The sequence below is a fragment of the Phyllobates terribilis genome, unplaced genomic scaffold (assembly GCF_046119375.1).
Source record: "Phyllobates terribilis strain yellow unplaced genomic scaffold, ASM4611937v1 Scaffold_4__5_contigs__length_816908805, whole genome shotgun sequence".
NCBI classification, from domain to species: Eukaryota; Metazoa; Chordata; class Amphibia; order Anura; family Dendrobatidae; genus Phyllobates; species Phyllobates terribilis.
In genome coordinates this window covers 257,054,778-257,126,866 of record NW_027362764.1, presented here as the reverse complement: position 1 = coordinate 257,126,866, position 72,089 = coordinate 257,054,778, and positions in this window count along the sequence as shown.

Genomic DNA, 72,089 nt, shown 5'->3' with positions numbered 1-72,089 from the left:
CCCGTGGAACTGCAAAACCACGCTTGTATTTCTTGAGCCTACACCAGACTATTTTCAACAGATATATTTGTGTCTGAACAATCAGGAGACACTAATTTTTCTCTTTATGGCAAAAAATGCAAAAAAGCAGGATAATACAGAGATTTGACCCGTGGAACTGCTAAACCACACTTGCATTTCTCGGGCCTACACCAGACTATTTTCAACAGATATATTTGTGTCTGAACAATCAGGAGACACTACTGTTTTTCTTTATGGCAAAAAATGCAAAAAAAACAGGATAATACAGAGATTTGACCCGTGGAACTGCAAAACCACACTTGTATTTCTCGGGCTTACACCAGACTATTTTCAACAGATATATTTGTGTCTGAACAATCAGGAGACACTACTGTTTTTCTTTATGGCAAAAAATGCAAAAAAGCAGGATAATACAGAGATTTGACCCGTGGAACTGCAAAACCACACTTGTATTTCTCGGGCCTACACAAAACTGTTTTCAACAGATATATTTGTGTCTGAACAATCAGGAGACACTACTGTTTTTTTTTACGTAAAAAAATGCCAAAAGAAGGATAATACAGAGATTTCACCCGTGGAACTGCAAAACCACGCTTGTATTTCTTGAGCCTACACCAGACTATTTTCAACAGATATATTTGTGTCTGAACAATCAGGAGACACTACTTTTTCTCTTTATGGCAAAAAATGCAAAAAAGCAGGATAATACAGAGATTTGACCCGTGGAACTGCAAAACCACACTTGTATTTCTCGGGCCTACACAAGACTGTTTTCAACAGATATATTTGTGTCTGAACAATCAGGATACAATACTGTTTTTCTTTTCGGAAAAAAATGGCAAAAGAAGGATAATACAGAGATTTGACCCGAGGAACTGCAAAACTACACTTGTATTTCTCGAGCCTACACCAGACTATTTTCAACAGATATATTTGTGTTTGAACAATCTGGAGACACTACTGTTTTTCTTTAAGGCAAAAAATGCAAAAAAGCAGGATAATACAGAGATTTAACCCATGGAACTGCAAAACAACACTTGTGTTTCTCGGTCCTAAACCAGACTATTTTCAACAGATATATTTGTCTCTGAACAATCAGGAGACACTGCTGTTTTTCTTTACGGCAAAAAATGCAAAAAAGCAGGATAATACAGAGATTTCACCCGTGGAAATGCAAAACCACGCTTGTATTTCTTGAGCCTACACCAGACTATTTTCAACAGATATATTTGTGTCTGAACAATCAGGAGACACTAATTTTTCTCTTTATGGCAAAAAATGCAAAAAAGCAGGATAATACAGAGATTTGACCCGTGGAACTGCTAAACCACACTTGCATTTCTCGGGCCTACACCAGACTATTTTCAACAGATATATTTGTGACTGAACAATCAGGAGACACTACTGTTTTTCTTTATGGCAAAAAATGCAAAAAAAACAGGATAATACAGAGATTTGACCCGTGGAACTGCAAAACCACACTTGCATTTCTCGGGCCTACACCAGACTATTTTCAACAGATATATTTGTGTCTGAACAATCAGGAGACACTACTGTTTTTCTTTATGGCAAAAAATGCAAAAAAGCAGGATAATACAGAGATTTGACCCGTGGAACTGCAAAACCACACTTGTATTTCTCGGGCCTACACAAAACTGTTTTCAACAGATATATTTGTGTCTGAACAATCAGGAGACACTACTGTTTTTCTTTACGTAAAAAAATGCCAAAAGAAGGATAATACAGAGATTTCACCCGTGGAACTGCAAAACCACGCTTGTATTTCTTGAGCCTACACCAGACTATTTTCAACAGATATATTTGTGTCTGAACAATCAGGAGACACTACTTTTTCTCTTTATGGCAAAAAATGCAAAAAAGCAGGATAATACAGAGATTTGACCCGTGGAACTGCAAAACCACACTTGTATTTCTTGGGCCTACACCAGACTATTTTCAACAGATATATTTGTGTCTGAACAATCAGGAGACACTACTGTTTTTCTTTACAGCAAAAAATGCAAAAAAACTGGATAATACAGAGATTTGACCCGTGGAACTGCAAAACCACACTTGCATTTCTCGGGCCTACACCAGACTATTTTCAACAGATATATTTGTGTCTGAGCAATCTGGAGACACTACTGTTTTTCTTTATGGCAAAAAATGCAAAAAAGCAGGATAATACAGAGATTTGACCCGTGGAACTGCAAAACCACACTGGTATTTCTCGGGCCTACACCAGACTATTTTCAACAGATATATTTGTGTCTGAACAATCAGGAGACACTACTTTTTCTCTTTATGGCAAAAAATGTAAAAAAGCAGGATAATACAGAGATTTGACCCGCAGAACTGCAAAACCACACTTGTATTTCTCGGGCCTACACCAGACTATTTTCAACAGATATATTTGTGTCTGAACAATCAGGAGACACTACTGTTTTTCTTTACAGCAAAAAATGCAAAAAAGCTGAATAATACAGAGATTTGACCCGTGGAACTGCAAAACCACACTTGCATTTCTCGGTCCTACACCAGACTATTTTCAACAGATATATTTGTGTCTGAGCAATCTGGAGACACTACTGTTTTTCTTTATGGCAAAAAATGCAAAAAAGCAGGATAATACAGAGATTTGACCCGTGGAACTGCAAAACCACACTTGTATTTCTCGGGCCTACACCAGACTATTTTCAACAGATATATTTGTGTCTGAACAATCAGGAGACACTACTGTTTTTTTTTATGGCAAAAAATGCAAAAAAGCAGGATAATACAGAGATTGGACCCCTGGAACTGCAAAACCACACTTGTATTTCTCGGGCCTACACAAAACTGTTTTCAACAGATATATTTGTGTCTGAACAATCAGGAGACACTACTGTTTTTCTTTACGTAAAAAAATGCCAAAAGAAGGATAATACAGAGATTTCACCCGTGGAACTGCAAAACCACGCTTGTATTTCTTGAGCCTACACCAGACTATTTTCAACAGATATATTTGTGTCTGAACAATCAGGAGACACTACTTTTTCTCTTTATGGCAAAAAATGCAAAAAAGCAGGATAATACAGAGATTTGACCCGCGGAACTGCAAAACCACACTTGTATTTCTTGGGCCTACACCAGACTATATTCAACAGATATATTTGTGTCTGAACAATCAGGAGACAATACTGTTTTTCTTTACGGCAAAAAATTCAAAAAAACAGGATAATACAGAGATTTGACCCGTTGAACTGCAAAACCACGCTTGTATTTCTTGGGCCTACACCCGACTATTTTCAACAGATATATTTGTGTCTGAACAATCGGGAGACACTACTTTTTCTCTTTATGGCAAAAAATGCAAAAAAGCAGGATAATACAGAGATTTGACCCGTGGAACTGCAAAACCACACTTGTATTTCTCGGGCCTACACCAGACTATTTTCAACAGATATATTTGTGTCTGAACAATCAGGAGACACTACTGTTTTTCTTTATGGCAAAAAATGCAAAAAAGCAGGATAATACAGAGATTTGACCCGTGGAACTACAAAACCACACTTGTATTTCTCGGGCCTACACAAGACTGTTTTCAACAGATATATTTGTGTCTGAACAATCAGGATACAATACTGTTTTTCTTTTCGGAAAAAAATGGCAAAAGAAGGATAATACAGAGATTTGACCCGAGGAACTGCAAAACTACACTTGTATTTCTCGAGCCTACACCAGACTATTTTCAACAGATATATTTGTGTTTGAACAATCTGGAGACACTACTGTTTTTCTTTAAGGCAAAAAATGCAAAAAAGCAGGATAATACAGAGATTTAACCCATGGAACTGCAAAACAACACTTGTGTTTCTCGGTCCTAAACCAGACTATTTTCAACAGATATATTTGTCTCTGAACAATCAGGAGACACTGCTGTTTTTCTTTACGGCAAAAAATGCAAAAAAGCAGGATAATACAGAGATTTCACCCGTGGAACTGCAAAACCACGCTTGTATTTCTTGAGCCTACACCAGACTATTTTCAACAGATATATTTGTGTCTGAACAATCAGGAGACACTAATTTTTCTCTTTATGGCAAAAAATGCAAAAAAGCAGGATAATACAGAGATTTGACCCGTGGAACTGCTAAACCACACTTGCATTTCTCGGGCCTACACCAGACTATTTTCAACAGATATATTTGTGTCTGAACAATCAGGAGACACTACTGTTTTTCTTTATGGCAAAAAATGCAAAAAAAACAGGATAATACAGAGATTTGACCCGTGGAACTGCAAAACCACACTTGCATTTCTCGGGCCTACACCAGACTATTTTCAACAGATATATTTGTGTCTGAACAATCAGGAGACACTACTGTTTTTCTTTATGGCAAAAAATGCAAAAAAGCAGGATAATACAGAGATTTGACCCGTGGAACTGCAAAACCACACTTGTATTTCTCGGGCCTACACAAAACTGTTTTCAACAGATATATTTGTGTCTGAACAATCAGGAGACACTACTGTTTTTCTTTACGTAAAAAAATGCCAAAAGAAGGATAATACAGAGATTTCACCCGTGGAACTGCAAAACCACGCTTGTATTTCTTGAGCCTACACCAGACTATTTTCAACAGATATATTTGTGTCTGAACAATCAGGAGACACTACTTTTTCTCTTTATGGCAAAAAATGCAAAAAAGCAGGATAATACAGAGATTTGACCCGTGGAACTGCAAAACCACACTTGTATTTCTTGGGCCTACACCAGACTATTTTCAACAGATATATTTGTGTCTGAACAATCAGGAGACACTACTGTTTTTCTTTACAGCAAAAAATGCAAAAAAACTGGATAATACAGAGATTTGACCCGTGGAACTGCAAAACCACACTTGCATTTCTCGGGCCTACACCAGACTATTTTCAACAGATATATTTGTGTCTGAGCAATCTGGAGACACTACTGTTTTTCTTTATGGCAAAAAATGCAAAAAAGCAGGATAATACAGAGATTTGACCCGTGGAACTGCAAAACCACACTGGTATTTCTCGGGCCTACACCAGACTATTTTCAACAGATATATTTGTGTCTGAACAATCAGGAGACACTACTTTTTCTCTTTATGGCAAAAAATGTAAAAAAGCAGGATAATACAGAGATTTGACCCGCAGAACTGCAAAACCACACTTGTATTTCTCGGGCCTACACCAGACTATTTTCAACAGATATATTTGTGTCTGAACAATCAGGAGACACTACTGTTTTTCTTTACAGCAAAAAATGCAAAAAAGCTGAATAATACAGAGATTTGACCCGTGGAACTGCAAAACCACACTTGCATTTCTCGGTCCTACACCAGACTATTTTCAACAGATATATTTGTGTCTGAGCAATCTGGAGACACTACTGTTTTTCTTTATGGCAAAAAATGCAAAAAAGCAGGATAATACAGAGATTTGACCCGTGGAACTGCAAAACCACACTTGTATTTCTCGGGCCTACACCAGACTATTTTCAACAGATATATTTGTGTCTGAACAATCAGGAGACACTACTGTTTTTTTTTATGGCAAAAAATGCAAAAAAGCAGGATAATACAGAGATTGGACCCCTGGAACTGCAAAACCACACTTGTATTTCTCGGGCCTACACAAAACTGTTTTCAACAGATATATTTGTGTCTGAACAATCAGGAGACACTACTGTTTTTCTTTACGTAAAAAAATGCCAAAAGAAGGATAATACAGAGATTTCACCCGTGGAACTGCAAAACCACGCTTGTATTTCTTGAGCCTACACCAGACTATTTTCAACAGATATATTTGTGTCTGAACAATCAGGAGACACTACTTTTTCTCTTTATGGCAAAAAATGCAAAAAAGCAGGATAATACAGAGATTTGACCCGCGGAACTGCAAAACCACACTTGTATTTCTTGGGCCTACACCAGACTATATTCAACAGATATATTTGTGTCTGAACAATCAGGAGACAATACTGTTTTTCTTTACGGCAAAAAATTCAAAAAAACAGGATAATACAGAGATTTGACCCGTTGAACTGCAAAACCACGCTTGTATTTCTTGGGCCTACACCCGACTATTTTCAACAGATATATTTGTGTCTGAACAATCGGGAGACACTACTTTTTCTCTTTATGGCAAAAAATGCAAAAAAGCAGGATAATACAGAGATTTGACCCGTGGAACTGCAAAACCACACTTGTATTTCTCGGGCCTACACCAGACTATTTTCAACAGATATATTTGTGTCTGAACAATCAGGAGACACTACTGTTTTTCTTTATGGCAAAAAATGCAAAAAAGCAGGATAATACAGAGATTTGACCCGTGGAACTACAAAACCACACTTGTATTTCTCGGGCCTACACAAGACTGTTTTCAACAGATATATTTGTGTCTGAACAATCAGGATACACTACTGTTTTTCTTTACGGAAAAAAATGCCAAAAGAAGGATAATACAGAGATTTGACCCGAGGAACTGCAAAACTACACTTGTATTTCTAGGGCCTACACCAGACTATTTTCAACAGATATATTTGTGTTTGAACAATCTGGAGACACTACTGTTTTTCTTTAAGGCAAAAAATGCAAAAAAGCAGGATAATACAGAGATTTAACCCATGGAACTGCAAAACAACACTTGTATTTCTCGGTCCTAAACCAGACTATTTTCAACAGATATATTTGTCTCTGAACAATCAGGAGACACTGCTGTTTTTCTTTACGGCAAAAAATGCAAAAAAGCAGGATAATACAGAGACTTCACCTGTGGAACTGCAAAACCACGCTTGTATTTCTTGAGCCTACACCAGACTATTTTCAACAGATATATTTGTGCCTGAACAATCAGGAGACACTAATTTTTCTCTTTATGGCAAAAAATGCAAAAAAGCAGGATAATACAGAGATTTAACCCATGGAACTGCAAAACAACACTTGTATTTCTCGGTCCTAAACCAGACTATTTTCAACAGATATATTTGTCTCTGAACAATCAGGAGACACTGCTGTTTTTCTTTATGGCAAAAAATGCAAAAAAGCAGGATAATACAGAGACTTCACCTGTAGAACTGCAAAACCACGCTTGTATTTCTTGAGCCTACACCAGACTATTTTCAACAGATATATTTGTGTCTGAACAATCAGGAGACACTAATTTTTCTCTTTATGGCAAAAAATGCAAAACAGCAGGATAATACAGAGATTTGACCCGTGGAACTGCAAAACCACACTTGCATTTCTCGGGCCTACACCAGACTATTTTCAACAGATATATTTGTGTCTGAACAATCAGGAGACACTACTGTTTTTCTTTATGGCAAAAAATGCAAAAAAAACAGGATAATACAGAGATTTGACCCGTGGAACTGCAAAAACCACACTTGTATTTCTCGGGCCTACACCAGACTATTTTCAGCAGATACATTTGTGTCTGAACAATCAGGAGACACTACTGTTTTTCTTTATGGCAAAAAATGCAAAAAAGCAGGATAATACAGAGATTTGACCCGTGGAACTGCAAAACCACACTTGTATTTCTCGGGCCTACACAAAACTGTTTTCAACAGATATATTTGTGTCTGAACAATCAGGAGACACTACTGTTTTTCTTTACGTAAAAAAATGCCAAAAGAAGGATAATACAGAGATTTCACCCGTGGAACTGCAAAACCACGCTTGTATTTCTTGAGCCTACACCAGACTATTTTCAACAGATATATTTGTGTCTGAACAATCAGGAGACACTACTTTTTCTCTTTATGGCAAAAAATGCAAAAAAGCAGGATAATACAGAGATTTGACCCGTGGAACTGCAAAACCACACTTGTATTTCTTGGGCCTACACCAGACTATTTTCAACAGATATATTTGTGTCTGAACAATCAGGAGACACTACTGTTTTTCTTTACAGCAAAAAATGCAAAAAATCTGGATAATACAGAGATTTGACCCGTGGAACTGCAAAACCACACTTGCATTTCTCGGGCCTACACCAGACTATTTTCAACAGATATATTTGTGTCTGAGCAATCTGGAGACACTACTGTTTTTCTTTATGTCAAAAAATGCAAAAAAGCAGGATAATACAGAGATTTGACCCGTGGAACTGCAAAACCACACTGGTATTTCTCGGGCCAACACCAGACTATTTTCAACAGATATATTTGTGTCTGAACAATCAGGAGACACTACTTTTTCTCTTTATGGCAAAAAATGTAAAAAAGCAGGATAATACAGAGATTTGACCCGCAGAACTGCAAAACCACACTTGTATTTCTCGGGCCTACACCAGACTATTTTCAACAGATATATTTGTGTCTGAACAATCAGGAGACACTACTGTTTTTCTTTACAGCAAAAAATGCAAAAAAGCTGAATAATACAGAGATTTGACCCGTGGAACTGCAAAACCACACTTGCATTTCTCGGTCCTACACCAGACTATTTTCAACAGATATATTTGTGTCTGAGCAATCTGGAGACACTACTGTTTTTCTTTATGGCAAAAAATGCAAAAAAGCAGGATAATACAGAAATTTGACCCGTGGAACTGCAAAACCACACTTGTATTTCTCGTGCCTACACCAGACTATTTTCAACAGATATATTTGTGTCTGAACAATCAGGAGACACTACTGTTTTTTTTTATGGCAAAAAATGCAAAAAAGCAGGATAATACAGAGATTTGACCCCTGGAACTGCAAAACCACACTTGTATTTCTCGGGCCTACACAAAACTGTTTTCAACAGATATATTTGTGTCTGAACAATCAGGAGACACTACTGTTTTTCTTTACGTAAAAAAATGCCAAAAGAAGGATAATACAGAGATTTCACCCGTGGAACTGCAAAACCACGCTTGTATTTCTTGAGCCTACACCAGACTATTTTCAACAGATATATTTGTGTCTGAACAATCAGGAGACACTACTTTTTCTCTTTATGGCAAAAAATGCAAAAAAGCAGGATAATACAGAGATTTGACCCGCGGAACTGCAAAACCACACTTGTATTTCTTGGGCCTACACCAGACTATATTCAACAGATATATTTGTGTCTGAACAATCAGGAGACAATACTGTTTTTCTTTACGGCAAAAAATTCAAAAAAACAGGATAATACAGAGATTTGACCCGTTGAACTGCAAAACCACGCTTGTATTTCTTGGGCCTACACCCGACTATTTTCAACAGATATATTTGTGTCTGAACAATCGGGAGACACTACTTTTTCTCTTTATGGCAAAAAATGCAAAAAAGCAGGATAATACAGAGATTTGACCCGTGGAACTGCAAAACCACACTTGTATTTCTCGGGCCTACACCAGACTATTTTAAACAGATATATTTGTGTCTGAACAATCAGGAGACACTACTGTTTTTCTTTATGGCAAAAAATGCAAAAAAGCAGGATAATACAGAGATTTGACCCGTGGAACTACAAAACCACACTTGTATTTCTCGGGCCTACACAAGACTGTTTTCAACAGATATATTTGTGTCTGAACAATCAGGATACACTACTGTTTTTCTTTACGGAAAAAAATGCCAAAAGAAGGATAATACAGAGATTTGACCCGAGGAACTGCAAAACTACACTTGTATTTCTAGGGCCTACACCAGACTATTTTCAACAGATATATTTGTGTTTGAACAATCTGGAGACACTACTGTTTTTCTTTAAGGCAAAAAATGCAAAAAAGCAGGATAATACAGAGATTTAACCCATGGAACTGCAAAACAACACTTGTATTTCTCGGTCCTAAACCAGACTATTTTCAACAGATATATTTGTCTCTGAACAATCAGGAGACACTGCTGTTTTTCTTTACGGCAAAAAATGCAAAAAAGCAGGATAATACAGAGACTTCACCTGTGGAACTGCAAAACCACACTTGTATTTCTTGAGCCTACACCAGACTATTTTCAACAGATATATTTGTGCCTGAACAATCAGGAGACACTAATTTTTCTCTTTATGGCAAAAAATGCAAAAAAGCAGGATAATACAGAGATTTAACCCATGGAACTGCAAAACAACACTTGTATTTCTCGGTCCTAAACCAGACTATTTTCAACAGATATATTTGTCTCTGAACAATCAGGAGACACTGCTGTTTTTCTTTACGGCAAAAAATGCAAAAAAGCAGGATAATACAGAGACTTCACCTGTAGAACTGCAAAACCACGCTTGTATTTCTTGAGCCTACACCAGACTATTTTCAACAGATATATTTGTGTCTGAACAATCAGGAGACACTAATTTTTCTCTTTATGGCAAAAAATGCAAAACAGCAGGATAATACAGAGATTTGACCCTTGGAACTGCAAAACCACACTTGCATTTCTCGGGCCTACACCAGACTATTTTCAACAGATATATTTGTGTCTGAACAATCAGGAGACACTACTGTTTTTCTTTATGGCAAAAAATGCAAAAAAAACAGGATAATACAGAGATTTGACCCGTGGAACTGCAAAAACCACACTTGTATTTCTCGGGCCTACACCAGACTATTTTCAACAGATACATTTGTGTCTGAACAATCAGGAGACACTACTGTTTTTCTTTATGGCAAAAAATGCAAAAAAGCAGGATAATACAGAGATTTGACCCGTGGAACTGCAAAACCACACTTGTATTTCTCGGGCCTACACAAGTCTGTTTTCAACAGATATATTTGTGTCTGAACAATCAGGAGACACTACTGTTTTTCTTTACGTAAAAAATGCCAAAAGAAGGATAATACAGAGATTTCACCCGTGGAACTGCAAAACCACGCTTCTATTTCTTGAGCCTACACCAGACCATTTTCAACAGATATATTTGTGTCTGAACAATCAGGAGACACTACTTTTTCTCTTTATGGCAAAAAATGCAAAAAAGCAGGATAATACAGAGATTTGACCCGTGGAACTGCAAAACCAAACTTGTATTTCTCGGGCCTACACCAGACTATTTTCAACAGATATATTTGTGTCTGAACAATCAGGAGACACTACTTTTTCTCTTTATGGCAAAAAATGCAAAAAAGCAGGATAATACAGAGATTTGACCCGCGGAACTGCAAAACCACACTTGTATTTCTTGGGCCTACACCAGACTATTGTCAACAGATATATTTGTGTCTGAACAATCAGGAGACACTACAGTTTTTCTTTACAGCAAAAAATGCAAAAAAGCTGGATAATACAGAGATTTGAACCGTGGAACTGCAAAACCACACTTGTATTTTTTGGGCCTACACCAGACTATATTCAACAGATATATTTGTGTCTGAACAATCAGGAGACACTACTGTTTTTCTTTACGGTAAAAAATTCAAAAAAGCAGGATAATACAGAGATTTGACGCGTTGAACTGCAAAACCACGCTTGTATTTCTTGGGCCTACACCCGACTATTTTCAACAGATATATTTGTGTCTGAACAATCGGGAGACACTACTTTTTCTCTTTATGGCAAAAAATGCAAAAAAGCAGGATAATACAGAGATTTGACCCGTGGAACTGCAAAACCACACTTGTATTTCTCGGGCCTACACCAGACTATTTTCAACAGATATATTTGTGTTTGAACAATCTGGAGACACTACTGTTTTTCTTTAAGGCAAAAAATGCAAAAAAGCAGGATAATACAGAGATTTAACCCATGGAACTGCAAAACCACACTTGTATTTCTCGGTCCTAAACCAGACTATTTTCAACAGATATATTTGTCTCTGAACAATCAGGAGACACTGCTGTTTTTTTTATGGCAAAAAATGCAAAAAAGCAGGATAATACAGAGATTTCACCCGTGGAACTGCAAAACCACGCTTGTATTTCTTGAGCCTACACCAGACTATTTTCAACAGATATATTTGTGTCTGAACAATCAGGAGACACTAATTTTTCTCTTTATGGCAAAAAATGCAAAAAAGCAGGATAATACAGAGATTTGACCCGTGGAACTGCAAAACCACATTTGCATTTCTCGGGCCTACACCAGACTATTTTCAACAGATATATTTGTGTCTGAACAATCAGGAGACACTACTGTTTTTCTTTATGGCAAAAAATGCAAAAAAAACAGGATAATATAGAGATTTGACCCGTGGAACTGCAAAACCACACTTGTATTTCTCGGGCCTACACCAGACTATTTTCAACAGATATATTTGTGTCTGAACAATCTGGAGACACTACTGTTTTTCTTTATGGCAAAAAATGCAAAAAAGCAGGATAATACAGAGATTTGACCCGTGGAACTGCAAAACCACACTTGTATTTCTTGGGCCTACACCCGACTATTTTCAACAGATATATTTGTGCCTGAACAATCGGGAGACACTACTTTTTCTCTTTATGGCAAAAAATGCAAAAAAGCAGGATAATACAGAGATTTGACCCGTGGAACTGCAAAACCACACTTGTGTTTCTCGGGCCTACACCAGACTATTTTCAACAGATATATTTGTGTCTGAACAATCAGGAGACACTACTGTTTTTCTTTATGGCAAAAAATGCAAAAAAGCAGGATAATACAGAGATTTGAGCGGTGGAACTGCAAAACCTCAATTGTATTTCTCGGGCCTAAACCAAACTATTTTCACCAGATATTTTTGTGTCTGAACAATCAGGAGACACTACTTTTTGTCTTTATGGCAAAAAATGCAAAAAAGCAGGATAATACAGAGATTTGACCCGTGGAACTGCAAAACTACACTTGTATTTCTCGGGCCTACACCAGACTATTTTCAACAGATATATTTGTGTCTGAACAATCAGGATACACTACTTTTACTCTTTATGGCAAAAAATGCAAAAAAGCAGGAAAATACAGAGATTTGACCCGCAGAACTGCAAAACCACACTTGTATTTCTCGGGCCTACACCAGACTATTTTCAACAGATATATTTGTGTCTGAACAATCAGGAGACACTACTGTTTTTCTTTACAGCAAAAAATGCAAAAAAGCTGGATAATACAGAGATTTGACCCGTGGAACTGCAAAACCACACTTGCATTTCTCGGGCCTACACCAGACTATTTTCAACAGATATATTTGTGTCTGAGCAATCTGGAGACACTACTGTTTTTCTTTATGGCAAAAAATGCAAAAAAGCAGATAATACAGAGATTTGACCGGTGGAACTGCAAAACCACACTGGTATTTCTCGGGCCTACACCAGACTATTTTCAACAGATAGTTTTGTGTCTGAACAATCAGGAGACACTACTTTTTGTCTTTATGGCAAAAAATGCAAAAAAGCAGGATAATACAGAGATTTGACCCTTGGAACTGCAAAACCACACTTGTATTTTTTGGGCCTACACCAGACTATTTTCAACAGATATATTTGTGTCTGAACAATCAGGAGACAATACTGTTTTTCTTTACGGCAAAAAATTCAAAAAAGCAGGATAATACAGAGATTTGACCCGTGGAACTGCAAAACCACGCTTGTATTTCTTGGGCCTACACCCGACTATTTTCAACAGATATATTTGTGTCTGAACAATCGGGAGACACTACTTTTTCTCTTTATGGCAAAAAATGCAAAAAAGCAGGATAATACAGAGATTTGACCCGTGGAACTGCAAAACCGCACTTGTATTTCTCGGGCCTACACCAGACTATTTTCAACAGATATATTTGTGTCTGAACAATCAGGAGACACTACTGTTTTTCTTTATGGCAAAAAATGCAAAAAAGCAGGATAATACAGAGATTTGACTCATGGAACTGCAAAACCACACTTGTATTTCTCGGGCCTACACAAGACTGTTTTCAACAGATATATTTGTGTCTGGACAATCAGGAGACACTACTGTTTTTCTTTACGGAAAAAAATGCCAAAAGAAGGATAATACAGAGATTTGACCCGAGGAACTGCAAAACTACACTTGTATTTCTCGGGCCTACACCATATTATTTTCAACAGATATATTTGTGTCTGAACAATCTGGAGACACTACTGTTTTTCTTTAAGGCAAAAAATGCAAAAAAGCAGGATAATACAGTGATTTAACCCATGGAACTGCAAAACAACACTTGTATTTCTCGGTCCTAAACCAGACTATTTTCATCAGATATATTTGTGTCTGAACAATCAGGAGACACTACTGTTTTTCTTTATGGCATAAGATGCAAAAAAGCAGGATAATACAGAGATTTGACCCGTGGAACTGCAAAACCACACTTGTATTTCTCGGGCCTACACCAGACTATTTTCAACAGATATATTTGTGTCTGAACAATCAGGAGACACTAATTTTTCTCTTTATGGCAAAAAATGCAAAACAGCAGGATAATACAGAGATTTGACCCGTGGAACTGCAAAACCACACTTGCATTTCTCGGGCCTACACCAGACTGTTTTCAACAGATATATTTGTGTCTGAACAATCAGGAGACACTACTGTTTTTCTTTACGTAAAAAATGCCAAAAGAAGGATAATACAGAGATTTCACCCGTGGAACTGCAAAACCACGCTTCTATTTCTTGAGTCTACACCAGACCATTTTCAACAGATATATTTGTGTCTGAACAATCAGGAGACACTACTTTTTCTCTTTATGGCAAAAAATGCAAAAAAGCAGGATAATACAGAGATTTGACCCGTGGAACTGCAAAACCAAACTTGTATTTCTCGGGCCTACACCAGACTATTTTCAACAGATATATTTGTGTCTGAACAATCAGGAGACACTACTGTTTTTCTTTACGGTAAAAAATTCAAAAAAGCAGGATAATACAGAGATTTGACGCGTTGAACTGCAAAACCACGCTTGTATTTCTTGGGCCTACACCCGACTATTTTCAACAGATATATTTGTGTCTGAACAATCGGGAGACACTACTTTTTCTCTTTATGGCAAAAAATGCAAAAAAGCTGGATAATACAGAGATTTGACCCGTGGAACTGCAAAACCACACTTGTACTTCTCGGTCCTAAACCAGACTATTTTCAACAGATATATTTGTCTCTGAACAATCAGGAGACACTGCTGTTTTTCTTTATGGCAAAAAATGCAAAAAAGCAGGATAATACAGAGATTTCACCCGTGGAACGGCAAAACCACGCTTGTATTTCTTGAGCCTACACCAGACTATTTTCAACAGATATATTTGTGTCTGAACAATCAGGAGACACTAATTTTTCTCTTTATGGCAAAAAATGCAAAAAAGCAGGATAATACAGAGATTTGACCCGTGGAACTGCAAAACCACACTTGCATTTCTCGGGCCTACACCAGACTATTTTCAACAGATATATTTGTGTCTGAACAATCAGGAGACACTACTGTTTTTCTTTATGGCAAAAAATGCAAAAAAAGCAGGATAATACAGAGATTTGACCCGTGGAACTGCAAAACCACACTTGTATTTCTCGGGCCTACACCAGACTATTTTCAACAGATATATTTGTGTCTGAACAATCTGGTGACACTGCTGTTTTTCTTTATGGCAAAAAATGCAAAAAAGCAGGATAATACAGAGATTTGACCCGTGGAACTGCAAAACCACACTTGTATTTCTTGGGCCTACACCCGACTATTTTCAACAGATATATTTGTGCCTGAACAATCGGGAGACACTACTTTTTCTCTTTATGGCAAAAAATGCAAAAAAGCAGGATAATACAGAGATTTGACCCGTGGAACTGCAAAACCACACTTGTGTTTCTCGGGCCGACACCAGACTATTTTCAACAGATATATTTGTGTCTGAAAAATCAAGAGACACTACTGTTTTTCTTTATGGCAAAAAATGCAAAAAAGCAGGATAATACAGAGATTTGAGCGGTGGAACTGCAAAACCACACTTGTATTTCTCGGGCCTAAACCAAACTATTTTCACCAGATATTTTTGTGTCTGAACAATCAGGAGACACTACTTTTTGTCTTTATGGCAAAAAATGCAAAAAAGCAGGATAATACAGAGATTTGACCCGTGGAACTGCAAAACAACACTTGTATTTCTAGGGCCTACACCAGACTATTTTCAACAGATATATTTGTGTCTGAACAATCAGGAGACACTACTTTTACTCTTTATGGCAAAAAATGCAAAAAAGCAGGATAATACAGAGATTTGACCCGCGGAACTGCAAAACCACACTTGTATTTCTCGGGCCTACACCAGACTATTTTCAACAGATATATTTGTGTCTGAACAATCAGGAGACACTACTGTTTTTCTTTACAGCAAAAAATGCAAAAAAGCAGGATAATACAGAGATTTGACCCTTGGAACTGCAAAACCACACTTGTATTTTTTGGGCCTACACCAGACTATTTTCAACAGATATATTTGTGTCTGAACAATCAGGAGACAATACTGTTTTTCTTTACGGCAAAAAATTCAAAAAAGCAGGATAATACAGAGATTTGACCCGTGGAACTGCAAAACCACGCTTGTATTTCTTGGGCCTACACCCGACTATTTTCAACAGATATATTTGTGTCTGAACAATCGGGAGACACTACTTTTTCTCTTTATGGCAAAAAATGCAAAAAAGCAGGATAATACAGAGATTTGACCCGTGGAACTGCAAAACCGCACTTGTATTTCTCGGGCCTACACCAGACTATTTTCAACAGATATATTTGTGTCTGAACAATCAGGAGACACTACTGTTTTTCTTTATGGCAAAAAATGCAAAAAAGCAGGATAATACAGAGATTTGACTCATGGAACTGCAAAACCACACTTGTATTTCTCGGGCCTACACAAGACTGTTTTCAACAGATATATTTGTGTCTGGACAATCAGGAGACACTACTGTTTTTCTTTACGGAAAAAAATGCCAAAAGAAGGATAATACAGAGATTTGACCCGAGGAACTGCAAAACTACACTTGTATTTCTCGGGCCTACACCATATTATTTTCAACAGATATATTTGTGTCTGAACAATCTGGAGACACTACTGTTTTTCTTTAAGGCAAAAAATGCAAAAAAGCAGGATAATACAGTGATTTAACCCATGGAACTGCAAAACAACACTTGTATTTCTCGGTCCTAAACCAGACTATTTTCATCAGATATATTTGTGTCTGAACAATCAGGAGACACTACTGTTTTTCTTTATGGCATAAGATGCAAAAAAGCAGGATAATACAGAGATTTGACCCGTGGAACTGCAAAACCACACTTGTATTTCTCGGGCCTACACCAGACTATTTTCAACAGATATATTTGTGTCTGAACAATCAGGAGACACTACTGTTTTTCTTTATGGCAAAATATGTAAAAAAGCAGGATAATACAGAGATTTGAGCGGTGGAACTGCAAAACCACACTTATATTTCTCGGGCCTAAACCAAACTATTTTCATCAGATATTTTTGTGTCTGAACAATCAGGAGATACTGCTGTTTTACTTTACGGCAAAAAATGCAAAAAAGCAGGATAATACAGAGATTTGACCCAAGGAACTGCAAAACCACGCTTGTATTTCTTGGGCCTACACCAGACTATTTTCAACAGATATATTTGTGTATGAACAATCTGGAGACACTACTGTTTTTCTTTAAGGCAAAAAATGCAAAAAAGCAGGATAATACAGAGATTTAACCCATGGAACTGCAAAACAACACTTGTATTTCTCGGTCCTAAACCAGACTATTTTCATCAGATGTATTTGTGTCTGAACAATCAGGAGACACTACTGTTTTTCTTTATGGCATAAGATGCAAAAAAGCAGGATAATACAGAGATTTGACCCGTGGAACTGCAAAACCACACTTGTATTTCTCGGGCCTACACCAGACTATTTTCAACAGATATATTTGTGTCTGAACAATCAGGAGACACTACTGTTTTTCTTTATGGCAAAATATGCAAAAAAGCAGGATAATACAGAGATTTGAGCGGTGGAACTGCAAAACCACACTTATATTTCTCGGGCCTAAACCAAACTATTTTCACCAGATATTTTTGTGTCTGAACAATCAGGAGATACTGCTGTTTTACTTTACGGCAAAAAATGCAAAAAAGCAGGATAATACAGAGATTTGACCCATGGAACTGCAAAACCACGCTTGTATTTCTTGGGCCTACACCAGACTATTTTCAACAGATATATTTGTGTATGAACAATCAGGAGACACTACTTTTTTCTTTATGGCAAAAAATGCAAAAAAGCAGGATAATACAGAGATTTGACCCGTGGAACTGCAAAACCAAACTTGTATTTCTCGGGCCTACACCAGACTATTTTCAACAGATATATTTGTGTCTGAACAATCTGGAGACACTACTTTTTTTCTTTATGGCAAAAAATGCAAAAAAGCAGGATAATACAGAGATTTGACCCGTGGAACTGCAAAACCATGCTTGTATTTCTTGGGCCTACACCCGACTATTTTCAACAGATATATTTGTGTCTGAACAATCGGGAGACACTACTTTTTCTCTTTATAGCAAAAAATGCAAAAAAGCAGGATAATACAGAGATTTGACCCGTGGAACTGCAAAACCACACTTGTATTTCTCGGGCCTACACCAGACTATTTTCAACAGATATATTTGTGTCTGAACAATCAGGAGACACTACTGTTTTTCTTTATGGCAAAAAATGCAAAAAAGCAGGATAATACAGAGATTTGACCCGTGGAACTGCAAAACCACACTTGTATTTCTCGGGCCTACACAAGACTGTTTTCAACAGATATATTTGTGTCTGAACAATCAGGATACACTACTGTTTTTCTTTACGGAAAAAAATGCCAAAAGAAGGATAATACAGAGATTTGACCCGAGGAACTGCAAAACTACACTTGTATTTCTCGGGCCTACACCAAACTATTTTCAACAGATATATTTGTGTTTGAACAATCTGGAGACACTACTGTTTTTCTTTAAGGCAAAAAATGCAAAAAAGCAGGATAATACAGAGATTTAACCCATGGAACTGCAAAACAACACTTGTATTTCTTGGTCCTAAACCAGACTATTTTCAACAGATATATTTGTCTCTGAACAATCAGGAGACACTGCTGTTTTTCTTTACGGCAAAAAATGCAAAAAAGCAGGATAATACAGAGATTTCACCCGTGGAACTGCAAAACCACGCTTGTATTTCTTGAGCCTACACCAGACTATTTTCAACAGATATATTTGTGTCTGAACAATCAGGAGACACTAATTTTTTTCTTTATGGCAAAAAATGCAAAAAAGCAGGATAATACAGAGATTTGATCCGTGGAACTGCAAAACCACACTTGCATTTCTCGGGCCTACACCAGACTATTTTCAACAGATATATTTGTGTCTGAACAATCAAGAGACACTACTGTTTTTCTTTATGGCAAAAAATGCAAAAAAGCAGGATAATACAGAGATTTGACCCGTGGAACTGCAAAACCACACTTGTATTTCTTGGGCCTACACCCGACTATTTTCAACAGATATATTTGTATCTGAACAATCGGGAGACACTACTTTTTCTCTTTATGGCAAAAAATGCAAAAAAGCAGGATAATACAGAGATTTGACCCGTGGAACTGCAAAACCACACTTGAGTTTCTCGGGCCTACACCAGACTATTTTCAACAGATATATTTGTGTCTGAACAATCAGGAGACACTACTGTTTTTCTTTATGGCAAAAAATGCAAAAAAGCAGGATAATACAGAGATTTGTGCGGTGGAACTGCAAAACCACACTTGTATTTCTCGGGCCTAAACCAAACTATTTTCACCAGATATTTTTGTGTCTGAACAATCAGGAGACACTACTTTTTGTCTTTATGGCAAAAAATGCAAAAAAGCAGGATAATACAGAGATTTGACCCGTGGAACTGCAAAACCAAACTTGTATTTCTCGGGCCTACACCAGACTATTTTCAACAGATATATTTGTGTCTGAACAATCAGGAGACACTACTTTTACTCTTTATGGCAAAAAATGCAAAAAAGCAGGATAATACAGAGATTTGACCCGCGGAACTGCAAAACCACACTTGTATTTTTTGGGCCTACACCAGACTATTTTCAACAGATATATTTGTGTCTGAACAATCAGGAGACACTACTGTTTTTCTTTACGGCAAAAAATTCAAAAAAGCAGGATAATACAGAGATTTGACCCGTGGAACTGCAAAACCATGCTTGTATTTCTTGGGCCTACACCCGACTATTTTCAACAGATATATTTGTGTCTGAACAATCGGGAGACACTACTTTTTCTCTTTATGGCAAAAAATGCAAAAAAGCAGGATAATACAGAGATTTGACCCGTTGAACTGCAAAACCACACTTGTATTTCTCGGGCCTACACAAGACTGTTTTCAACAGATATATTTGTGTCTGAACAATCAGGATACACTACTGTTTTTCTTTACGGAAAAAAATGCCAAAAGAAGGATAATACAGAGATTTGACCCGAGGAACTGCAAAACTACACTTGTATTTCTCGGGCCTACACCAAACTATTTTCAACAGATATATTTGTGTTTGAACAATCTGGAGAAACTACTGTTTTTCTTTAAGGCAAAAAATGCAAAAAAGCAGGATAATACAGAGATTTAACCCATGGAACTGCAAAACAACACTTGTATTTCTCGGTCCTAAACCAGACTATTTTCAACAGATATATTTGTCTCTGAACAATCAGGAGACACTGCTGTTTTTCTTTACGGCAAAAAATGCAAAAAAGCAGGATAATACAGAGATTTCACCCGTGGAACTGCAAAACCATGCTTGTATTTCTTGAGCCTACACCAGACTATTTTCAACAGATATATTTGTGTCTGAACAATCGGGAGACACTACTTTTTCTCTTTATGGCAAAAAATGCAAAAAAGCAGGATAATACAGAGATTTGACCCGTGGAACTGCAAAATCACACTTGTATTTCTTGGGCCTACACCCGACTATTTTCAACAGATATATTTGTGTCTGAACAATCGGGAGACACTACTTTTTCTCTTTATGGCAAAAAATGCAAAAAAGCAGGATAATACAGAGATTTGACCCGTGGAACTGCAAAACCACACTTGTGTTTCTCGGGCCTACACCAGACTATTTTCAACAGATATATTTGTGTCTGAACAATCAGGAGACACTACTGTTTTTCTTTATGGCAAAAAATGCAAAAAAGCAGGATAATACAGAGATTTGAGCGGTGGAACTGCAAAACCACACTTGTATTTCTCGGGCCTAAACCAAACTATTTTCACCAGATATTTTTGTGTCTGAACAATCAGGAGACACTACTTTTTGTCTTTATGGCAAAAAATGCAAAAAAGCAGGATAATACAGAGATTTGACCCGTGGAACTGCAAAACCAAACTTGTATTTCTCGGGCCTACACCAGACTATTTTCAACAGATATATTTGTGTCTGAACAATCAGGAGACACTACTTTTACTCTTTATGGCAAAAAATGCAAAAAAGCAGGATAATACAGAGATTTGACCCGCGGAACTGCAAAACCACACTTGTATTTCTCGGGCCTACACCAGACTATTTTCAACAGATATATTTGTGTCTGAACAATCAGGAGACACTACTGTTTTTCTTTAAAGCAAAAAATGCAAAAAAGCTGGATAATACAGAGATTTGACCCGTGGAACTGCAAAACCACACTTGCATTTCTCGGGCCTACACCAGACTATTTTCAACAGATATATTTGTGTCTGAACAATCAGGAGACACTACTGTTTTTCTTTACAGCAAAAAATGCAAAAAAGCTGGATAATACAGAGATTTGACCCGTGTAACTGCAAAACCACACTTGCATTTCTCGGGCCCACACCAGACTATTTTCAACAGATATATTTGTGTCTGAGCAATCTGGAGACACTACTGTTTTTCTTTATGGCAAAAAATGCAAAAAAGCAGATAATACAGAGATTTGACCCGTGGAACTGCAAAACCACACTGGTATTTCTCGGGCCTACTCCAGACTATTTTCAACAGATTTATTTGTGTGAACAATCAGGAGACACTACTGTTTTTCTTTACGGCAAAAAATTCAAAAAAGCAGGATAATACAGAGATTTGACCCGTGGAACTGCAAAACCACGCTTGTATTTCTTGGGCCTACACCCGACTATTTTCAACAGATATATTTGTGTCTGAACAATCGGGAGACACTACTTTTTTTCTTTATGGCAAAAAATGCAAAAAAGCAGGATAATACAGAGATTTGACCTGTGGAACTGCAAAACCGCACTTGTATTTCTCGGGCCTACACCAGACTATTTTCAACAGATATATTTGTGTCTGAACAATCAGGAGACACTACTGTTTTTCTTTATGGCAAAAAATGCAAAAAAGCAGGATAATACAGAGATTTGACTCGTGGAACTGCAAAACCACACTTGTATTTCTCGGGCCTACACAAGACTGTTTTCAACAGATATATTTGTGTCTGGACAATCAGGAGACACTACTGTTTTTCTTTACGGAAAAAAATGCCAAAAGAAGGATAATACAGAGATTTGACCCGAGGAACTGCAAAACTACACTTGTATTTCTCGGGCCTACACCAGATTATTTTCAACAGATATATTTGTGTCTGAACAATCTGGAGACACTACTGTTTTTCTTTAAGGCAAAAAATGCAAAAAAGCAGGATAATACAGAGATATAACCCATGGAACTGCAAAACAACACTTGTATTTCTCGGTCCTAAACCAGACTATTTTCATCAGATATATTTGTGTCTGAACAATCAGGAGACACTACTGTTTTTCTTTATGGCAAAAGATGCAAAAAAGCAGGATAATACAGAGATTTGACCCGTGGAACTTCAAAACCACACTTGTATTTCTCGGGCCTACACCAGACTATTTTCAACAGATATATTTGTGTCTGAACAATCAGGAGACACTGCTGTTTTTCTTTACGGCAAAAAATGCAAAAAAGCAGGATAATACAGAGAGTTGACCCGTGGAACTGCAAAACAACGCTTGTATTTCTTGGGCCTACACCCGACTATTTTCAACAGATATATTTGTGTCTGAACAATCTGGAGACACTACTTTTTCTCTTTATGGCAAAAAATGCAAAAAAGCAGGATAATACAGAGATTTGACCCGTGGAACTGCAAAACCACACTTGTGTTTCTCGTTCCTACACCAGACTATTTTCAACAGATATATTTGTGTCTGAACAATCAGGAGACACTACTGTTTTTCTTTATGGCAAAAAATGCAAAAAAGCAGGATAATACAGAGATTTGACCCGTGGAACTGCAAAACCACACTTGTATTTCTCGGGCCTACACAAGACTGTTTTCAACAGATATATTTGTGTCTGAACAATCAGGATACACTACTGTTTTTCTTTACGGAAAAAAATGCCAAAAGAAGGATAATACAGAGATTTGACCCGAGGAACTGCAAAACTACACTTGTATTTCTCGGGCCTACACCAAACTATTTTCAACAGATATATTTGTGTTTGAACAATCTGGAGACACTACTGTTTTTCTTTAAGGCAAAAAATGCAAAAAAGCAGGATAATACAGAGATTTAACCCATGGAACTGCAAAACAACACTTGTATTTCTCGGTCCTAAACCAGACTATTTTCAACAGATATATTTGTCTCTGAACAATCAGGAGACACTGCTGTTTTTCTTTATGGCAAAAAATGCAAAAAAGCAGGATAATACAGAGATTTCACCCGTGGAACTGCAAAACCACGCTTGTATTTCTTGAGCCTACACCAGACTATTTTCAACAGATATATTTGTGTCTGAACAATCAGGAGACACTAATTTTTCTCTTTTTGGCAAAAAATGCAAAAAAGCAGGATAATACAGAGATTTGACCCGTGGAACTGCAAAACCACACTTGCATTTCTCGGGCCTACACCAGACTATTTTCAACAGATATATTTGTGTCTGAACAATCAAGAGACACTACTGTTTTTCTTTATGGCAAAAAATGCAAAAAAGCAGGATAATACAGAGATTTGACCCGTGGAACTGCAAAACCACACTTGTTTTTCTTGGGCCTACACCCGACTATTTTCAACAGATATATTTGTATCTGAACAATCGGGAGACACTACTTTTTCTCTTTATGGCAAAAAATGCAAAAAAGCAGGATAATACAGAGATTTGACCCGTGGAACTGCAAAACCACACTTGAGTTTCTCGGGCCTACACCAGACTATTTTCAACAGATATATTTGTGTCTGAACAATCAGGAGACACTACTGTTTTTCTTTATGGCAAAAAATGCAAAAAAGCAGGATAATACAGAGATTTGTGCGGTGGAACTGCAAAACCACACTTGTATTTCTCGGGCCTAAACCAAACTATTTTCACCAGATATTTTTGTGTCTGAACAATCAGGAGACACTACTTTTTGTCTTTATGGCAAAAAATGCAAAAAAGCAGGATAATACAGAGATTTGACCCGTGGAACTGCAAAACCAAACTTGTATTTCTCGGGCCTACACCAGACTATTTTCAACAGATATATTTGTGTCTGAACAATCAGGAGACACTACTTTTACTCTTTATGGCAAAAAATGCAAAAAAGCAGGATAATACAGAGATTTGACCCGCGGAACTGCAAAACCACACTTGTATTTTTTGGGCCTACACCAGACTATTTTCAACAGATATATTTGTGTCTGAACAATCAGGAGACACTACTGTTTTTCTTTACGGCAAAAAATTCAAAAAAGCAGGATAATACAGAGATTTGACCCGTGGAACTGCAAAACCATGCTTGTATTTCTTGGGCCTACACCCGACTATTTTCAGCAGATATATCTGTGTCTGAACAATCGGGAGACACTACTTTTTCTCTTTATGGCAAAAAATGCAAAAAAGCAGGATAATACAGAGATTTGACCCATGGAACTGCAAAACCACACTTGTATTTCTCGGGCCTACACCAGACTATTTTCAACAGATATATTTGTGTCTGAACAATCAGGAGACACAACTGTTTTTCTTTATGGCAAAAAATGCAAAAAACCAGGATAATACAGAGATTTGACCCGTTGAACTGCAAAACCACACTTGTATTTCTCGGGCCTACACAAGACTGTTTTCAACAGATATATTTGTGTCTGAACAATCAGGATACACTACTGTTTTTCTTTACGGAAAAAAATGCCAAAAGAAGGATAATACAGAGATTTGACCCGAGGAACTGCAAAACTACACTTGTATTTCTCGGGCCTACACCAAACTATTTTCAACAGATATATTTGTGTTTGAACAATCTGGAGACACTACTGTTTTTCTTTAAGGCAAAAAATGCAAAAAAGCAGGATAATACAGAGATTTAACCCATGGAACTGCAAAACAACACTTGTATTTCTCGGTCCTAAACCAGACTATTTTCAACAGATATATTTGTCTCTGAACAATCAGGAGACACTGCTGTTTTTCTTTACGGCAAAAAATGCAAAAAAGCAGGATAATACAGAGATTTCACCCGTGGAACTGCAAAACCATGCTTGTATTTCTTGAGCCTACACCAGACTATTTTCAACAGATATATTTGTGTCTGAACAATCAGGAGACACTATTTTTTCTCTTTATGGCAAAAAATGCAAAAAAGCAGGATAATACAGAGATTTGACCCGTGGAACTGCAAAACCACACTTGTATTTCTTGGGCCTACACCAGACTATTTTCAACAGATATATTTGTGTCTGAACAATCTGGAGACACTACTGTTTTTCTTTATGGCAAAAAATGCAAAAAAGCAGGATAATACAGAGATTTGACCCGTGGAACTGCAAAACCACACTTGTATTTCTTGGGCCTACACCCGACTATTTTCAACAGATATATTTGTGTCTGAACAATCGGGAGACACTACTTTTTCTCTTTATGGCAAAAAATGCAAAAAAGCAGGATAATACAGAGATTTGACCCGTGGAACTGCAAAACCACACTTGTGTTTCTCGGGCCTACACCAGACTATTTTCAACAGATATATTTGTGTCTGAACAATCAGGAGACACTACTGTTTTTCTTTATGGCAAAAAATGCAAAAAAGCAGGATAATACAGAGATTTGAGCGGTGGAACTGCAAAACCACACTTGTATTTCTCGGGCCTAAACCAAACTATTTTCACCAGATATTTTTGTGTCTGAACAATCAGGAGACACTACTTTTTGTCTTTATGGCAAAAAATGCAAAAAAGCAGGATAATACAGAGATTTGACCCGTGGAACTGCAAAACCAAACTTGTATTTCTCGGGCCTACACCAGACTATTTTCAACAGATATATTTGTGTCTGAACAATCAGGAGACACTACTTTTACTCTTTATGGCAAAAAATGCAAAAAAGCAGGATAATACAGAGATTTGACCCGCGGAACTGCAAAACCACACTTGTATTTCTCGGGCCTACACCAGACTATTTTCAACAGATATATTTGTGTCTGAACAATCAGGAGACACTACTGTTTTTCTTTAAAGCAAAAAATGCAAAAAAGCTGGATAATACAGAGATTTGACCCGTGGAACTGCAAAACCACACTTGCATTTCTCGGGCCTACACCAGACTATTTTCAACAGATATATTTGTGTCTGAACAATCAGGAGACACTACTGTTTTTCTTTACAGCAAAAATTGCAAAAAAGCTGGATAATACAGAGATTTGACCCGTGTAACTGCAAAACCACACTTGCATTTCTCGGGCCCACACCAGACTATTTTCAACAGATATATTTGTGTCTGAGCAATCTGGAGACACTACTGTTTTTCTTTACGGAAAAAAATGCCAAAAGAAGGATAATACAGAGATTTGACCCGAGGAACTGCAAAACTACACTTGTATTTCTCGGGCCTACACCAGATTATTTTCAACAGATATATTTGTGTCTGAACAATCTGGAGACACTACTGTTTTTCTTTAAGGCAAAAAATGCAAAAAAGCAGGATAATACAGAGATATAACCCATGGAACTGCAAAACAACACTAGTATTTCTCGGTCCTAAACCAGACTATTTTCATCAGATATATTTGTGTCTGAACAATCAGGAGACACTACTGTTTTTCTTTATGGCAAAAGATGCAAAAAAGCAGGATAATACAGAGATTTGACCCGTGGAACTTCAAAATCACACTTGTATTTCTCGGGCCTACACCAGACTATTTTCAACAGATATATTTGTGTCTGAACAATCAGGAGACACTGCTGTTTTTCTTTACGGCAAAAAATGCAAAAAAGCAGGATAATACAGAGAGTTGACCCGTGGAACTGCAAAACAACGCTTGTATTTCTTGGGCCTACACCCGACTATTTTCAACAGATATATTTTTGTCTGAACAATCTGGAGACACTACTTTTTCTCTTTATGGCAAAAAATGCAAAAAAGCAGGATAATACAGAGATTTGACCCGTGGAACTGCAAAACCACACTTGTGTTTCTCGTTCCTACACCAGACTATTTTCAACAGATATATTTGTGTCTGAGCAATCAGGAGACACTACTGTTTTTCTTTATGGCAAAAAATGCAAAAAAGCAGGATAATACACAGATTTGAGCGGTGGAACTGCAAAACCACACTTGTATTTCTCGGGCCTAAACCAAACTATTTTCACCAGATATTTTTGTGTCTGAACAATCAGGAGACACTGCTGTTTTACTTTACGGCAAAAAATGCAAAAAAGCAGGATAATACAGAGATTTGACCCGTGGAACTGCAAAACCACACTTGTATTTCTTGGGCCTACACCAGACTATTTTCAACAGATATATTTGTGTATGAACAATCAGGAGACACTACTTTTTCTCTTTATGGCAAAAATGCAAAAAAGCAGGATAATACAGAGATTTGACCCGTGGAACTGCAAAACCACACTTGCATTTCTCGGGCCTACACCAGACTATTTTCAACAGATATATTTGTGTCTGAGCAATCTGGAGACACTACTGTTTTTCTTTATGGCAAAAAATGCAAAAAAGCAGATAATACAGAGATTTGACCCGTGGAACTGCAAAACCACACTGGTATTTCTCGGGCCTACTCCAGACTATTTTCAACAGATTTATTTGTGTGAACAATCAGGAGACACTGATGTTTTTCTTTACGACAAAAAATGCAAAAAAGCAGGATAATACAGAGATTTGACCCGTGGAACTGCAAAACCAAACTTGTATTTTTTGGGCCTACACCAGACTATTTTCAACAGATATATTTGTGTCTGAACAATCGGGAGACACTACTTTTTCTCTTTATGGCAAAAAATGCAAAAAAGCAGGATAATACAGAGATTTGACCCGCGGAACTGCAAAACCACACTTCTATTTCTCGGGCCTACACCAGACTATTTTCAACAGATATTTTTGTGTCTGAACACTCAGGAGACACTAATGTTTTTCTTTACAGCAAAAAATGCAAAAAAGCTGGATAATACAGAGATTTGACCCGTGGAACTGCAAAACCACACTTGCATTTCTCGGGCCTGCACCAGACTATTTTCAACAGATATATTTGTGTCTGAGCAATCTGGAGACACTACTGTTTTTCTTTATGGCAAAAAAATGCAAAAAAGCAGGATAATACAGAGATTTGACCCGTGGAACTGCAAAACCACACTGGTATTTCTCGGGCCTACACCAGACTATTTTCAACAGATTTATTTGTGTCAACAATCAGGAGACACTGCTGTTTTTCTTTACGACAAAAAATGCAAAAAAGCAGGATAATACAGAGATTTGAACCGTGGAACTGCAAAACCACACTTGTATTTTTTGGGCCTACACCAGACTATTTTCAACAGATATATTTGTGTCTGAACAATCGGGAGACACTACTTTTTCTCTTTATGGCAAAAAATGCAAAAAAGCAGGATAATACAGAGATTTGACCCGTGGAACTGCAAAACCACACTTGCATTTCTCGGGCCTACACCAGACTATTTTCAACAGATATATTTGTGTCTGAGCAATCTGGAGACACTACTGTTTTTCTTTATGGCAAAAAATGCAAAAAAGCAGATAATACAGAGATTTGACCCGTGGAACTGCAAAACCACACTGGTATTTCTCGGGCCTACTCCAGACTATTTTCAACAGATTTATTTGTGTGAACAATCAGGAGACACTGATGTTTTTCTTTACGACAAAAAATGCAAAAAAGCAGGATAATACAGAGATTTGACCCGTGGAACTGCAAAACCAAACTTGTATTTTTTGGGCCTACACCAGACTATTTTCAACAGATATATTTGTGTCTGAACAATCGGGAGACACTACTTTTTCTCTTTATGGCAAAAAATGCAAAAAAGCAGGATAATACAGAGATTTGACCCGCGGAACTGCAAAACCACACTTCTATTTCTCGGGCCTACACCAGACTATTTTCAACAGATATTTTTGTGTCTGAACACTCAGGAGACACTAATGTTTTTCTTTACAGCAAAAAATGCAAAAAAGCTGGATAATACAGAGATTTGACCCGTGGAACTGCAAAACCACACTTGCATTTCTCGGGCCTGCACCAGACTATTTTCAACAGATATATTTGTGTCTGAGCAATCTGGAGACACTACTGTTTTTCTTTATGGCAAAAAAATGCAAAAAAGCAGGATAATACAGAGATTTGACCCGTGGAACTGCAAAACCACACTGGTATTTCTCGGGCCTACACCAGACTATTTTCAACAGATTTATTTGTGTCAACAATCAGGAGACACTGCTGTTTTTCTTTACGACAAAAAATGCAAAAAAGCAGGATAATACAGAGATTTGAACCGTGGAACTGCAAAACCACACTTGTATTTTTTGGGCCTACACCAGACTATTTTCAACAGATATATTTGTGTCTGAACAATCAGGAGACACTACTGTTTTTCTTTACGGCAAAAAATTCAAAAAAGCAGGATAATACAGAGATTTGACCCGTGGAACTGCAAAACCATGCTTGTATTTCTTGGGCCTACACCCGACTATTTTCAACAGATATATTTGTGTCTGAACATTCGGGAGACACTACTTTTTCTCTTTATGGCAAAAAATGCAAAAAAGCAGGATAATACAGAGATTTGACCCGTGGAACTGCAAAACCACACTTGTATTTCTCGGGCCTACACCAGACTATTTTCAACAGATATATTTGTGTCTGAACAATCAGGAGACACTACTGTTTTTCTTTATGGCAAAAAATGCAAAAAAGCAGGATAATACAGAAATTTGACCCGTGGAACTGCAAAACCACACTTGTATTTCTCGGGCCTACACAAGACTGTTTTCAACAGATATATTTGTGTCTGAACAATCAGGATACACTACTGTTTTTCTTTACGGAAAAAAATGCCAAAAGAATGATAATACAGAGATTTGACCCGAGGAACTGCAAAATTACACTTGTATTTCTCGGGCCTACACCAAACTATTTTCAACAGATATATTTGTGTTTGAACAATCTGGAGACACTACTGTTTTTCTTTAAGGCAAAAAATGCAAAAAAGCAGGATAGTACAGAGATTTAACCCATGGAACTGCAAAACAACACTTGTATTTCTCGGTCCTAAACCAGACTATTTTCAACAGATATATTTGTCTCTGAACAATCAGGAGACACTGCTGTTTTTCTTTACGGCAAAAAATGCAAAAAAGCAGGATAATACAGAGATTTCACCCGTGTAACTGCAAAACCACGCTTGTATTTCTTGTGCCTACACCAGACTATTTTCAACAGATATATTTGTGTCTGAACAATCAGGAGACACTAATTTTTCTCTTTATGGCAAAAAATGCAAAAAGGCAGGATAATATAGAGATTTGACCCGTGGAACTGCAAAACCACACTTGCATTTCTCGGGCCTACACCAGACTATTTTCAACAGATATATTTGTGTCTGAACAATCAGGAGACACTACTGTTTTTCTTTATGGCAAAAAATGCAAAAAAAAACAGGATAATACAGAGATTTGACCCGTGGAACTGCAAAAGCACACTTGTATTTCTCGGGCCTACACCAGACTATTTTCAACAGATATATTTGTGTCTGAACAATCAGGAGACACTACTGTTTTTCTTTATGGCAAAAAATGCAAAAAAGCAGGATAATACAGAGATTTGACCCGTGGAACTGCAAAACCACACTTGTATTTCTCGGGCCTACACAAGACTGTTTTCAACAGATATATTTGTGTCTGAACAATCAGGAGACACTACTGTTTTTCTTTACAGCAAAAAATGCAAAAAAGCTGGATAATACAGAGATTTGACTCGTGGAACTGCAAAACCACACTTGCATTTCTCGGGCCTACACCAGACTATTTTCAACAGATATATTTGTGTCTGAGCAATCTGGAGACACTACTGTTTTTCTTTATGGCAAAAAATGCAAAAAAGCAGATAATACAGAGATTTGACCCGTGGAACTGCAAAACCACACTGGTATTTCTCGGGCCTACACCAGACTATTTTCAACAGATTTATTTGTGTGAACAATCAGGAGACACTGCTGTTTTTCTTTACGACAAAAAATGCAAAAAAGCAGGATAATACAGAGATTTGACCTGTGGAACTGCAAAACCACACTTGTATTTTTTGGGCCTACACCAGACTATTTTCAACAGATATATTTGTGTCTGAACAATCAGGAGACACTACTGTTTTTCTTTACGGCAAAAAATTCAAAAAAGCAGGATAATACAGAGATTTGACCCGTGGAACTGCAAAACCGCACTTGTGTTTCTCGGGCCTACACCAGACTATTTTCAACAGATATATTTGTGTCTGAACAATCAGGAGACACTGCTGTTTTTCTTTATGGCAAAAAATGCAAAAAAGCAGGATAATACAGAGATTTGACCCGTGGAACTGCAAAACCACACTTGTATTTCTCGGGCCTACACAAGACTGTTTTCAACAGATATATTTGTGTCTGAACAATCAGGAGACACTACTGTTTTTCTTTACAAAAAAAAATGCCAAAAGAAGGATAATACAGAGATTTGACCCGAGGAACTGCAAAACTACACTTGTATTTCTCGGGCCTACACCAAACTATTTTCAACAGATATATTTGTGTTTGAACAATCTGGAGACACTACTGTTTTTCTTTAAGGCAAAAAATGCAAAAAAGCAGGATAATACAGAGATTTAACCCATGGAACTGTAAAACAACACTTGTATTTCTCGGTCCTAAACCAGACTATTTTCAACAGATATATTTGTCTCTGAACAATCAGGAGACACTGCTGTTTTTCTTTACGGCAAAAAATGCAAAAAAGCAGGATAATACAGAGATTTCACCCGTGGAACTGCAAAACCATGCTTGTATTTCTTGAGCCTACACCAGACTATTTTCAACAGATATATTTGTGTCTGAACAATCAGGAGACACTATTTTTTCTCTTTATGGCAAAAAATGCAAAAAAGCAGGATAATACAGAGATTTGACCCGTGGAACTGCAAAACCACACTTGCATTTCTCGGGCCTACACCAGACTATTTTCAACAGATATATTTGTGTCTGAACAATCAAGAGACACTACTGTTTTTCTTTATGGCAAAAAATGCAAAAAAAACAGGATAATACAGAGATTTGATCCGTGGAACTGCAAAACCACACTTGTATTTCTCGGGCCTACACCAGACTATTTTCAACAGATATATTTGTGTCTGAACAATCTGGAGACACTACTGTTTTTCTTTATGGCAAAAAATGCAAAAAAGCAGGATAATACAGAGATTTGACCCGTGGAACTGCAAAACCACACTTGTATTTCTTGGGCCTACACCCGACTATTTTCAACAGATATATTTGTGTCTGAACAATCGGGAGACACTACTTTTTCTCTTTATGGCAAAAAATGCAAAAAAGCAGGATAATACAGAGATTTGACCCGTGGAACTGCAAAACCACACTTGTGTTTCTCGGGCCTACACCAGACTATTTTCAACAGATATATTTGTGTCTGAACAATCAGGAGACACTACTGTTTTTCTTTATGGCAAACAATGCAAAAAAGCAGGATAATACAGAGATTTGAGCGGTGGAACTGCAAAACCACACTTGTATTTCTCGGGCCTAAACCAAACTATTTTCACCAGATATTTTTGTGTCTGAACAATCAGGAGACACTACTTTTTGTCTTTATGGCAAAAAATGCAAAAAAGCAGGATAATACAGAGATTTGACCCGTGGAACTGCAAAACCAAACTTGTATTTCTCGGGCCTACACCAGACTATTTTCAACAGATATATTTGTGTCTGAACAATCAGGAGACACTACTTTTACTCTTTACGGCAAAAAATTCAAAAAAGCAGGATAATACAGAGATTTGACCCGTGGAACTGCAAAACCACGCTTGTATTTCTTGGGCCTACACCCGACTATTTTCAACAGATATATTTGTGTCTGAACAATCGGGAGACACTACTTTTTTTCTTTATGGCAAAAAATGCTAAAAAGCAGGATAATACAGAGATTTGACCTGTGGAACTGCAAAACCGCACTTGTATTTCTCGGGCCTACACCAGACTATTTTCAACAGATATATTTGTGTCTGAACAATCAGGAGACACTACTGTTTTTCTTTACGGAAAAAAATGCCAAAAGAAGGATAATACAGAGATTTGACCCGAGGAACTGCAAAACTACACTTGTATTTCTCGGGCCTACACCAGATTATTTTCAACAGATATATTTGTGTCTGAACAATCTGGAGACACTACTGTTTTTCTTTAAGGCAAAAAATGCAAAAAAGCAGGATAATACAGAGATATAACCCATGGAACTGCAAAACAACACTTGTATTTCTCGGTCCTAAACCAGACTATTTTCATCAGATATATTTGTGTCTGAACAATCAGGAGACACTACTGTTTTTCTTTATGGCAAAAGATGCAAAAAAGCAGGATAATACAGAGATTTGACCCGTGGAACTTCAAAACCACACTTGTATTTCTCGGGCCTACACCAGACTATTTTCAACAGATATATTTGTGTCTGAACAATCAGGAGACACTGCTGTTTTTCTTTACGGCAAAAAATGCAAAAAAGCAGGATAATACAGAGAGTTGACCCGTGGAACTGCAAAACAACGCTTGTATTTCTTGGGCCTACACCCGACTATTTTCAACAGATATATTTGTGTCTGAACAATCTGGAGACACTACTTTTTCTCTTTATGGCAAAAAATGCAAAAAAGCAGGATAATACAGAGATTTGACCCGTGGAACTGCAAAACCACACTTGTGTTTCTCGTTCCTACACCAGACTATTTTCAACAGATATATTTGTGTCTGAGCAATCAGGAGACACTACTGTTTTTCTTTATGGCAAAAAATGCAAAAAAGCAGGATAATACAGAGATTTGAGCGGTGGAACTGCAAAACCACACTTGTATTTCTCGGGCCTAAACCAAACTATTTTCACCAGATATTTTTGTGTCTGAACAATCAGGAGACACTGCTGTTTTACTTTACGGCAAAAAATGCAAAAAAGCATTATAATACAGAGATTTGACCCGTGGAACTGCAAAACCACACTTGTATTTCTTGGGCCTACACCAGACTATTTTCAACAGATATATTTGTGTATGAACAATCAGGAGACACTACTTTTTCTCTTTATGGCAAAAATGCAAAAAAGCAGGATAATACAGAGATTTGACCCGTGGAACTGCAAAACCACACTTGCATTTCTCGGGCCTACACCAGACTATTTTCAACAGATATATTTGTGTCTGAGCAATCTGGAGACACTACTGTTTTTCTTTATGGCAAAAAATGCAAAAAAGCAGATAATACAGAGATTTGACCCGTGGAACTGCAAAACCACAGTGGTATTTCTCGGGCCTACTCCAGACTATTTTCAACAGATTTATTTGTGTGAACAATCAGGAGACACTGATGTTTTTCTTTACGACAAAAAATGCAAAAAAGCAGGATAATACAGAGATTTGACCCGTGGAACTGCAAAACCACACTTGTATTTTTTGGGCCTACACCAGACTATTTTCAACAGATATATTTGTGTCTGAACAATCGGGAGACACTACTTTTTCTCTTTATGGCAAAAAATGCAAAAAAGCAGGATAATACAGAGATTTGACCCGCGGAACTGCAAAACCACACTTCTATTTCTCGGGCCTACACCAGACTATTTTCAACAGATATATTTGTGTCTGAACACTCAGGAGACACTAATGTTTTTCTTTACAGCAAAAAATGCAAAAAAGCTGGATAATACAGAGATTTGAACCGTGGAACTGCAAAACCACACTTGCATTTCTCGGGCCTGCACCAGACTATTTTCAACAGATATATTTGTGTCTGAGCAATCTGGAGACACTACTGTTTTTCTTTATGGCAAAAAAATGCAAAAAAGCAGGATAATACAGAGATTTGACCCGTGGAACTGCAAAACCACACTGGTATTTCTCGGGCCTACACCAGACTATTTTCAACAGATTTATTTGTGTCAACAATCAGGAGACACTGCTGTTTTTCTTTACGACAAAAAATGCAAAAAAGCAGGATAATACAGAGATTTGAACCGTGGAACTGCAAAACCACACTTGTATTTTTTGGGCCTACACCAGACTATTTTCAACAGATATATTTGTGTCTGAACAATCAGGAGACACTACTGTTTTTCTTTACGGCAAAAAATTCAAAAAAGCAGGATAATACAGAGATTTGACCCGTGGAACTGCAAAACCATGCTTGTATTTCTTGGGCCTACACCCGACTATTTTCAACAGATATATTTGTGTCTGAACATTCGGGAGACACTACTTTTTCTCTTTATGGCAAAAAATGCAAAAAAGCAGGATAATACAGAGATTTGACCCGTGGAACTGCAAAACCACACTTGTATTTCTCGGGCCTACACCAGACTATTTTCAACAGATATATTTGTGTCTGAACAATCAGGAGACACTACTGTTTTTCTTTATGGCAAAAAATGCAAAAAAGCAGGATAATACAGAAATTTGACCCGTGGAACTGCAAAAACACTTGTATTTCTCGGGCCTACACAAGACTGTTTTCAACAGATATATTTGTGTCTGAACAATCAGGATACACTACTGTTTTTCTTTACGGAAAAAAATGCCAAAAGAATGATAATACAGAGATTTGACCCGAGGAACTGCAAAATTACACTTGTATTTCTCGGGCCTACACCAAACTATTTTCAACAGATATATTTGTGTTTGAACAATCTGGAGACACTACTGTTTTTCTTTAAGGCAAAAAATGCAAAAAAGCAGGATAGTACAGAGATTTAACCCATGGAACTGCAAAACAACACTTGTATTTCTCGGTCCTAAACCAGACTATTTTCAACAGATATATTTGTCTCTGAACAATCAGGAGACACTGCTGTTTTTCTTTACGGCAAAAAATGCAAAAAAGCAGGATAATACAGAGATTTCACCCGTGTAACTGCAAAACCACGCTTGTATTTCTTGTGCCTACACCAGACTATTTTCAACAGATATATTTGTGTCTGAACAATCAGGAGACACTAATTTTTCTCTTTATGGCAAAAAATGCAAAAAGGCAGGATAATATAGAGATTTGACCCGTGGAACTGCAAAACCACACTTGCATTTCTCGGGCCTACACCAGACTATTTTCAACAGATATATTTGTGTCTGAACAATCAGGAGACACTACTGTTTTTCTTTATGGCAAAAAATGCAAAAAAAAACAGGATAATACAGAGATTTGACCCGTGGAACTGCAAAAGCACACTTGTATTTCTCGGGCCTACACCAGACTATTTTCAACAGATATATTTGTGTCTGAACAATCAGGAGACACTACTGTTTTTCTTTATGGCAAAAAATGCAAAAAAGCAGGATAATACAGAGATTTGACCCGTGGAACTGCAAAACCACACTTGTATTTCTCGGGCCTACACAAGACTGTTTTCAACAGATATATTTGTGTCTGAACAATCAGGAGACACTACTGTTTTTCTTTACAGCAAAAAATGCAAAAAAGCTGGATAATACAGAGATTTGACTCGTGGAACTGCAAAACCACACTTGCATTTCTCGGGCCTACACCAGACTATTTTCAACAGATATATTTGTGTCTGAGCAATCTGGAGACACTACTGTTTTTCTTTATGGCAAAAAATGCAAAAAAGCAGATAATACAGAGATTTGACCCGTGGAACTGCAAAACCACACTGGTATTTCTCGGGCCTACACCAGACTATTTTCAACAGATTTATTTGTGTGAACAATCAGGAGACACTGCTGTTTTTCTTTACGACAAAAAATGCAAAAAAGCAGGATAATACAGAGATTTGACCCGTGGAATTGCAAAACCACACTTGTATTTTTTGGGCCTACACCAGACTATTTTCAACAGATATATTTGTGTCTGAACAATCAGGAGACACTACTGTTTTTCTTTACGGCAAAAAATTCAAAAAAGCAGGATAATACAGAGATTTGACCCGTGGAACTGCAAAACCGCACTTGTGTTTCTCGGGCCTACACCAGACTATTTTCAACAGATATATTTGTGTCTGAACAATCAGGAGACACTACTGTTTTTCTTTATGGCAAAAAATGCAAAAAAGCAGGATAATACAGAGATTTGACCCGTGGAACTGCAAAACCACACTTGTATTTCTCGGGCCTACACAAGACTGTTTTCAACAGATATATTTGTGTCTGAACAATCAGGAGACACTACTGTTTTTCTTTACAAAAAAAAATGCCAAAAGAAGGATAATACAGAGATTTGACCCGAGGAACTGCAAAACTACACTTGTATTTCTCGGGCCTACACCAAACTATTTTCAACAGATATATTTGTGTTTGAACAATCTGGAGACACTACTGTTTTTCTTTAAGGCAAAAAATGCAAAAAAGCAGGATAATACAGAGATTTAACCCATGGAACTGTAAAACAACACTTGTATTTCTCGGTCCTAAACCAGACTATTTTCAACAGATATATTTGTCTCTGAACAATCAGGAGACACTGCTGTTTTTCTTTACGGCAAAAAATGCAAAAAAGCAGGATAATACAGAGATTTCACCCGTGGAACTGCAAAACCATGCTTGTATTTCTTGAGCCTACACCAGACTATTTTCAACAGATATATTTGTGTCTGAACAATCAGGAGACACTATTTTTTCTCTTTATGGCAAAAAATGCAAAAAAGCAGGATAATACAGAGATTTGACCCGTGGAACTGCAAAACCACACTTGCATTTCTCGGGCCTACACCAGACTATTTTCAACAGATATATTTGTGTCTGAACAATCAGGAGACACTACTGTTTTTCTTTATGGCAAAAAATGCAAAAAAAACAGGATAATACAGAGATTTGATCCGTGGAACTGCAAAACCACACTTGTATTTCTCGGGCCTACACCAGACTATTTTCAACAGATATATTTGTGTCTGAACAATCTGGAGACACTACTGTTTTTCTTTATGGCAAAAAATGCAAAAAAGCAGGATAATACAGAGATTTGACCCGTGGAACTGCAAAACCACACTTGTATTTCTTGGGCCTACACCCGACTATTTTCAACAGATATATTTGTGTCTGAACAATCGGGAGACACTACTTTTTCTCTTTATGGCAAAAAATGCAAAAAAGCAGGATAATACAGAGATTTGACCCGTGGAACTGCAAAACCACACTTGTGTTTCTCGGGCCTACACCAGACTATTTTCAACAGATATATTTGTGTCTGAACAATCAGGAGACACTACTGTTTTTCTTTATGGCAAACAATGCAAAAAAGCAGGATAATACAGAGATTTGAGCGGTGGAACTGCAAAACCACACTTGTATTTCTCGGGCCTAAACCAAACTATTTTCACCAGATATTTTTGTGTCTGAACAATCAGGAGACACTACTTTTTGTCTTTATGGCAAAAAATGCAAAAAAGCAGGATAATACAGAGATTTGACCCGTGGAACTGCAAAACCAAACTTGTATTTCTCGGGCCTACACCAGACTATTTTCAACAGATATATTTGTGTCTGAACAATCAGGAGACACTACTTTTACACTTTACGGCAAAAAATTCAAAAAAGCAGGATAATACAGAGATTTGACCCGTGGAACTGCAAAACCACGCTTGTATTTCTTGGGCCTACACCCGACTATTTTCAACAGATATATTTGTGTCTGAACAATCGGGAGACACTACTTTTTTTCTTTATGGCAAAAAATGCTAAAAAGCAGGATAATACAGAGATTTGACCTGTGGAACTGCAAAACCGCACTTGTATTTCTCGGGCCTACACCAGACTATTTTCAACAGATATATTTGTGTCTGAACAATCAGGAGACACTACTGTTTTTCTTTATGGCAAAAAATGCAAAAAAGCAGGATAATACAGAGATTTGACTCGTGGAACTGCAAAACCACACTTGTATTTCTCGGGCCTACACAAGACTGTTTTCAACAGATATATTTGTGTCTGGACAATCAGGAGACACTACTGTTTTTCTTTACGGAAAAAAATGCCAAAAGAAGGATAATACAGAGATTTGACCCGAGGAACTGCAAAACTACACTTGTATTTCTCGGGCCTACACCAGATTATTTTCAACAGATATATTTGTGTCTGAACAATCTGGAGACACTACTGTTTTTCTTTAAGGCAAAAAATGCAAAAAAGCAGGATAATACAGAGATTTGACCCGTGGAACTTCAAAACCACACTTGTATTTCTCGGGCCTACACCAGACTATTTTCAACAGATATATTTGTGTCTGAACAATCAGGAGACACTGCTGTTTTTCTTTACGGCAAAAAATGCAAAAAAGCAGGATAATACAGAGAGTTGACCCGTGGAACTGCAAAACAACGCTTGTATTTCTTGGGCCTACACCCGACTATTTTCAACAGATATATTTGTGTCTGAACAATCTGGAGACACTACTTTTTCTCTTTATGGCAAAAAATGCAAAAAAGCAGGATAATACAGAGATTTGACCCGTGGAACTGCAAAACCACACTTGTGTTTCTCGTTCCTACACCAGACTATTTTCAACAGATATATTTGTGTCTGAGCAATCAGGAGACACTACTGTTTTTCTTTATGGCAAAAAATGCAAAAAAGCAGGATAATACAGAGATTTGAGCGGTGGAACTGCAAAACCACACTTGTATTTCTCGGGCCTAAAAAAACTATTTTCACCAGATATTTTTGTGTCTGAACAATCAGGAGACACTGCTGTTTTACTTTACGGCAAAAAATGCAAAAAAGCAGGATAATACAGAGATTTGACCCGTGGAACTGCAAAACCACACTTGTATTTCTTGGGCCTACACCAGACTATTTTCAACAGATATATTTGTGTATGAACAATCAGGAGACACTACTTTTTCTCTTTATGGCAAAAATGCAAAAAAGCAGGATAATACAGAGATTTGACCCGTGGAACTGCAAAACCACACTTGCATTTCTCGGGCCTACACCAGACTATTTTCAACAGATATATTTGTGTCTGAGCAATCTGGAGACACTACTGTTTTTCTTTATGGCAAAAAATGCAAAAAAGCAGATAATACAGAGATTTGACCCGTGGAACTGCAAAACCACACTGGTATTTCTCGGGCCTACTCCAGACTATTTTCAACAGATTTATTTGTGTGAACAATCAGGAGACACTGATGTTTTTCTTTACGACAAAAAATGCAAAAAAGCAGGATAATACAGAGATTTGACCCGTGGAACTGCAAAACCACACTTGTATTTTTTGGGCCTACACCAGACTATTTTCAACAGATATATTTGTGTCTGAACAATCGGGAGACACTACTTTTTCTCTTTATGGCAAAAAATGCAAAAAAGCAGGATAATACAGAGATTTGACCCGCGGAACTGCAAAACCACACTTCTATTTCTCGGGCCTACACCAGACTATTTTCAACAGATATATTTGTGTCTGAACACTCAGGAGACACTAATGTTTTTCTTTACAGCAAAAAATGCAAAAAAGCTGGATAATACAGAGATTTGACCCGTGGAACTGCAAAACCACACTGGTATTTCTCGGGCCTACACCAGACTATTTTCAACAGATTTATTTGTGTCAACAATCAGGAGACACTGCTGTTTTTCTTTACGGCAAAAAATGCAAAAAAGCAGGATAATACAGAGATTTCACCCGTGTAACTGCAAAACCACGCTTGTATTTCTTGAGCCTACACCAGACTATTTTCAACAGATATATTTGTGTCTGAACAATCAGGAGACACTAATTTTTCTCTTTATGGCAAAAAATGCAAAAAGGCAGGATAATATAGAGATTTGACCCGTGGAACTGCAAAACCACACTTGCATTTCTCGGGCCTACACCAGACTATTTTCAACAGATATATTTGTGTCTGAACAATCAGGAGACACTACTGTTTTTCTTTATGGCAAAAATGCAAAAAAAAACAGGATAATACAGAGATTTGACCCGTGGAACTGCAAAAGCACACTTGTATTTCTCGGGCCTACACCAGACTATTTTCAACAGATATATTTGTGTCTGAACAATCAGGAGACACTACTGTTTTTCTTTATGGCAAAAAATGCAAAAAAGCAGGATAATACAGAGATTTGACCCGTGGAACTGCAAAACCACACTTGTATTTCTCGGGCCTACACAAGACTGTTTTCAACAGATATATTTGTGTCTGAACAATCAGGAGACACTACTGTTTTTCTTTACAGCAAAAAATGCAAAAAAGCTGGATAATACAGAGATTTGACCCGTGGAACTGCAAAACCACACTTGCATTTCTCGGGCCTACACCAGACTATTTTCAACAGATATATTTGTGTCTGAGCAATCTGGAGACACTACTGTTTTTCTTTATGGCAAAAAATGCAAAAAAGCAGATAATACAGAGATTTGACCCGTGGAACTGCAAAACCACACTGGTATTTCTTGGGCCTACACCAGACTATTTTCAACAGATTTATTTGTGTGAACAATCAGGAGACACTGCTGTTTTTCTTTACGACAAAAAATGCAAAAAAGCAGGATAATACAGAGATTTGACCCGTGGAACTGCAAAACCACACTTGTATTTTTTGGGCCTACACCAGACTATTTTCAACAGATATATTTGTGTCTGAACAATCAGGAGACACTACTGTTTTTCTTTACGGCAAAAAATTCAAAAAAGCAGGATAATACAGAGATTTGACCCGTGGAACTGCAAAACCACACTTGCATTTCTCGGGCCTACACCAGACTATTTTCAACAGATATATTTGTGTCTGAACAATCAGGAGACACTACTGTTTTTCTTTATGGCAAAAAATGCAAAAAAAAACAGGATAATACAGAGATTTGACCCGTGGAACTGCAAAAGCACACTTGTATTTCTCGGGCCTACACCAGACTATTTTCAACAGATATATTTGTGTCTGAACAATCAGGAGACACTACTGTTTTTCTTTATGGCAAAAAATGCAAAAAAGCAGGATAATACAGAGATTTGACCCGTGGAACTGCAAAACCACACTTGTATTTCTCGGGCCTACACAAGACTGTTTTCAACAGATATATTTGTGTCTGAACAATCAGGAGACACTACTGTTTTTCTTTACAGCAAAAAATGCAAAAAAGCTGGATAATACAGAGATTTGACCCGTGGAACTGCAAAACCACACTTGCATTTCTCGGGCCTACACCAGACTATTTTCAACAGATATATTTGTGTCTGAGCAATCTGGAGACACTACTGTTTTTCTTTATGGCAAAAAATGCAAAAAAGCAGATAATACAGAGATTTGACCCGTGGAACTGCAAAACCACACTGGTATTTCTCGGGCCTACACCAGACTATTTTCAACAGATTTATTTGTGTGAACAATCAGGAGACACTGTTGTTTTTCTTTACGACAAAAAATGCAAAAAAGCAGGATAATACAGAGATTTGACCCGTGGAACTGCAAAACCACACTTGTATTTTTTGGGCCTACACCAGACTATTTTCAACAGATATATTTGTGTCTGAACAATCAGGAGACACTACTGTTTTTCTTTACGGCAAAAAATTCAAAAAAGCAGGATAATACAGAGATTTGACCCGTGGAACTGCAAAACCACGCTTGTATTTCTTGGGCCTACACCCGACTATTTTCAACAGATATATTTGTGTCTGAACAATCGGGAGACACTACTTTCTCTCTTTATGGCAAAAAATGCAAAAAAGCAGGATAATACAGAGATTTGACCCGTGGAACTGCAAAACCGCACTTGTGTTTCTCGGGCCTACACCAGACTTTTTTCAACAGATATATTTGTGTCTGAACAATCAGGAGACACTACTGTTTTTCTTTATGGCAAAAAATGCAAAAAGGCAGGATAATATAGAGATTTGACCCGTGGAACTGCAAAACCACACTTGCATTTCTCGGGCCTACACCAGACTATTTTCAACAGATATATTTGTGTCTGAACAATCAGGAGACACTACTGTTTTTCTTTATGGCAAAAATGCAAAAAAAAACAGGATAATACAGAGATTTGACCCGTGGAACTGCAAAAGCACACTTGTATTTCTCGGGCCTACACCAGACTATTTTCAACAGATATATTTGTGTCTGAACAATCAGGAGACACTACTGTTTTTCTTTATGGCAAAAAATGCAAAAAAGCAGGATAATACAGAGATTTGACCCGTGGAACTGCAAAACCACACTTGTATTTCTCGGGCCTACACAAGACTGTTTTCAACAGATATATTTGTGTCTGAACAATCAGGAGACACTACTGTTTTTCTTTACAGCAAAAAATGCAAAAAAGCTGGATAATACAGAGATTTGACCCGTGGAACTGCAAAACCACACTTGCATTTCTCGGGCCTACACCAGACTATTTTCAACAGATATATTTGTGTCTGAGCAATCTGGAGACACTACTGTTTTTCTTTATGGCAAAAAATGCAAAAAAGCAGATAATACAGAGATTTGACCCGTGGAACTGCAAAACCACACTGGTATTTCTTGGGCCTACACCAGACTATTTTCAACAGATTTATTTGTGTGAACAATCAGGAGACACTGCTGTTTTTCTTTACGACAAAAAATGCAAAAAAGCAGGATAATACAGAGATTTGACCCGTGGAACTGCAAAACCACACTTGTATTTTTTGGGCCTACACCAGACTATTTTCAACAGATATATTTGTGTCTGAACAATCAGGAGACACTACTGTTTTTCTTTACGGCAAAAAATTCAAAAAAGCAGGATAATACAGAGATTTGACCCGTGGAACTGCAAAACCACACTTGCATTTCTCGGGCCTACACCAGACTATTTTCAACAGATATATTTGTGTCTGAACAATCAGGAGACACTACTGTTTTTCTTTATGGCAAAAAATGCAAAAAAAAACAGGATAATACAGAGATTTGACCCGTGGAACTGCAAAAGCACACTTGTATTTCTCGGGCCTACACCAGACTATTTTCAACAGATATATTTGTGTCTGAACAATCAGGAGACACTACTGTTTTTCTTTATGGCAAAAAATGCAAAAAAGCAGGATAATACAGAGATTTGACCCGTGGAACTGCAAAACCACACTTGTATTTCTCGGGCCTACACAAGACTGTTTTCAACAGATATATTTGTGTCTGAACAATCAGGAGACACTACTGTTTTTCTTTACAGCAAAAAATGCAAAAAAGCTGGATAATACAGAGATTTGACCCGTGGAACTGCAAAACCACACTTGCATTTCTCGGGCCTACACCAGACTATTTTCAACAGATATATTTGTGTCTGAGCAATCTGGAGACACTACTGTTTTTCTTTATGGCAAAAAATGCAAAAAAGCAGATAATACAGAGATTTGACCCGTGGAACTGCAAAACCACACTGGTATTTCTCGGGCCTACACCAGACTATTTTCAACAGATTTATTTGTGTGAACAATCAGGAGACACTGTTGTTTTTCTTTACGACAAAAAATGCAAAAAAGCAGGATAATACAGAGATTTGACCCGTGGAACTGCAAAACCACACTTGTATTTTTTGGGCCTACACCAGACTATTTTCAACAGATATATTTGTGTCTGAACAATCAGGAGACACTACTGTTTTTCTTTACGGCAAAAAATTCAAAAAAGCAGGATAATACAGAGATTTGACCCGTGGAACTGCAAAACCACGCTTGTATTTCTTGGGCCTACACCCGACTATTTTCAACAGATATATTTGTGTCTGAACAATCGGGAGACACTACTTTCTCTCTTTATGGCAAAAAATGCAAAAAAGCAGGATAATACAGAGATTTGACCCGTGGAACTGCAAAACCGCACTTGTGTTTCTCGGGCCTACACCAGACTTTTTTCAACAGATATATTTGTGTCTGAACAATCAGGAGACACTACTGTTTTTCTTTATGGCAAAAAATGCAAAAAAGCAGGATAATACAGAGATTTGACCCGTGGAACTGCAAAACCACACTTGTATTTCTCGGGCCTACACAAGACTGTTTTCAACAGATATATTTGTGTCTGAACAATCAGGAGACACTACTGTTTTTCTTTACAAAAAAAAATGCCAAAAGAAGGATAATACAGAGATTTGACCCGAGGAACTGCAAAACTACACTTGTATTTCTCGGGCCTACACCAGGCTATTTTCAACAGATATATTTGTGTCTGAACAATCTGGAGACACTACTGTTTTTCTTTAATGCAAAAAATGCAAAAAAGCAGGATAATACAGAGATTTAACCCATGGAACTGCAAAACCACACTTGTATTTCTCGGGCCTACACCAGACTATTTTCAACAGATATATTTGTGTCTGAACAATCAGGAGACACTACTGTTTTTCTTTACAGCAAAAAATGCAAAAAAGCTGGATAATACAGAGATTTGACCCGTGTAACTGCAAAACCACACTTGCATTTCTCGGGCCTACACCAGACTATTTTCAACAGATATATTTGTGTCTGAACAATCAGGAGACACTACTGTTTTTCTTTACAGCAAAAAATGCAAAAAAGCTGGATAATACAGAGATTTGACCCGTGGAACTTCAAAACCACACTTGCATTTCTCGGGCCTACACCAGACTATTTTCAACAGATATATTTGTGTCTGAGCAATCTGGAGACACTACTGTTTTTCTTTATGGCAAAAAATGCAAAAAAGCAGATAATACAGAGATTTGACCCGTGGAACTGCAAAACCACACTGGTATTTCTCGGGCCTACACCAGACTATTTTCAACAGATTTATTTGTGTGAACAATCAGGAGACACTGCTGTTTTTCTTTACGACAAAAAATGCAAAAAAGCAGGATAATACAGAGATTTGACCCGTGGAACTGCAAAACCACACTTGTATTTTTTGGGCCTACACCAGACTATTTTCAACAGATATATTTGTGTCTGAACAATCAGGAGACACTACTGTTTTTCTTTACGGCAAAAAATTAAAAAAAGCAGGATAATACAGAGATTTGACCCGTGGAACTGCAAAACCACGCTTGCATTTCTTGGGCCTACACCCGACTATTTTCAACAGATATATTTGTGTCTGAACAATCGGGAGACACTACTTTTACTCTTCATGGCAAAAAATGCAAAAAAGCAGGATAATACAGAGATTTGACCCGTGGAACTGCAAAACCGCACTTGTATTTCTCGGGCCTACACCAGACTATTTTCAACAGATATATTTGTGTCTGAACAATCAGGAGACACTACTGTTTTTCTTTATGGCAAAAAATGCAAAAAAGCAGATAATACAGAGATTTGACCCGTGGAACTGCAAAACCACACTGGTATTTCTCGGGCCTACACCAGACTATTTTCAACAGATTTATTTGTGTGAAAAATCAGGAGACACTGCTGTTTTTCTTTACGACAAAAAATGCAAAAAAGCAGAATAATACAGAGATTTGACCCGTGGAACTGCAAAACCACACTTGTATTTTTTGGGCCTACACCAGACTATTTTCAACAGATATATTTGTGTCTGAACAATCAGGAGACACTACTGTTTTTCTTTACGGCAAAAAATTCAAAAAAGCAGGATAATACAGAGCTTTGACCCGTGGAACTGCAAAACCGCACTTGTATTTCTCGGGCCTACACCAGACTATTTTCAACAGATATATTTGTGTCTGAACAATCAGGAGACACTACTGTTTTTCTTTATGGCAAAAAATGCAAAAAAGCAGGATAATACAGAGATTTGACCCGTGGAACTGCAAAACCACACTTGTATTTCTAGGGCCTACACAAGACTGTTTTCAACAGATATATTTGTGTCTGAACAATCAGGAGACACTACTGTTTTTCTTTACGGAAAAAAATGCCAAAAGAAGGATAATACAGAGATTTGACCCGAGGAACTGCCAAACTACACTTGTATTTCTTGGGCCTACACCCGACTATTTTCAACAGATATATTTGTGTCTGAACAATCGGGAGACACTACTTTTTCTCTTTATGGCAAAAAATGCAAAAAAGCAGGATAATACAGAGATTTGACCCGTGGAACTGCAAAACAACACTTGTATTTCTCGGGCCTACACCAGACTATTTTCAACAGATATATTTGTGTCTGAACAATCAGGAGACACTACTGTTTTTCTTTATGGCAAAAAATGCAAAAAAGCAGGATAATACAGAGATTTGACCCGTGGAACTGCAAAACCACACTTGTATTTCTCGGGCCTACACAAGACTGTTTTCAACAGATATATTTTTGTCTGAACAATCAGGATACACTACTGTTTTTCTTTACGGAAAAAAATGCCAAAAGAAGGATAATACAGAGATTTGACCCGAGGAACTGCAAAACTACACTTGTATTTCTCGGGCCTACACCAAACTATTTTCAACAGATATATTTGTGTTTGAACAATCTGGAGACACTACTGTTTTTCTTTAAGGCAAAAAATGCAAAAAAGCAGGATAATACAGAGATTTAACCCATGGAACTGCAAAACAACACTTGTATTTCTCGGTCCTAAACCAGACTATTTTCAACAGATATATTTGTCTCTGAACAATCAGGAGACACTGCTGTTTTTCTTTACGGCAAAAAATGCAAAAAAGCAGGATAATACAGAGATTTCACCCGTGGAACTGCAAAACCACGCTTGTATTTCTTGAGCCTACACCAGACTATTTTCAACAGATATATTTGTGTCTGAACAATCAGGAGACACTAATTTTTCTCTTTATGGCAAAAAATGCAAAAAAGCAGGATAATACAGAGATTTGACCCGTGGAACTGCAAAACCACACTTGCATTTCTCGGGCCTACACCAGACTATTTTCAACAGATATATTTGTGTCTGAACAATCAGGAGACAATACTGTTTTTCTTTATAGCAAAAGATGCAAAAAAGCAGGATAATACAGAGATTTGACCCGTGGAACTGCAAAACCACACTTGTATTTCTCGGGCCTACACCAGACTATTTTCAACAGATATATTTGTGTCTGAACAATTAGGAGACACTGCTGTTTTTCTTTACGGCAAAAAATGCAAAAAAGCAGGATAATACAGAGATTTGACCCGTGGAACTGCAAAACCACGCTTGTATTTCTTGGGCCTACACCCGACTATTTTCAACAGATATATTTGTGTCTGAACAATCGGGAGACACTACTTTTTCTCTTTATGGCAAAAAATGCAAAAAAGCAGGATAATACAGAGATTTGACCCGTGGAACTGCAAAACCACACTTGTGTTTCTCGGGCCTACACCAGACTATTTTCAACAGATATATTTGTGTCTGAACAATCAGGAGACACTACTGTTTTTCTTTACGGCAAAAAATGCAAAAAAGCAGGATAATACAGAGATTTGACCCGTGGAACTGCAAAACCACGCTTGTATTTCTTGGGCCTACACCCGACTATTTTCAACAGATATATTTGTGTCTGATAAATCGGGAGACACTACTTTCTCTCTTTATGGCAAAAAATGCAAAAAAGCAGGATAATACAGAGATTTGACCCGAGGAACTGCAAAACTACACTTGTATTTCTCGGGCCTACACCAGGCTATTTTCAACAGATATATTTGTGTCTGAACAATCTGGAGACACTACTGTTTTTCTTTAATGCAAAAAATGCAAAAAAGAAGGATAATACAGAGATTTAACCCATGGAACTGCAAAACCACACTTGTATTTCTCGGGCCTACACCAGACTATTTTCAACAGATATATTTGTGTCTGAGCAATCTGGAGACACTACTGTTTTTCTTTATGGCAAAAAATGCAAAAAAGCAGATAATACAGAGATTTGACCCGTGGAACTGCAAAACCACACTGGTATTTCTCGGGCCTACACCAGACTATTTTCAACAGATTTATTTGTGTGAACAATCAGGAGACACTACTGTTTTTCTTTACAGCAAAAAATGCAAAAAAGCTGGATAATACAGAGATTTGACCCGTGTAACTGCAAAACCACACTTGCATTTCTCGGGCCTACACCAGACTATTTTCAACAGATATATTTGTGTCTGAACAATCAGGAGACACTACTGTTTTTCTTTACAGCAAAAAATGCAAAAAAGCTGGATAATACAGAGATTTGACCCGTGGAACTTCAAAACCACACTTGCATTTCTCGGGCCTACACCAGACTATTTTCAACAGATATATTTGTGTCTGAACAATCAGGAGACACTACTGTTTTTCTTTACAGCAAAAAATGCAAAAAAGCAGATAATACAGAGATTTGACCCGTGGAACTGCAAAACCACACTGGTATTTCTCGGGCCTACACCAGACTATTTTCAACAGATTTATTTGTGTGAACAATCAGGAGACACTGCTGTTTTTCTTTACGACAAAAAATGCAAAAAAGCAGGATAATACAGAGATTTGACCCGTGGAACTGCAAAACCACACTTGTATTTTTTGGGCCTACACCAGACTATTTTCAACAGATATATTTGTGTCTGAACAATCAGGAGACACTACTGTTTTTCTTTACGGCAAAAAATTAAAAAAAGCAGGATAATACAGAGATTTGACCCGTGGAACTGCAAAACCACGCTTGCATTTCTTGGGCCTACACCCGACTATTTTCAACAGATATATTTGTGTCTGAACAATCGGGAGACACTACTTTTACTCTTTATGGCAAAAAATGCAAAAAAGCAGGATAATACAGAGATTTGACCCGTGGAACTGCAAAACCGCACTTGTATTTCTCGGGCCTACACCAGACTATTTTCAACAGATATATTTGTGTCTGAACAATCAGGAGACACTACTGTTTTTCTTTATGGCAAAAAATGCAAAAAAGCAGATAATACAGAGATTTGACCCGTGGAACTGCAAAACCACACTGGTATTTCTCGGGCCTACACCAGACTATTTTCAACAGATTTATTTGTGTGAACAATCAGGAGACACTGCTGTTTTTCTTTACGACAAAAAATGCAAAAAAGCAGGATAATACAGAGATTTGACCCGTGGAACTGCAAAACCACACTTGTATTTTTTGGGCCTACACCAGACTATTTTCAACAGATATATTTGTGTCTGAACAATCAGGAGACACTACTGTTTTTCTTTACGGCAAAAAATTCAAAAAAGCAGGATAATACAGAGATTTGACCCGTGGATCTGCAAAACCACGCTTGTATTTCTTGGGCCTACACCCGACTATTTTCAACAGATATATTTGTGTCTGAACAATCGGGAGACACTACTTTTACTCTTTATGGCAAAAAATGCAAAAAAGCAGGATAATACAGAGCTTTGACCCGTGGAACTGCAAAACCGCACTTGTATTTCTCGGGCCTACACCAGACTATTTTCAACAGATATATTTGTGTCTGAACAATCAGGAGACACTACTGTTTTTCTTTATGGCAAAAAATGCAAAAAAGCAGGATAATACAGAGATTTGACCCGTGGAACTGCAAAACCACACTTGTATTTCTAGGGCCTACACAAGACTGTTTTCAACAGATATATTTGTGTCTGAACAATCAGGAGACACTACTGTTTTTCTTTACGGAAAAAAATGCCAAAAGAAGGATAATACAGAGATTTGACCCGAGGAACTGCCAAACTACACTTGTATTTCTTGGGCCTACACCCGACTATTTTCAACAGATATATTTGTGTCTGAACAATCGGGAGACACTACTTTTTCTCTTTATGGCAAAAAATGCAAAAAAGCAGGATAATACAGAGATTTGACCCGTGGAACTGCAAAACAACACTTGTATTTCTCGGGCCTACACCAGACTATTTTCAACAGATATATTTGTGTCTGAACAATCAGGAGACACTACTGTTTTTCTTTATGGCAAAAAATGCAAAAAAGCAGATAATACAGAGATTTGACCCGTGGAACTGCAAAACCACACTGGTATTTCTCGGGCCTACACCAGACTATTTTCAACAGATTTATTTGTGTGAACAATCAGGAGACACTGTTGTTTTTCTTTACGACAAAAAATGCAAAAAAGCAGGATAATACAGAGATTTGACCCGTGGAACTGCAAAACCACACTTGTATTTTTTGGGCCTACACCAGACTATTTTCAACAGATATATTTGTGTCTGAACAATCAGGAGACACTACTGTTTTTCTTTACGGCAAAAAATTCAAAAAAGCAGGATAATACAGAGATTTGACCCGTGGATCTGCAAAACCACGCTTGTATTTCTTGGGCCTACACCCGACTATTTTCAACAGATATATTTGTGTCTGAACAATCGGGAGACACTACTTTTACTCTTTATGGCAAAAAATGCAAAAAAGCAGGATAATACAGAGCTTTGACCCGTGGAACTGCAAAACCGCACTTGTATTTCTCGGGCCTACACCAGACTATTTTCAACAGATATATTTGTGTCTGAACAATCAGGAGACACTACTGTTTTTCTTTATGGCAAAAAATGCAAAAAAGCAGGATAATACAGAGATTTGACCCGTGGAACTGCAAAACCACACTTGTATTTCTCGGGCCTACACAAGACTGTTTTCAACAGATATATTTGTGTCTGAACAATCAGGAGACACTACTGTTTTTCTTTACGGAAAAAAATGCCAAAAGAAGGATAATACAGAGATTTGACCCGAGGAACTGCCAAACTACACTTGTATTTCTTGGGCCTACACCCGACTATTTTCAACAGATATATTTGTGTCTGAACAATCGGGAGACACTACTTTTTCTCTTTATGGCAAAAAATGCAAAAAAGCAGGATAATACAGAGATTTGACCCGTGGAACTGCAAAACAACACTTGTATTTCTCGGGCCTACACCAGACTATTTTCAACAGATATATTTGTGTCTGAACAATCATGAGACACTACTGTTTTTCTTTATGGCAAAAAATGCAAAAAAGCAGGATAATACAGAGATTTGACCCGTGGAACTGCAAAACCACACTTGTATTTCTCGGGCCTACACAAGACTGTTTTCAACAGATATATTTTTGTCTGAACAATCAGGATACACTACTGTTTTTCTTTACGGAAAAAAATGCCAAAAGAAGGATAATACAGAGATTTGACCCGAGGAACTGCAAAACTACACTTGTATTTCTCGGGCCTACACCAAACTATTTTCAACAGATATATTTGTGTTTGAACAATCTGGAGACACTACAGTTTTTCTTTAAGGCAAAAAATGCAAAAAAGCAGGATAATACAGAGATTTAACCCATGGAACTGCAAAACAACACTTGTATTTCTCGGTCCTAAACCAGACTATTTTCAACAGATATATTTGTCTCTGAACAATCAGGAGACACTGCTGTTTTTCTTTAAGGCAAAAAATGCAAAAAAGCAGGATAATACAGAGATTTCACCCGTGGAACTGCAAAACCACGCTTGTATTTCTTGAGCCTACACCAGACTATTTTCAACAGATATATTTGTGTCTGAACAATCAGGAGACACTAATTTTTCTCTTTATGGCAAAAAATGCAAAAAAGAAGGATAATACAGAGATTTGACCCGTGGAACTGCAAAACCACACTTGCATTTCTCGGGCCTACACCAGACTATTTTCAACAGATATATTTGTGTCTGAACAATCAGGAGACACTACTGTTTTTCTTTATAGCAAAAGATGCAAAAAAGCAGGATAATACAGAGATTTGACCCGTGGAACTGCAAAACCACACTTGTATTTCTCGGGCCTACACCAGACTATTTTCAACAGATATATTTGTGTCTGAACAATCAGGAGACACTGCTGTTTTTCTTTACGGCAAAAAATGCAAAAAAGCAGGATAATACAGAGATTTGACCCGTGGAACTGCAAAACCACGCTTGTATTTCTTGGGCCTACACCCGACTATTTTCAACAGATATATTTGTGTCTGAACAATCGGGAGACACTACTTTTTCTCTTTATGGCAAAAGATGCAAAAAAGCAGGATAATACAGAGATTTGACCCGTGGAACTGCAAAACCACACTTGTGTTTCTCGGGCCTACACCAGACTATTTTCAACAGATATATTTGTGTATGAACAATCAGGAGACACTACTGTATATCTTTATGGCAAAAAATGCAAACAAATTAGGATAATACAGAGATTTGAGCGGTGGAACTGCAAAACCACACTTGTATTTCTCGGGCCTAAACCAAACTATTGTCACCAGATATTTTTGTGTCTGAACAATCAGGAGACACTGCTGTTTTACTTTACGGCAAAAAATGCAAAAAAGCAGGATAATACAGAGATTTGACCCGTGGAACTGCAAAACCACACTGGTATTTCTCGGGCCTACACCAGACTATTTTCAACAGATTTATTTGTGTCAACAATCAGGAGACACTGCTGTTTTTCTTTACGACAAAAAATGCAAAAAAGCAGGATAATACAGAGATTTGAACCGTGGAACTGCAAAACCACACTTGTATTTTTTGGGCCTACACCAGACTATTTTCAACAGATATATTTGTGTCTGAACAATCAGGAGACACTACTGTTTTTCTTTACGGCAAAAAATGCAAAAAAGCAGGATAATACAGAGATTTGACCGGTGGAACTGCAAAACCACGCTTGTATTTCTTGGGCCTACACCCGACTATTTTCAACAGATATATTTGTGTCTGAACAATCGAGAGACACTACTTTTTCTCTTTATGGCAAAAAATGCAAAAAAGCAGGATAATACAGAGATTTGACCCGTGGAACTGCAAAACAACACTTGTATTTCTCGGGCCTACACCAGACTATTTTCAACAGATATATTTGTGTCTGAACAATCAGGAGACACTACTGTTTTTCTTTATGGCAAAAAATGCAAAAAAGCAGGATAATACAGAGATTTGACCCGTGGAACTGCAAAACCACACTTGTATTTCTCGGGCCTACACAAGACTGTTTTCAACAGATATATTTGTGTCTGAACAATCAGGATACACTACTGTTTTTCTTTACGGAAAAAAATGACAAAAGAAGGATAATACAGAGATTTGACCCGAGGAACTGCAAAACTACACTTGTATTTCTCGGGCCTACACCAAACTATTTTCAACAGATATATTTGTGTTTGAACAATCTGGAGACACTACTGTTTTTCTTTAAGGCAAAAAATGCAAAAAAGCAGGATAATACAGAGATTTAACCCATGGAACTGCAAAACAACACTTGTATTTCTCGGTCCTAAACCAGACTATTTTCATCAGATATATTTGTCTTTGAACAATCAGGAGACACTGCTGTTTTTCTTTACGGCAAAAAATGCAAAAAAGCAGGATAATACAGAGATTTCACCCGTGGAACTGCAAAACCACGCTTGTATTTCTTGAGCCTACACCAGACTATTTTCAACAGATATATTTGTGTCTGAACAATCAGGAGACACTACTTTTTCTCTTTATGGCAAAAAAGCAGGATAATACAGAGATTTGACCCGTGGAACTGCAAAACCACACTTGTGTTTCTCGGGCCTACACCAGACTATTTTCAACAGATATATTTGTGTCTGAACAATCAGGAGACACTACTGTTTTTCTTTATGGCAAAAAATGCAAAAAAGCAGGATAATACAGAGATTTGAGCGGTGGAACTGCAAAACCACACTTGTATTTCTCGGGCCTAAACCAAACTATTGTCACCAGATATTTTTGTGTCTGAACAATCAGGAGACACTGCTGTTTTACTTTACGGCAAAAAATGCAAAAAAGCAGGATAATACAGAGATTTGACCCGTGGAACTGAAAACCACGCTTGTATTTCTTGGGCCTACACCAGACTATTTTCAACAGATATATTTGTGTATGAACCATCAGGAGACAATACTTTTTCTCTTTATGGCAAAAAATGCAAAAAAGCAGGATAATACAGAGATTTGACCCGTGGAACTGCAAAACCACGCTTGTATTTCTTGAGCCTACACCAGACTATTTTCAACAGATATATTTGTGTCTGAACAATTAGGAGACACTAATTTTTCTCTTTATGGCAAAAAATGCAAAAAAGCAGGATAATACAGAGATTTGACCCGTGGAACTGCAAAACCACACTTGCATTTCTCGGGCCTACACCAGACTATTTTCATCAGATATATTTGTGTCTGAACAATCAGGAGACACTACTGTTTTTCTTTATGGCAAAAGATGCAAAAAAGCAGGATAATACAGAGATTTGACCCGTGGAACTGCAAAACCACACTTGTATTTCTCGGGCCTACACCAGACTATTTTCAACAGATATATTTGTGTCTGAACAATCAGGAGACACTGCTGTTTTTCTTTACGGCAAAAAATGCAAAAAAGCAGGATAATACAGAGATTTGACCCGTGGAACTGCAAAACCACGCTTGTATTTCTTCGGCCTACACCCGACTATTTTCAACAGATATATTTGTGTCTGAACAATCGGGAGACACTACTTTTTCTCTTTATGGCAAAAAATGCAAAAAAGCAGGATAATACAGAGATTTGACCCGTGGAACTGCAAAACCACACTTGTGTTTCTCGTGCCTACACCAGACTATTTTCAACAGATATATCTGTGTCTGAACAATCAGGAGACACTACTGTTTTTCTTTATGGCAAAAAATGCAAAAAAGCAGGATAATACAGAGATTTGAGCGGTGGAACTGCAAAACCACACTTGTATTTCTCGGGCCTAAACCAAACTATTTTCACCAGATATTTTTGTGTCTGAACAATCAGGAGACACTGCTGTTTTACTTTACGGCAAAAAATGTAAAAAAGCAGGATAATACAGAGATTTGACCCGTGGAACTGCAAAACCACGCTTGTATTTCTTGGGCCTACACCAGACTATTTTCAACAGACATATTTGTGTCTGAACAATCAGGAGACACTACTTTTTGTCTTTTTGGCAAAAAATGCAAAAAAGCAGGATAATACAGAGATTTGACCCGTGGAACTGCAAAACCAAACTTGTATTTCTCGGGCCTACACCAGACTATTTTCAACAGATATATTTGTGTCTGAACAATCAGGAGACACTACTTTTTCTCTTTATGGCAAAAAATGCAAAAAAGCAGGATAATACAGAGATTTGACCCGCGGAACTGCAAAACCACACTTGTATTTCTCGGGCCTACACCAGACTATTTTCAACAGATATATTTGTGTCTGAACAATCAGGAGACACTACTGTTTTTCTTTACAGCAAAAAATGCAAAAAAGCTGGATAATACAGAGATTTGACCCGTGGAACTGCAAAACCACACTTGCATTTCTCGGGCCTACACCAGACTATTTTCAACAGATATATTTGTGTCTGAGCAATCTGGAGACACTACTGTTTTTCTTTATGGCAAAAAATGCAAAAAAGCAGGATAATACAGAGATTTGACCCGTGGAACTGCAAAACCACACTGGTATTTCTCGGGCCTACACCAGACTATTTTCAACAGATTTATTTGTGTCAACAATCAGGAGACACTGCTGTTTTTCTTTACGACAAAAAATGCAAAAAAGCAGGATAATACAGAGATTTGACCCGTGGAACTGCAAAACCACACTTGTATTTCTCGGGCCTACACAAGACTGTTTTCAACAGATATATTTGTGTCTGAACAATCAGGATACACTACTGTTTTTCTTTACGGAAAAAAATGACAAAAGAAGGATAATACAGAGATTTGACCCGAGGAACTGCAAAACTACACTTGTATTTCTCGGGCCTACACCAAACTATTTTCAACAGATATATTTGTGTTTGAACAATCTGGAGACACTACTGTTTTTCTTTAAGGCAAAAAATGCAAAAAAGCAGGATAATACAGAGATTTAACCCATGGAACTGCAAAACAACACTTGTATTTCTCGGTCCTAAACCAGACTATTTTCATCAGATATATTTGTCTTTGAACAATCAGGAGACACTGCTGTTTTTCTTTACGGCAAAAAATGCAAAAAAGCAGGATAATACAGAGATTTCACCCGTGGAACTGCAAAACCACGCTTGTATTTCTTGAGCCTACACCAGACTATTTTCAACAGATATATTTGTGTCTGAACAATCAGGAGACACTACTTTTTCTCTTTATGGCAAAAAAGCAGGATAATACAGAGATTTGACCCGTGGAACTGCAAAACCACACTTGTGTTTCTCGGGCCTACACCAGACTATTTTCAACAGATATATTTGTGTCTGAACAATCAGGAGACACTACTGTTTTTCTTTATGGCAAAAAATGCAAAAAAGCAGGATAATACAGAGATTTGAGCGGTGGAACTGCAAAACCACACTTGTATTTCTCGGGCCTAAACCAAACTATTGTCACCAGATATTTTTGTGTCTGAACAATCAGGAGACACTGCTGTTTTACTTTACGGCAAAAAATGCAAAAAAGCAGGATAATACAGAGATTTGACCCGTGGAACTGAAAACCACGCTTGTATTTCTTGGGCCTACACCAGACTATTTTCAACAGATATATTTGTGTATGAACCATCAGGAGACAATACTTTTTCTCTTTATGGCAAAAAATGCAAAAAAGCAGGATAATACAGAGATTTGACCCGTGGAACTGCAAAACCACGCTTGTATTTCTTGAGCCTACACCAGACTATTTTCAACAGATATATTTGTGTCTGAACAATTAGATGACACTAATTTTTCTCTTTATGGCAAAAAATGCAAAAAAGCAGGATAATACAGAGATTTGACCCGTGGAACTGCAAAACCACACTTGCATTTCTCGGGCCTACACCAGACTATTTTCATCAGATATATTTGTGTCTGAACAATCAGGAGACACTACTGTTTTTCTTTATGGCAAAAGATGCAAAAAAGCAGGATAATACAGAGATTTGACCCGTGGAACTGCAAAACCACACTTGTATTTCTCGGGCCTACACCAGACTATTTTCAACAGATATATTTGTGTCTGAACAATCAGGAGACACTGCTGTTTTTCTTTACGGCAAAAAATGCAAAAAAGCAGGATAATACAGAGATTTGACCCGTGGAACTGCAAAACCACGCTTATATTTCTTCGGCCTACACCCGACTATTTTCAACAGATATATTTGTGTCTGAACAATCGGGAGACACTACTTTTTCTCTTTATGGCAAAAAATGCAAAAAAGCAGGATAATACAGAGATTTGACCCGTGGAACTGCAAAACCACACTTGTGTTTCTCGTGCCTACACCAGACTATTTTCAACAGATATATCTGTGTCTGAACAATCAGGAGACACTACTGTTTTTCTTTATGGCAAAAAATGCAAAAAAGCAGGATAATACAGAGATTTGAGCGGTGGAACTGCAAAACCACACTTGTATTTCTCGGGCCTAAACCAAACTATTTTCACCAGATATTTTTGTGTCTGAACAATCAGGAGACACTGCTGTTTTACTTTACGGCAAAAAATGTAAAAAAGCAGGATAATACAGAGATTTGACCCGTGGAACTGCAAAACCACGCTTGTATTTCTTGGGCCTACACCAGACTATTTTCAACAGACATATTTGTGTCTGAACAATCAGGAGACACTACTTTTTGTCTTTTTGGCAAAAAATGCAAAAAAGCAGGATAATACAGAGATTTGACCCGTGGAACTGCAAAACCAAACTTGTATTTCTCGGGCCTACACCAGACTATTTTCAACAGATATATTTGTGTCTGAACAATCAGGAGACACTACTTTTTCTCTTTATGGCAAAAAATGCAAAAAAGCAGGATAATACAGAGATTTGACCCGCGGAACTGCAAAACCACACTTGTATTTCTCGGGCCTACACCAGACTATTTTCAACAGATATATTTGTGTCTGAACAATCAGGAGACACTACTGTTTTTCTTTACAGCAAAAAATGCAAAAAAGCTGGATAATACAGAGATTTGACCCGTGGAACTGCAAAACCACACTTGCATTTCTCGGGCCTACACCAGACTATTTTCAACAGATATATTTGTGTCTGAGCAATCTGGAGACACTACTGTTTTTCTTTATGGCAAAAAATGCAAAAAAGCAGGATAATACAGAGATTTGACCCGTGGAACTGCAAAACCACACTGGTATTTCTCGGGCCTACACCAGACTATTTTCAACAGATTTATTTGTGTCAACAATCAGGAGACACTGCTGTTTTTCTTTACGACAAAAAATGCAAAAAAGCAGGATAATACAGAGATTTGAACCGTGGAACTGCAAAACCACACTTGTATTTTTTGGGCCTACACCAGACTATTTTCAACAGATATATTTGTGTCTGAACAATCAGGAGACACTACTGTTTTTCTTTACGGCAAAAAATGCAAAAAAGCAGGATAATACAGAGATTTGACCGGTGGAACTGCAAAACCACGCTTGTATTTCTTGGGCCTACACCCGACTATTTTCAACAGATATATTTGTGTCTGAACAATCGAGAGACACTACTTTTTCTCTTTATGGCAAAAAATGCAAAAAAGCAGGATAATACAGAGATTTGACCCGTGGAACTGCAAAACAACACTTGTATTTCTCGGGCCTACACCAGACTATTTTCAACAGATATATTTGTGTCTGAACAATCAGGAGACACTACTGTTTTTCTTTATGGCAAAAAATGCAAAAAAGCAGGATAATACAGAGATTTGACCCGTGGAACTGCAAAACCACACTTGTATTTCTCGGGCCTACACAAGACTGTTTTCAACAGATATATTTGTGTCTGAACAATCAGGATACACTACTGTTTTTCTTTACGGAAAAAAATGACAAAAGAAGGATAATACAGAGATTTGACCCGAGGAACTGCAAAACTACACTTGTATTTCTCGGGCCTACACCAAACTATTTTCAACAGATATATTTGTGTTTGAACAATCTGGAGACACTACTGTTTTTCTTTAAGGCAAAAAATGCAAAAAAGCAGGATAATACAGAGATTTAACCCATGGAACTGCAAAACAACACTTGTATTTCTCGGTCCTAAACCAGACTATTTTCATCAGATATATTTGTCTTTGAACAATCAGGAGACACTGCTGTTTTTCTTTACGGCAAAAAATGCAAAAAAGCAGGATAATACAGAGATTTCACCCGTGGAACTGCAAAACCACGCTTGTATTTCTTGAGCCTACACCAGACTATTTTCAACAGATATATTTGTGTCTGAACAATCAGGAGACACTACTTTTTCTCTTTATGGCAAAAAAGCAGGATAATACAGAGATTTGACCCGTGGAACTGCAAAACCACACTTGTGTTTCTCGGGCCTACACCAGACTATTTTCAACAGATATATTTGTGTCTGAACAATCAGGAGACACTACTGTTTTTCTTTATGGCAAAAAATGCAAAAAAGCAGGATAATACAGAGATTTGAGCGGTGGAACTGCAAAACCACACTTGTATTTCTCGGGCCTAAACCAAACTATTGTCACCAGATATTTTTGTGTCTGAACAATCAGGAGACACTGCTGTTTTACTTTACGGCAAAAAATGCAAAAAAGCAGGATAATACAGAGATTTGACCCGTGGAACTGAAAACCACGCTTGTATTTCTTGGGCCTACACCAGACTATTTTCAACAGATATATTTGTGTATGAACCATCAGGAGACAATACTTTTTCTCTTTATGGCAAAAAATGCAAAAAAGCAGGATAATACAGAGATTTGACCCGTGGAACTGCAAAACCACGCTTGTATTTCTTGAGCCTACACCAGACTATTTTCAACAGATATATTTGTGTCTGAACAATTAGGAGACACTAATTTTTCTCTTTATGGCAAAAAATGCAAAAAAGCAGGATAATACAGAGATTTGACCCGTGGAACTGCAAAACCACACTTGCATTTCTCGGGCCTACACCAGACTATTTTCATCAGATATATTTGTGTCTGAACAATCAGGAGACACTACTGTTTTTCTTTATGGCAAAAGATGCAAAAAAGCAGGATAATACAGAGATTTGACCCGTGGAACTGCAAAACCACACTTGTATTTCTCGGGCCTACACCAGACTATTTTCAACAGATATATTTGTGTCTGAACAATCAGGAGACACTGCTGTTTTTCTTTACGGCAAAAAATGCAAAAAAGCAGGATAATACAGAGATTTGACCCGTGGAACTGCAAAACCACGCTTGTATTTCTTCGGCCTACACCCGACTATTTTCAACAGATATATTTGTGTCTGAACAATCGGGAGACACTACTTTTTCTCTTTATGGCAAAAAATGCAAAAAAGCAGGATAATACAGAGATTTGACCCGTGGAACTGCAAAACCACACTTGTGTTTCTCGTGCCTACACCAGACTATTTTCAACAGATATATCTGTGTCTGAACAATCAGGAGACACTACTGTTTTTCTTTATGGCAAAAAATGCAAAAAAGCAGGATAATACAGAGATTTGAGCGGTGGAACTGCAAAACCACACTTGTATTTCTCGGGCCTAAACCAAACTATTTTCACCAGATATTTTTGTGTCTGAACAATCAGGAGACACTGCTGTTTTACTTTACGGCAAAAAATGTAAAAAAGCAGGATAATACAGAGATTTGACCCGTGGAACTGCAAAACCACGCTTGTATTTCTTGGGCCTACACCAGACTATTTTCAACAGACATATTTGTGTCTGAACAATCAGGAGACACTACTTTTTGTCTTTTTGGCAAAAAATGCAAAAAAGCAGGATAATACAGAGATTTGACCCGTGGAACTGCAAAACCAAACTTGTATTTCTCGGGCCTACACCAGACTATTTTCAACAGATATATTTGTGTCTGAACAATCAGGAGACACTACTTTTTCTCTTTATGGCAAAAAATGCAAAAAAGCAGGATAATACAGAGATTTGACCCGCGGAACTGCAAAACCACACTTGTATTTCTCGGGCCTACACCAGACTATTTTCAACAGATATATTTGTGTCTGAACAATCAGGAGACACTACTGTTTTTCTTTACAGCAAAAAATGCAAAAAAGCTGGATAATACAGAGATTTGACCCGTGGAACTGCAAAACCACACTTGCATTTCTCGGGCCTACACCAGACTATTTTCAACAGATATATTTGTGTCTGAGCAATCTGGAGACACTACTGTTTTTCTTTATGGCAAAAAATGCAAAAAAGCAGGATAATACAGAGATTTGACCCGTGGAACTGCAAAACCACACTGGTATTTCTCGGGCCTACACCAGACTATTTTCAACAGATTTATTTGTGTCAACAATCAGGAGACACTGCTGTTTTTCTTTACGACAAAAAATGCAAAAAAGCAGGATAATACAGAGATTTGACCCGTGGAACTGCAAAACCACACTTGTATTTCTCGGGCCTACACAAGACTGTTTTCAACAGATATATTTGTGTCTGAACAATCAGGATACACTACTGTTTTTCTTTACGGAAAAAAATGACAAAAGAAGGATAATACAGAGATTTGACCCGAGGAACTGCAAAACTACACTTGTATTTCTCGGGCCTACACCAAACTATTTTCAACAGATATATTTGTGTTTGAACAATCTGGAGACACTACTGTTTTTCTTTAAGGCAAAAAATGCAAAAAAGCAGGATAATACAGAGATTTAACCCATGGAACTGCAAAACAACACTTGTATTTCTCGGTCCTAAACCAGACTATTTTCATCAGATATATTTGTCTTTGAACAATCAGGAGACACTGCTGTTTTTCTTTACGGCAAAAAATGCAAAAAAGCAGGATAATACAGAGATTTCACCCGTGGAACTGCAAAACCACGCTTGTATTTCTTGAGCCTACACCAGACTATTTTCAACAGATATATTTGTGTCTGAACAATCAGGAGACACTACTTTTTCTCTTTATGGCAAAAAAGCAGGATAATACAGAGATTTGACCCGTGGAACTGCAAAACCACACTTGTGTTTCTCGGGCCTACACCAGACTATTTTCAACAGATATATTTGTGTCTGAACAATCAGGAGACACTACTGTTTTTCTTTATGGCAAAAAATGCAAAAAAGCAGGATAATACAGAGATTTGAGCGGTGGAACTGCAAAACCACACTTGTATTTCTCGGGCCTAAACCAAACTATTGTCACCAGATATTTTTGTGTCTGAACAATCAGGAGACACTGCTGTTTTACTTTACGGCAAAAAATGCAAAAAAGCAGGATAATACAGAGATTTGACCCGTGGAACTGAAAACCACGCTTGTATTTCTTGGGCCTACACCAGACTATTTTCAACAGATATATTTGTGTATGAACCATCAGGAGACAATACTTTTTCTCTTTATGGCAAAAAATGCAAAAAAGCAGGATAATACAGAGATTTGACCCGTGGAACTGCAAAACCACGCTTGTATTTCTTGAGCCTACACCAGACTATTTTCAACAGATATATTTGTGTCTGAACAATTAGGAGACACTAATTTTTCTCTTTATGGCAAAAAATGCAAAAAAGCAGGATAATACAGAGATTTGACCCGTGGAACTGCAAAACCACACTTGCATTTCTCGGGCCTACACCAGACTATTTTCATCAGATATATTTGTGTCTGAACAATCAGGAGACACTACTGTTTTTCTTTATGGCAAAAGATGCAAAAAAGCAGGATAATACAGAGATTTGACCCGTGGAACTGCAAAACCACACTTGTATTTCTCGGGCCTACACCAGACTATTTTCAACAGATATATTTGTGTCTGAACAATCAGGAGACACTGCTGTTTTTCTTTACGGCAAAAAATGCAAAAAAGCAGGATAATACAGAGATTTGACCCGTGGAACTGCAAAACCACGCTTGTATTTCTTCGGCCTACACCCGACTATTTTCAACAGATATATTTGTGTCTGAACAATCGGGAGACACTACTTTTTCTCTTTATGGCAAAAAATGCAAAAAAGCAGGATAATACAGAGATTTGACCCGTGGAACTGCAAAACCACACTTGTGTTTCTCGTGCCTACACCAGACTATTTTCAACAGATATATCTGTGTCTGAACAATCAGGAGACACTACTGTTTTTCTTTATGGCAAAAAATGCAAAAAAGCAGGATAATACAGAGATTTGAGCGGTGGAACTGCAAAACCACACTTGTATTTCTCGGGCCTAAACCAAACTATTTTCACCAGATATTTTTGTGTCTGAACAATCAGGAGACACTGCTGTTTTACTTTACGGCAAAAAATGTAAAAAAGCAGGATAATACAGAGATTTGACCCGTGGAACTGCAAAACCACGCTTGTATTTCTTGGGCCTACACCAGACTATTTTCAACAGACATATTTGTGTCTGAACAATCAGGAGACACTACTTTTTGTCTTTTTGGCAAAAAATGCAAAAAAGCAGGATAATACAGAGATTTGACCCGTGGAACTGCAAAACCAAACTTGTATTTCTCGGGCCTACACCAGACTATTTTCAACAGATATATTTGTGTCTGAACAATCAGGAGACACTACTTTTTCTCTTTATGGCAAAAAATGCAAAAAAGCAGGATAATACAGATATTTGACCCGCGGAACTGCAAAACCACACTTGTATTTCTCGGGCCTACACCAGACTATTTTCAACAGATATATTTGTGTCTGAACAATCAGGAGACACTACTGTTTTTCTTTACAGCAAAAAATGCAAAAAAGCTGGATAATACAGAGATTTGACCCGTGGAACTGCAAAACCACACTTGCATTTCTCGGGCCTACACCAGACTATTTTCAACAGATATATTTGTGTCTGAGCAATCTGGAGACACTACTGTTTTTCTTTATGGCAAAAAATGCAAAAAAGCAGGATAATACAGAGATTTGACCCGTGGAACTGCAAAACCACACTGGTATTTCTCGGGCCTACACCAGACTATTTTCAACAGATTTATTTGTGTCAACAATCAGGAGACACTGCTGTTTTTCTTTACGACAAAAAATGCAAAAAAGCAGGATAATACAGAGATTTGAACCGTGGAACTGCAAAACCACACTTGTATTTTTTGGGCCTACACCAGACTATTTTCAACAGATATATTTGTGTCTGAACAATCAGGAGACACTACTGTTTTACTTTACGGCAAAAAATGCAAAAAAGCAGGATAATACAGAGATTTGACCGGTGGAACTGCAAAACCACGCTTGTATTTCTTGGGCCTACACCCGACTATTTTCAACAGATATATTTGTGTCTGAAAAATCGGGAGACACTACTTTTTCTCTTTATGGCAAAAAATGCAAAAAAGCAGGATAATACAGAGATTTGACCCGTGGAACTGCAAAACAACACTTGTATTTCTCGGGCCTACACCAGACTATTTTCAACAGATATATTTGTGTCTGAACAATCAGGAGACACTACTGTTTTTCTTTATGGCAAAAAATGCAAAAAAGCAGGATAATACAGAGATTTGACCCGTGGAACTGCAAAACCACACTTGTATTTCTCGGGCCTACACCAGACTATTTTCAACAGATATATTTGTGTCTGAACAATCAGGAGACACTACTGTTTTTCTTTATGGCAAAAAATGCAAAAAAGCAGGATAATACAGAGATTTGACCCGTGGAACTGCAAAACCACACTTGTATTTCTCGGGCCTACACAAGACTGTTTTCAACAGATATATTTGTGTCTGAACAATCAGGATACACTACTGTTTTTCTTTACGGAAAAAAATGACAAAAGAAGGATAATACAGAGATTTGACCCGAGGAACTGCAAAACTACACTTGTATTTCTTGGGCCTACACCAAACTATTTTCAACAGATATATTTGTGTTTGAACAATCTGGAGACACTACTGTTTTTCTTTAAGGCAAAAAATGCAAAAAAGCAGGATAATACAGAGATTTAACCCATGGAACTGCAAAACAACACTTGTATTTCTCGGTCCTAAACCAGACTATTTTCAACAGATATATTTGTCTCTGAACAATCAGGAGACACTGCTGTTTTTCTTTACGGCAAAAAATGCAAAAAAGCAGGATAATACAGAGATTTCACCCGTGGAACTGCAAAACGACGCTTGTATTTCTTGAGCCTACACCAGACAATTTTCAACAGATATATTTGTGTCTGAACAATCAGGAGACACTACTTTTTCTCTTTATGGCAAAAAATGCAAAAAAGCAGGATAATACAGAGATTTGACCCGTGGAACTTCAAAACCACACTTGTGTTTCTCGGGCCTACACCAGACTATTTTCAAAAGATATATTTGTGTCTGAACAATCAGGAGACACTACTGTTTTTCTTTACGGCAAAAAATGCAAAAAAGCAGGATAATACAGAGATTTGAGCGGTGGAACTGCAAAACCACACTTGTATTTCTCGGGCCTAAACCAAACTATTGTCACCAGATATTTTTGTGTCTGAACAATCAGGAGACACTGCTGTTTTACTTTACGGCAAAAAATGCAAAAAAGCAGGATAATACAGAAATTTGACCCGTGGAACTGAAAACCACGCTTGTATTTCTTGGGCCTACACCAGACTATTTTCAACAGATATATTTGTGTATGAACAATCAGGAGACACTACTTTTTCTCTTTATGGCAAAAAATGCAAAAAAGCAGGATAATACAGAGATTTGACCCGTGGAACTGCAAATCCAAACTTGTATTTCTCGGGCCTACACCAGACTATTTTCAACAGATATATTTGTGTCTGAACAATCAGGAGACACTACTTTTTTTCTTTATGGCAAAAAATGCAAAAAAGCAGGATAATACAGAGATTTGACCCGCGGAACTGCAAAACCACACTTCTATTTCTCGGGCCTACACCAGACTATTTTCAACAGATATATTTGTGTTTGAACAATCAGGAGACACTACTGTTTTTCTTTACAGCAAAAAATGCAAAAAAGCTGGATAATACAGAGATTTGACCCGTGGAACTACAAAACCACACTTGCATTTCTCGGGCCTACACCAGACTATTTTCAACAGATATATTTGTGTCTGAGCAATCTGGAGACACTACTGTTTTTCTTTATGGCAAAAAATGCAAAAAAGCAGGATAATACAGAGATTTGACCCGTGGAACTGCAAAACCACACTGGTATTTCTCGGGACTACACCAGACTATTTTCAACAGATTTATTTGTGTCAACAATCAGGAGACACTGCTGTTTTTCTTTACGACAAAAAATGCAAAAAAGCAGGATAATACAGAGATTTGACCCGTGGAACTGCAAAACCACGCTTGTATTTCTTGGGCCTACACCAGACTATTTTCAACAGACATATTTGTGTCTGAACAATCAGGAGACACTACTTTTTGTCTTTATGGCAAAAAATGCAAAAAAGCAGGATAATACAGAGATTTGACCCGTGGAACTGCAAAACCACACTTGCATTTCTCGGGCCTACACCAGACTATTTTCAACAGATATATTTGTGTCTGAACAATCAGGAGACACTACTGTTTTTCTTCACAGCAAAAAATGCTAAAAAGCTGGATAATACAGAGATTTGACCCGTGGAACTGCAAAACCACACTTGCATTTCTCGGGCCTACACCAGACTATTTTCAACAGATATATTTGTGTCTGAGCAATCTGGAGACACTACTGTTTTTCTTTATGGCAAAAAATGCAAAAAAGCAGGATAATACAGAGATTTGACCCGTGGAACTGCAAAACCACACTGGTATTTCTCGGGCCTACACCAGACTATTTTCAACAGATTTATTTGTGTGAACAATCAGGAGACACTGCTGTTTTTCTTTACGACAAAAAATGCAAAAAAGCAGTATAATACAGAGATTTGACCCGTGGAACTGCAAAACCACGCTTGTATTTCTTGGGCCTACACCCGACTATTTTCAACAGATATATTTGTGTCTGAACAATCGGGAGACACTACTTTTTCTCTTTATGGCAAAAAATGCAAAAAAGCAGGATAATACAGAGATTTGACCCGTGGAACTGCAAAACCACACTTGTGTTTCTCGGGCCTAAACCAAACTATTTTCACCAGATATTTTTGTGTCTGAACAATCAGGAGACACTGCTGTTTTACTTTACGGCAAAAAATGCAAAAAAGCAGGATAATACAGAGATTTGACCCGTGGAACTGCAAAACCACGCTTGTATTTCTTGGGTCTACACCAGAGTATTTTCAACAGACATATTTGTGTATGAACAATCAGGAGACACTACTTTTTCTCTTTATGGCAAAAAATGCAAAAAAGCAGGATAATACAGAGATTTGACCCGTGGAACTGCAAAACCAAACTTGTATCTCTTGGGCCTACACCAGACTATTTTCAACAGATATATTTGTGTCTGAACAATCAGGAGACACTACTTTTTTTCTTTATGGCAAAAAATGCAAAAAAGCAGGATAATACAGAGATTTGACCCGCGGAACTGCAAAACCACACTTCTATTTCTCGGGCCTACACCAGACTATTTTCAACAGATATATTTGTGTCTGAACAATCAGGAGACACTACTGTTTTTCTTTACAGCAAAAAATGCAAAAAAGCTGGATAATACAGAGATTTGACCCGTGGAACTGCAAAACCACACTTGCATTTCTCGGGCCTACACCAGACTATTTTCAACAGCTATATTTGTGTCTGAACAATCAGGAGACACTACTGTTTTTCTTTATGGCAAAAGATGCAAAAAAGCAGGATAATACAGAGATTTGACCCGTGGATCTCCAAAACCACACTTGTATTTCTCGGGCCTACACCAGACTATTTTCAACAGATATATTTGTGTCTGAACAATCAGGAGACACTACTGTTTTTCTTTATGGCAAAAGATGCAAAAAAGCAGGATAATACAGAGATTTGACCCGTGGAACTCCAAAACCACACGTGTATTTCTCGGGCCTACACCAGACTATTTTCAACAGATATATTTGTGTTTGAACAATCAGGAGACACTGCTGTTTTTCTTTACGGCAAAAAATGCAAAAAAGCAGGATAATACAGAGATTTGACCCGTGGAAGTGCAAAACCACGCTTGTATTTCTTGGGTCTACACCCGACTATTTTCAACAGATATATTTGTGTCTGAACAATCGGGAGACACTACTTTTTCTCTTTATGGCAAAAAATGCAAAAAAGCAGGATAATACAGAGATTTGACCCGTGGAACTGCAAAACCACACTTGTGTTTCTCGGGCCTACACCAGACTATTTTCAACAGATATATTTGTGTCTGAACAATCAGGAGACACTGCTGTTTTTCTTTATGGCAAAAAATGCAAAAAAGCAGGATAATACAGAGATTTGACCCGTGGAACTGCAAAACCACGCTTGTATTTCTTGGGCCTACACCCGACTATTTTCAACAGATATATTTGTGTCTGAACAATCGGGAGACACTACTTTTTCTCTTTATGGCAAAAAATGCAAAAAAGCAGGATAATACAGAGATTTGACCCGTGGAACTGCAAAACCACACTTGTGTTTCTCGGGCCTACACCAGACTATTTTCAACAGATAAATTTGTGTCTGAACAATCAGGAGACACTACTGTTTTTCTTTATGGCAAAAAATGCAAAAAAGCAGGATAATACAGAGATTTGAGCGGTGGAACTGCAAAACCACACTTGTATTTCTCGGGCCTAAACCAAACTATTTTCACCAGATATTTTTGTGTCTGAACAATCAGGAGACACTGCTGTTTTACTTTACGGCAAAAAATGCAAAAAAGCAGGATAATACAGAGATTTGACCCGTGGAACTGAAAACCACGCTTGTATTTCTTGGGCCTACACCAGACTATTTTCAACAGATATATTTGTGTATGAACAATCAGGAGACACTACTTTTTCTCTTTATGGCAAAAAATGCAAAAAAGCAGGATAATACAGAGATTTGACCCGTGGAACTGCAAAACCAAACTTGTATTTCTCGGGCCTACACCAGACTATTTTCAACAGATATATTTGTGTCTGAACAATCAGGAGACACTACTTTTTTTCTTTATGGCAAAAAATGCAAAAAAGCAGGATAATACAGAGATTTGACCCGCGAAACTGCAAAATCACACTTCTATTTCTCGGGCCTACACCAGACTATTTTCAACAGATATATTTGTGTTTGAACAATCAGGAGACACTACTGTTTTTCTTTACAGCAAAAAATGCAAAAAAGCTGGATAATACAGAGATTTGACCCGTGGAACTGCAAAACCACACATGCATTTCTCGGGCCTACACCAGACTACTTTCAACAGATATATTTGTGTCTGAGCAATCTGGAGACACTACTGTTTTTCTTTACAGCAAAAAATGCAAAAAAGCAGGATAACACAGAGATTTGACCCTTGGAACTGCAAAACCACACTGGTATTTCTCGGGCCTACACCAGACTATTTTCAACAGATTTATTTGTGTCAACAATCAGGAGACACTGCTGTTTTTCTTTAAGACAAAAAATGCAAAAAAGCAGGATAATACAGAGATTTGACCCGTGGAACTGCAAAACCACGCTTGTATTTCTTGGGTCTACACCCGACTATTTTCAACAGATATATTTGTGTCTGAACAATCGGGAGACACTACTTTTTCTCTTTATGGCAAAAAATGCAAAAAAGCAGGATAATACAGAGATTTGACCCGTGGAACTGCAAAACCACACTTGTGTTTCTCGGGCCTACACCAGACTATTTTCAACAGATATATTTGTGTCTGAACAATCAGGAGACACTGCTGTTTTTCTTTACGGCAAAAAATGCAAAAAAGCAGGATAATACAGAGATTTGACCCGTGGAACTGCAAAACCACGCTTGTATTTCTTGGGCCTACACCCGACTATTTTCAACAGATATATTTGTGTCTGAACAATCGGGAGACACTACTTTTTCTCTTTATGGCAAAAAATGCAAAAAAGCAGGATAATACAGAGATTTGACCCGTGGAACTGCAAAACCACACTTGTGTTTCTCGGGCCTACACCAGACTATTTTCAACAGATAAATTTGTGTCTGAACAATCGGGAGACACTACTTTTTCTCTTTATGGCAAAAAATGCAAAAAAGCAGGATAATACAGAGATTTGACCCGTGGAACTGCAAAACCACACTTGTGTTTCTCGGGCCTACACCAGACTATTTTCAACAGATATATTTGTGTCTGAACAATCAGGAGACACTACTGTTTTTCTTTATGGCAAAAAATGCAAAAAAGCAGGATAATACAGAGATTTGAGCGGTGGAACTGCAAAACCACACTAGTATTTCTCGGGCCTAAACCAAACTATTTTCACCAGATATTTTTGTGTCTGAACAATCAGGAGACACTGCTGTTTTACTTTACGGCAAAAAATGCAAAAAAGCAGGATAATACAGAGATTTGACCCGTGGAACTGCAAAACCACGCTTGTATTTCTTGGGTCTACACCAGAGTATTTTCAACAGACATATTTGTGTATGAACAATCAGGAGACACTACTTTTTCTCTTTATGGCAAAAAATGCAAAAAAGCAGGATAATACAGAGATTTGACCCGTGGAACTGCAAAACCAAACTTGTATCTCTTGGGCCTACACCAGACTATTTTCAACAGATATATTTGTGTCTGAACAATCAGGAGACACTACTTTTTTTCTTTATGGCAAAAAATGCAAAAAAGCAGGATAATACAGAGATTTGACCCGCGGAACTGCAAAACCACACTTCTATTTCTCGGGCCTACACCAGACTATTTTCAACAGATATATTTGTGTCTGAACAATCAGGAGACACTACTGTTTTTCTTTACAGCAAAAAATGCAAAAAAGCTGGATAATACAGAGATTTGACCCGTG